Below are 72,089 nucleotides of genomic sequence, written 5' to 3'. Positions count from 1 at the left end.
GGGTTGACTCATGGGAAAGATTGAGGGCAGGAGGAGAAGGGGACAGCAGAGAATGAGATGGTTGGATGGCATCACTGATGCAATGGGCATCAGTTTGGGTGGACTCCGGGAGTTGGTGATGGACAGGGAGGCCGGGTGTGCAGCAGTTCATGGGGTTGCAAAGAGTCAGACATGACTGAGTGACTGAACTGAACTGAACTGATTCCTCTCTCCTCTGCTTGAGCCTGACTCTTGAGATGGAATTATCTCCTTAATACCACCTTGCTATGGGGCCTGTTTCTGTCACCTCATTTCTTTCCCTTCACTTCCACTTATATCTAAATTTAGAGCTCAGTACTCTACAAGACACTCTCTGATTCAGTGCTCCTCAAGCTATAAGGTTCATCCCAGTAAAGAATTCTCTGATCTCATGCCTTCCACCAGCAGGAGTTATAAACTAATGCAAAGTTAAAGTGCTATTGCTGCTCTGTCAGCAGTGAAGACGACACACAAAATCTGTATGAATGTGTTCTGAATTAATGTTGTACCCAATGAGATGTCCTAATCAGATTCTCACACAGGGTGGGATTGGGGAAGGGTAAAGAGAGAGGAGAGAAATGAATCAATTTTTTATTCTCAGACACAGATTCTGTAATACACTTTAAGGGCAGTCTGTGTCTTTGTAGTCTTAAATCACCAGAATAGGAACTTTAGCTATACAAACACAAAGCCAGTTTCTAATACTTTATTAGTAGTTCATAGTGAAAATATAAAGTTCTTTGCTTATTGAGAATATAAATTATTATGCTTAATCAAACAATATCTCTAGAGTTATGGTTTTATTTGGAAGTTTTTATTAGAATGAAGTTGCAGAGGAGAGAGATATTTTTATGAGGTGTAGACACAGAACTCTGAATGATTTCTTTTAATTATGAAGATAAACTTTTTTTAAAGCACACAAGAAGTTTCTTGTAAGAAATGAGAACCAGGAGAAAAAAAAAAAAAAAAAAAGACTTTAAAGGAATTACTTTGTTATAACAAAACATAACTTTGTTTTATGCCTGGGAGCCCATAACAAAAGATGTCCCAGTGTTGAAGGAAGGAACCTTAGCCACTGTTGAATTTATGAGCACCCAACGATGTTTAGCACAGCCGTAAGATTTCTCAAAAGAGAAAACATCTCTACTAACAATGGAGAAAGTCTCTTCAAACAGCTCCAAGAATACTGACTGTGGACCAAGGAGAGCTCAAACAGAGGTGAAACAATGTTTGCTGACACTCAGTACCTATTTTCGGAGAATGCAATGGCACCCCGCCCCAGTACTCTTGCCTGGAAAATCCCAGGGACGGAGGAGCCTGGTGGGCTGCAGTCCATGGGGCCACTAAGAGTCAGACACGACTGAGCGACTTCACTTTCACTTTTCACTTTCATGCATTGGAGAAGGAAATGGCAACCCACTCCAGTGTTCTTGCTTGGAGAATCCCAGGGACGGGGGAGCCTGGTGGGCTGCAGTCTAAGGGGTCGCACAGAGTCGGACACAACTGAAGCAACTTAGCAGGAGCAGCTGTACCTATTCTAATGTGCAAAAAAAGTGAACGTGTTAGTCACTCAATCATGTCTGACCCTTTGCGACCCCATGGCCTACAGCCTGCCAGGATTCTCTGTTCATGGGATCCTCCAGGCAAGAACACTGGAGTGGGTTGCCATTGCCTTCTCTAGTGGATCTTCCCAACCCAGGGATGGAACCCGGGTCTGCTGCACTGAAGGCAGATTCTTTACTGCCTGAACCACTTGCAAATACGTTGAGCCACTGCTTTGGTATAACTTAGAAATAAGAGTGTATTATAACAGATTCACTTTGCTGCACAGCAGAAAGTAACACAACATTGTAAACCAACTATACTACAATAAGGGCTGCCCACCCTAGGACTCTTGCCTGGAGGAGCCCATGGACAGAGAGGAGCCTGGCGGGCTACAGCCCATGGGGTCGCAAAGAGTCAGACAAGACTGAAATGACTGAGTGCACACACAAGCATTCTCCAATAAAATTAAAAATAGTAGATAGCCATATGTGAAAAAATAATAACTGGGGCATGATTTTCCACTGTGTAGGAGAGAGTTCTGAAGCATATAATTGTACCCAAAGGTGACAATGCAAGAAAGATCTCCCTTCTCATGCAGTATGGTTATAATTGTATGTAAACATTTTCTGTAGAGAACTTACATCTTAGTATTCTTAAATATATATTTCGTCATTTTCACTTGGAAAGGTCTTATTCCTCTTGAATTGAAAATTGGTAATAAAAATAAGGATAACAGTAATGCATGTTGAATGTTTATTCTGGGGATACAATGATAAGGGCTTTGTATAAATTATCTTGTTTAGCTATCACATTAAGATAAGAAGTCTTATTATTCCTATGTTATATATGAAGACACTTAGGCTTTGGAGAATCTAACAGCTGATTTAGAATATGAAACAAGTCTGACTGACTCCAGAACCCCTGATCATCTGTACCAAGGTATCCCAATCCCGGAACAAATGGTATTTTGGACTCACTCATTTGTTTGTGGGAGGGATTTTCCTGTGTATTATAAGATGCTTACCAACAGTCCTGGTCTCTGCTTACTAGATACTTGTGACTCTGTCAACACCTTACCCTATACCAGATGTGAATATAAAAATTTTCTTCAACTATACTTCAGTGCAAAATAATTTTTACTAAAATGTCTCCAGCCACTGCCAAATCACCTTGATTAGGAACTGATGATTGACGTTATAATATTCCTGATAATTCAGCACCTGAAAAGGGAAGGTAGACACTACTGAAAAGATGTTTTAGCTGGCCTTGGACGTTTTAGAGAGCGGGAGCCTCAATGATAGGTCTGGCCTTGTGGTTGTGTTGTTCAGTCGCTGAGTTATGTTTGACTCTCTGCAACACTATGGACTGCAGCACGCCAGGCTTCCCTGTTCTTCACCATCTTCCAGAGCTGGCTCAAATTCATTTCCATTGAGTCAGTGATGCCATTCAACCATCTCGTAATCTGCTGCCCCCTTCTCCTCCTGCCTTCAAAGCTTTCCTAGCATCAGAGTTTTTTTCAGTAAGTCTGTTCTTTGAATCAGGAGTCCAAAATACTGGCGCTTCAGCTTCACTAAAGAATTTGCTTGCAATGGGGGAGACCTGGGCTTGATCCCTGGGTTGGGAAGATACCCTGCAGTTGGGAAAGGCTACCCATTCCAGTATTCTGGCCTGGAGAATTCCATGGACTGTGCACCCATAGGGTCGCAAAGAGTCGGACACAACTGAGCGACTTTCACTTTCACTTTCAGCTTCCCTATCAGTCATCCCAATGAATATTCAGTGTTGATTTCCTTTAGGATTGACTGGTTTGATCTCTCTGCTGTCCAAGGGACTTTCAAGAGTCTTCTCCAGCACCACAGTTCAAAACCATCAATTCTTCAGTGCTCAACCTTTTTTATGTTCCAGCTCTCATATCTGTACATGACTACTGGAAAAGCCATAGCTTTAACTACATGGACCTTTGTTGGCAAAGTGATACCTCTTTTTTTTTAATATGCTGTCTAGGTTTGTCATAGCTTTTCCTCCAAGGAACAAGAGTCTTTTAATTCAGTTGCTGCAGTTACCATCCACAGTGATTTTGGAGCCCAGGAAAATAAAGTCTGCCACTGTTTCCACTTTTTCCCCATTTCTTAGCCATGAAGTGATAGAACTGGATGCCATGATCTTAGTTTTTTGAATGTTGAGTTTTAAGCCAGTTTTCCACTTTCCTTTATCACCCCCATCAAGAAGCTCTTTAGTTCCTCTTCACTTTCTGCCATTAGAGTGGTATCACCTGTATATCTGAGGTTGTTGATATTTCTCCCAGCAATCTTGATTCCATCTAGCCTGTCGTTTCATATAGTGCACTCTGCTTAGAAGTTGAACAAGCAAGATGACAATATACAGGCTTGAATACAAAATGCACTCCTTTCCCAATTTTGAACAAGTCCGTTGTTCCATGTCCAGTTCTAACTGTTGCTTCTAGTCCTGCGTTACAGGTTTCTCAGGTAAGGTGATCTGGTATTCCCAACTCTTTAAGAATTTTCCAGTTTTTTTGTGATCCACACAATCAAAGACTTTATTGGGAACACCCAAGTGACTTTTTGCCCATATTTTTTTAAATTCCATATCACTTAGGAGTTTGTGATTCAGGGGGGAAAAAAATGATCTTAGAATTTGGTGCCCAATCTGTTTGACATGTTTGTCTGCCTGTGTGTGTGCTTATTTTAATTGCAGTAAAAGTTACATAATATAAAACATACTATTGAACCATATTTAACTGTACAGTTCAGTGGCACTACATTCACATTGTTGTGCAACTCTCACCATCATCTACCTCCTGAATTTTTCACCTTCCTAAACTGAAGTTTTGTCCCTGAAATTTTGAAATTAAACACTCACCCCCCCCCCCAAAGTCTGTCCTTTCCCCAAGTATACTGGTTACTAAACCTGCCTTAGCTGAGTGTCTTGATCCTAGAGCTGTTTGAGCAGCTAATCAGAGTAACTGAGCCAGAATTAAAAGTTGAAATACAGAGCAGAGAGAGTAAAAGAGAGGTTAAAATATCACGGTGACCTACTGAGAATTTGCATTATACTTTGCCTTTGTGACCACAGTCTCCTTAGAAAGAAATGGAAAATATTTTTTCACCTTCCCTAGGAAGGCAGCCAAGCCTTTGCTTTTCGAAAGGCACATAAATTTTACCACCAGGGGGCAGTTATTAGCCTTCTGGGTTTGAGCTGGACAGTCCTGGAAACAGCTCATCAGTCAGCGTTTTTGTTTCCAAAAGTGAGATCCAGGATCCTGAGAGTAGAAAAAAATCTTTTGATTGATCAAGGCCAGTGTGAATCTTCATAGTGGGGATGACGGAAGTGATAGCCAGAAAGGAGTTTCTGCCCCATTCTGACTACCTAGAGATTAAGTCTTTCCTGATCCCTCAGTTGGTAAAGAATCTGCCTGCAATGCAGGAGACCCCGGCTCAATTCCTGGGTCAGGAAGATTCCCTGGAGGAAGGATATGCTACCCACTCCAGTATTCTTGCCGGGAGAATCCCTATTAACAGAGGAGCCTGGCGGGCTACAGTCCATGGGGTCACAAAGAGTCAGACAACTGAGTGACCAAGCACAGCACAGCCCAGAGATTTAAAAGGCCACCGTTTTCAGACGATCAGAATGTGGAGATAGAGACCTGGTTTTGAGCCGTTGCAGCGGCGATCTACTAGAGAAATGTTGGTGAGGCCTAAATAGCTTTATCAGATGGACTACTAACTTCATGTACTAAACTCACTTTCAGAATAAAAGTGAAAAAAATAACTCGCTGAAGGTAAATTTCAATCATATTTTCAACAATAAGAGAAATAGAATACAATTGAGTTATGACATATATGTATTTAATTTACATGGATTCAACACTCAGCCCTCAGCAAAATCATTATAAAAATTAAAGAAAAAAATATCCATTTTTGAATGTTTTACTAGGTAATGTGAATTACCATATACACTACATATTATTTATAAATACAAATCACTGTCCAAGTAGTAAACACACAAATGAATGCCTATTAGATGTTTACTTATACATAAAGCTTGTCACATAATGATGCTACTATAGCTATTAGCTATTGTTATTCTTAATTATGATAATAAATTTATGAAGGATTTAAGAGACTTTTAACAGTAGATCCATATGCTATGAAATTAAATCCTATCCTCTGCAGTAGAAAAACACACTTGTAACAGAGTTTCTGCTACAGGGAATTCACAGACTTTTTGGTAATGTTGTTGTTCAGTCACTAAGTCATGTCTGACTTTTTGTGACCACATGGGCTGCATCATGCCAGGCTTCCCTGTCCTTCATCATCTGCCAGAGCCTGCTCAAACTAATGTCCATTGAATCAGTGATACCATCCAAACACCTCATCCTGGGTAGCCCCCTTCTCCTCCTGCCATCAGTCTTTCCCAGCATCAGAGTCTTTTCCAATAAGTCAGCTCTTTGCATCAGGTGTCCAAAGTATTTGAGCTTCAGCTTCAGCATCAGTCCTTCCAGTGAATACTCAGGGTTAATTTTCTTTAGGATTGACTGGTTTGATCTTGCTGTCCAAGAAACTCTCAAGAGTCTTCTCCAGCACCACAGTTCAAAAGCAACAATTTTTGCTGTTCAACCTTCTTTATTGTTCAACTGTCAGATCTGTATATGAGCACTGAAAAAACCATAGCTTTGATTATATGAACCTTTGTGGGCAATGTGATGTCTCTGATTTTTGGAAGTGCAAATATATTAACCAATATTACAGTAAGGTGAATGAAGTTAATTAAAGAAATGAGAGTAAAAAAAAAGAAAAGAAAGAAGTAGGCAAGGAAAAATGGGATGGGGGAAGGAGAGAGAGGAGCAAGAAGAAAGGAAGAGGAGGGGGCAAAGAGGAAAGGAGGGAGAGGGAGAGAGGGAAAAAAGAAGAAATTCCTGTGAGTCAGGAGAAGGCAGAACAGCTATCACCAGGGAGGATAAGAAAAGCTTTCAGAAAGTATGTTATCTTTGAATTGTTGGGAAGTTATAGTTCAAACAGAGAAGAGAAGGCTTCCCAAGCCATAGGGAAGGGCTGGAAAGAACATGACATTTTTATAAAGCTTTCATTTATTCTTGGCGGCTGCAACTTGTGTGGTGGGTATACAGATTGGGTGATGAGTCTGATCAGCCATGTTAAAGAGTTAGGTTCTATCTGATAGATGATATGAAACTTAAAAAATATTCTTAAGCTGAAAAATGACATAGTCAAAAACTTTTAGAAAGATGATTCTGGTAGCAGGCATGAAAATAGAAAGGAGTAGAGAAGGACAAATAAACAGTAGGCAAACCATCTAATAGGGAAGTGCAATAAACCATATGGCTTGCTGCACACAAATTCTGGTGTTATAAGTGCAGAGCGACTCAAATCAAAGCAGCCTAGGAGCTGGATTGATGGTGAAGGAAAGGAAGAAAGCAGACTCTGAAATGTGAATCTTGGGTGACTTAATGGTCTGCCCTATATGAAAGAAGAAATACAGGAAAACAGACTTTGAGAAGAGCTTGGGTTGAACTTTGGGAACTTAACATCTTCTACACTTCTCTGAGGGCATCCTAATTACTAACACACGCTTGTTCAACCCCCTAGAACATGAACTCTGTGTCAAGGCCCTGGTTTAATCATATTACAGGCCCACTTGGGTCAATAAATTTTCTAGATCAACTTTTAAATTATGCATGGTTTTATTTAATTCCTTTTATCTCCAAAACTAAATCATCTCTATAAAACATTATAGTATTTTATGGTATTTTAAAAAAACTGATCAAGTTTTAGAAGCATGCCTAATTTGCTATTTTCAGCAAAGACAAAACCCTATAAATCCTATACAGAACTAAGTGCCTTCATTAGGCCTGCATTCAGCTACAGACAGCAGAAAAATGATGTCACATTGAACTAACAGCACCTCACATATCAATGATGTAGAGGATGCAGGAGATGTAGGCAAGCCAGAGTTAGTGCAACTGCCTCAAGATGTCATTAAAACTCAGGTTCTTCCAACTTTCTGCTCCACCAACTGTAATGTGTGCCTTTCCTAGCCCTCTAGGAAAAGTGATTTTCTATCTCCAGGTACCAGAGCCGTACAGGATGAAGCAGAAAAGGAGAAGGTTAAACAGCTGAAGAAAGATGTAGGCTAAATATAGTCCTTTTTAAATTACAGTTCCACGTTCCCTGTCCCTTGACTTCTATTTATATGTTGTTGGCCAGAACTTGGTGACATGTCTATTCTTATTGCAAGGGAGTATGGGGAGATAACTAAAACTAAGCATATTGTTTCCCAGAATAAAATAGGACTTGTGTCAGTTTATAAGTTGGTATGCTTCCAACCTTGATGTACACCTTGAATATTGGCATTGAGTGAACAACTAGAAATATTTTTACTTCTCTCTTTTTCTCCATAGATAGTTAAATAGATATAGGTATATTATGGCAGATATCTATCTATCTATGCAGAGATATATATTGATAGATACACACACAGACATAGGTATACTTGTACATGCATATGCATATATTTTATTTTAAATAATTTAAATGTATTTTTACAAAAATATAAGAATAAAAATGTATTCAGTGAACTGCCTTGAAGTAGCTGGAGAAAAACAAAACAAAACAAAACAAAACAACAGATCCATACTAGATGCCATTCTCTAAAATAGACTATAGTGAAGGGTTTCAACATTCTCTAAAACAGACCATAGATGGTCTTAAAACTTAATCTTTTTAACAATTTAATCATGGTAACCCAAAGTAAAAGAGAATATTTATTATATGGTAATGGAGTAAGTTTTGAAAGAATAGAAGAAATCATTCAAGAAAAATTCATAGATGTGAAGTAGGCAATTTTATATTTCCATGTGATTAAAATAAATATTATTAAAATAAAAGGAAAATGTTTAAATCTGGAATGCTTATATTTAACATGCTGAAGGCATAGATGCTAATATCTTCACTATATGAAAAGCTTACTGAAATTTATAAGGAAAACAGATTTCAACAGATGAATAGATAATTCATATGAGTAAAAAATTTGCTCAAGGAGGAAAGGATAAAAACTTGAGAAGATTTTTCCTCCACTGGCTTTCAAATAAATGAAAATTAAGACAATGTGAAATGTCAACCATACCTAGTAGAGAAACAAGGACATTTAAAAGGGAGTGATAGCATCTCAGATTTCTCTTTAGAGCATATGCATTGCTAACATAAATCAACACACAGTATTTGGATGTATGGTGAAGAGAAGTTGTTAGAAATGTACGTGCCTGTGTTACTCAGAACATTTCTAGGAAAAACAGCCTTCAGCAATTCTCGCTGTGTGATTTGTCGTGATTCATGAGCACTGAGTAAAACCACTCCTAATTCTTTGCCCACAGTATTCAGTGCAAGAATCAAAGGTAAGTAATATATACTCTGAAAGATGCTAACAGACTCTAACACCTTAACTGGGAAAAACTGGGACCAAGCTCTTCCCAGGGCAGTGCTCCGTATGAGAAAGCGTGTGACGTGTGCTCAGTCACTCAGCTGTGTCCGATGATTTGTGACCTCACAAACTGTAGCCCGCCAGCCTTCCCCATTCATGAGATTTTCCAGGCAAGAATACTGGAGTGGGTTGCCATTTCCTCTTCTAAGGGATCTTCCTGGCCCAGAGATCGAACCTGTGTCTCTTGCATTGGCATACAGATTCTTTATCACTGAACCACCTAGGAAGCCCCATTAGAAAGTGACATCTGACTGAATCAGATCCCTTTTACTGAGAAGTATGAATGTTAGTGTGATGTTTAATTTTATGTGTCAACTTGGCTAGGCCATGGTACCAATTATCAGGTCAAACATCAGTCTAAATGTCCCTGTGAACACACTTTTTAGATGAGATCAATATTTCAATCCTTAGACTTTGTATAAGCAGGTTACTCTCCTTAATGTGGGTGAGCCTCATCCAGTCAGTTGAAAGCCTTAAAAGTAGAGGGACCTAGTAACCCTGAGAAAGAAGGAATTTTTCATCCAGACTTTTCAGACTTGACCTGCAACATCAACCTTTCCAGGGTCTCCAGTTTGCCAGCCTGTTCTGTAGATTTTGGACTTGCCAATCCCCCAAATTATGTAAGCTGCCAATTCTTCAAAAGAAATCTCTCTGTGTATATGTATATATACTGTTGTTGCTGTTCAGGTGCCAAGTCATGTCCGACTGTTTGCAGCCCCATGGACTGCAGCATGCCAGGCTTCCCTGTCCCTCACTATTTCCCAGAGTGTGCACAAGTTCATCTTCAGTGAATCAGTGATGCCATCCAACCACCTCATCCTTTGTCACCCTCTTCTCCTTCAATCATTCCCAACATCAGAGTCTTTTCCAGGGAGTCAGATCTTCGCATCAGGTGGTCAAAGTATTGGAATTTCAGCTTCAACATCAATGAATATTTGGGGTTGATCTCCTTTAGGATGGACTGGTTAGATCTCCTTGCAGTCCAAGGGACTCTCAAGAGTCTTCTCCAGCACCACAGTTCAAAAGCATCAATTCTTTGGCACTCTGCCTTCTTTATGGTCCAACTCTCACAACTGTACATGACTACTGGAAATACAAGTATATATTGGTTCTATCTATTCTACCTACTACTGATTATTTCACTGGAGAACCTTGACAAATGCAGCTAGGTACAGCTTGAGAGCAGGTCAACTAAACCTATACCTTTCCTATCTGTATTTCAATAATAAAATAATCTTGGAAGCATAGTGTTGCTGGAGTAATTATAGATGAGATAGAGATCATTTGTTCTTTCAGTTCTACTCTTTTCTTACTGCTAAGATAGAAATCCTTGTAGTGATTCATCTGTTATGTCAAATAGATCCATACCTGCATATCGTGGCTAGATAACAGCAGGGTTCATTAACCATGTATCCCATACCAGAAAATCCAGTTTGAAAGAAATAATTAAGCATCTCATCACTTCACATTTCATTGCTATCTGTTGAAAAGCTATACAGAACACTTGGAAACCCACTGGTACCACACCAAATTTAACCAGTAACTTCCTAGTTTCAGAGACGAATGAGATTTCAGATTTAGGTCTAAGTTGCTTAAACTTCTGACTTCAAAGTACAGAGTCTCCATCAACCATACATAGATACCATATTGCTGAGACAATTTACTACTTCATAAATTTGTATGGATACTATCTATTTTTGTATGTGCTTTGCACAGGTGTCAACCACACTGTGACTTTTTCCTATAGGCCTTTTACAGATATTGTTAGATTCCAGAAATGAGTGACTTCTAATTAATGGTCTGTTTTCTCTGTGGTTACTACTTTCTCTTAGCTCACTCATAAACCCTCTCATACCTCTTCTCTGACCTCTCTATTGTGAGTATTTCCCAAGTGTGTCTCATTGGACTATTGCTGTTTAATCATTTCACCATGCTTGGCCTATTCATATGTGGGTTCCAACATGCCAGAGGCCCCATATGATCACTGAAAAGTGTATTCACTGAAGATGATTTAGCAGACCAAGTTGGCATGGGAAAAGTGAAAAAAGTCACTCAGTCATGTGCAACTCTTGGCGACCCTATGGACTATACGGTCCATGGATCTCCAGGCCAGAATACTGGAGTGGGTAGCCTTTCCCATCTCCAGAGGATCTTCCCAACCCAGGGATTGAAGCCAGGTCTCCCGCATTGCAGGTGAAGTCTTTACCAGCTGAGCCACAGTGGAAGCCCTGGCATGGGAAGAACACATATTAATCATATGGTTGTTTTCTGAGGATATGTTAAAATAAAACTTTTCAGTGCTAAGTAAGTCACTTGCCAGTAACTTTGCTTTCAAAAGCAGTAAATATATTTTAGGATAGCCTTGAATCATATTCCATTATACAGAAATTTTCTCTATTCTGAAAGCATTGCTTGAAGCTGAATGATCCAGTACGCAATTCTAATGATAAAGTTATTTTTGAAACTGCTATATGTCCTGTAATTTGAAAATAAAAATCAGTAGCATTTAGTTTAAAAAATATATAATGTCATTTGCTACATACATCTCTAAAAGCACCTGTCATTTTTTCATTGCCTCTTTGTAACAGCCTAGAGTTGGATATTAAAAAAATGGACTTGTTAAGGTTGTTTCTGATTTCATGTTTTGTATTTGTTCAGGGAATCCATACTTAAAGATTCAATGAGGGCTATTTTCCTGAGAAACTTCTGTACATGAAAACTTTTACTTGTGCATTGACTATAAAAGATCTTGCATCAGATGGGACACTATTAAAAAGTAAATTAAAGTGAATTCTCATTTCTCCATAGAGTCATGAGGAGGCCAACACCTAGAGTTTCATTATGTCTAACAGACTCATTTTAGCTATGAGTTTTCAACTTCCTCCTCCACTAAACCTCTGGCCAGGGCTGCCTAATTAACCAATTTGACTTTTCCCCCTTTCCTTTCCCGAGCCCTCTCTCTGGGGCTAATGAGTAGCCACATGCCTAATAGGTAGGCAGCAGGAGGGAGGAAATGGGTAATCAGCCTCATGAAGAGCAGATCTTGTCTCTCCAACTCTCTTTCATAGTCTGGTTAAATGGAATAAAGGACTTCAAGTCGCAAAAGTTTAGCAATTAATTCAGCATTTGCAGAAAGTTGCTGCATTTTCAGAGTTTCCAGCTTTGGAAAACTTCTCAGTCGTGCTGTTCCTTTTTCATTTATCGTGTTTTTCTCTTTGAGCCTGGAAAATGCTTATTTATCAACCCAGTCCCATTGCAGGCATTAGCTGAGTGTCTCCGAGACACCCCAGCATAGAGTTCACCCCGCATGTCCCAGCCTGTCGGTGTTTAATGTGCAGGTTTGCGTTTCACAGAAGTGTAGTGACTGCCCACCTCATGGAAGGCATTACAGCACTCACCACATTGTGCTTTAATTTCTTTTTAGTAAAAGTCTAGTAAAGCGCTATCCAAAAAGAGACAAGCAAAGCATCCTGCCATTGCAGATGGATGAATCTTCTAAAAGTGAACACACTTGTGTAAGCAGCACTTGTATCAACAAAGGAGACATTGTTAGCAACCCAGAAATTCCTCTTGTCACTAACCAACTCCCTTTCTCAAAGGCAACACAGACATGACTTTTTCCATTAACTATGTTTGCCTGTTTTTGAGCCTTGTATAAAGTATGTATTCTTCATATCTATTTTTTTGTTTGCTCAAAATGCTATTTGTAAACTTCATGAGTGTGGCTTGATTTTTTTTTTCATTACTGAATAGTATACCATTTATTATGCAATGATTTTATTTGTGTTTCTAGTAGTTGGGCATTTAGATTGTTTTAATTTTTGACTGTGGCAAATAACGCTGTTATGAACATCACTGTACAAATCGTTAAGTACGTATATGTCTACATGTCTGCGTGGTGTACACTTAGGAGTAGAATTTCTGAGGTATCATGCATGCTGTAGTAGAAACTGCATTATGCTTTTGCAGAATGTTAATTTATACTTACCCAACAGTATATGAAAGCTCTATTTCTCCACATTACATGCTCAGCAATACTCGATTTTCTCTTTTTAATTTTAGCCATCCCTCTGTGTGTGCATGAGGTGGTATATGTGTGTAGTTTTCACTTTTCACTTCTGTGCACACTTACTGTGTATATTAGCCATTTGGTAAAGCCTTTGTTTGTATACAAATAAATGTTGACACTAGTGGCATGCTTTTACTCTGTTAAGAACATCTTAGGCTACTTCCTTTCTTCGGCATATGGATAATTCAGGGGGTTATATTTTTAATGTTAAACAATATTTATCTTTCTAGTATATGCACATTTTTTCTATGATGTGTTATCCATTTAAAGCATTGCAATATTTAATCTGTTAACATTTGTTTTAACATTTTTGCACCTCAATTCATATGAGAGAATGGCCTACTACACTTCGGCAATATGATGGTCCAGCTTTCATGGTACTATCTTGATCACTTACATATGTTTCTATGTTTCTCTATCTTTCTATTTTTTTGTTATATCCCTTGAAACTGTGTTAATTGCAGTTGAATATAAGACTTTGCAGAGGCCTTGCATTGATGCTCTTTTCTCTAGACGACTCCTTTTAGTTTCTGATGGGCAGGTAGATAGACTTCCCAGGTGGCTCAGTGGTAAAGAATCCACCCTGGCGATGCAGGAGGTGCAGGAGACAAGGGTTCATTCCCTGGGTCGGGAAGGTCCTCTGGAGGAGGAAATGACAACCCACTCCAGTATTCTTGCCTGGAGAATCCCATGGACAGAGGGGCCTGGCGGGCTACAGTCCATGGGGTCACAAAGAATCGGACACGACTGAGCGACTAAGCAGGAGGCAGGTAGATGGGGACTAGACAACATTAGTATTCAGACTTCTATCTGACTTTAGGTGGGTTGCTGTCTTTCTAAGGTCTGATATGTTTATGTCCTGTCTCAATTCCAGATAGTGATTCTTCTGGGCACCAGCTGAAAGCCTGAGTTGTTCACCAGGAACTATCCACATTGAAGTTCAACTTTTGGCTGTTCAGTATTGAGAACTTTGAGCATCTTGCATAGCTTTTCAGCCCCTTTGGAACATATGTTTTGCTAGTTTTTTCCATTTCTTGGCCTGAACCACTTCATGATGAGTGGTCAGCTGTTGGGTTCATTTTCTGTGCTGTGTTTTCCGCCAGGATCTTGGGTTCCCAATCACTGGGCACTTTTGCAGCCCTGAATACCATTTGGATCCTCCAAGTCTAAAGACTATCAAATGCTCTACTCAATATTCAGCTAGAGCTAGTACTTCTCAGCTTTTCTTTCCACCCCTTTTATGAATTGACAAATGTCTTGAGGGAAACATGATATAGAATATATGACTCACACTAATGAAAGTGTCTTCTTCCAGGAATATTAGTCGACTAAGTCCTGGCTGCCTCAGTAGCTCTGAGATGCCTTTAAACAGATTTTTTTTTCTTAATCCAGCTGATTAAGCTGTTTTTAATGGGAAGATTGTTCTGCTGCAAGCTAGTCCATCACAACCCAAATCAGACTTAACAGTTAGGATTTGAAAGAAGAGCATCATTTCTGTGTTACTTATTAGCTATGTTCTTTCCTCCAAAACTTAACTGCTACTTTTTAAGGCTTCATAAAGCTTTAGGCAATCAGAAAGCTCTTTCAAGCCTATATTTTAATGATCTGGAAGTCCTACCAGGTCCTAGAAATTCTAGTGTGTACCAAATATCTCTCCATGTGCGAGTAGATTCAGAATGGCATTCAGCTTTTCTTAAAGATACCTCCATAAACTCTAGTCAAGAGTCTTGTTCAAACAGAAGTAAATCCATAGTGCACATACACTTGTGCACACAGACACACTCCTTAAGTACAGACATGTTCTGTAGCTTGACAACCCTTCCGAACAACCAAGAACAGAGTATGCATGTGTTTGGATATCACATAGGAGTTGCAAAGCAATAAACTAAATGATAGGTCCCAGAGCCCACTTGCCCCACCCTCCAGGAATCTCCCAGCTCTCCTTCCCACCAGGGGCTCCCCTGAGCATTCTTCTTCTATTCAAAGTTGCTGTTGTTCATTTGTTAAGTCATGTCCGACTCTGAAATCCCATAGACTATAGCACACCAGGCTCCCCTGTCCTTCACTATCTCCTGGAGTTTGCTCTAATTTATGTCCAATGAGTCGGAGATGCCATCCAACTGTCTCATCCCCTGCCATCCCCTTTTCCTTTTGCCTTCAGTCTTTCCCAGCATCAGGTCTTTTCCAACGAGTCAGCTCTTTGCATTAGGTGGCCAAACTATTAGAGCTTAAGCTTCAGCATCAGTCCTTCCAACGAATATTCAGAGTTGATTTCCTTTAGGATTGACTGGTTTGATCTCCTTACAGTCCAGGGGGTTCTCAAGAGTTTTATCCAGCACCACAATTTGAAAGCACCAATTCTTTAGTGCTCAGCCTTCTTTAGATCCAACTCTCACACTCAAATTCAAAATTAGACACAAACAAAACAGTTTTCCACAGAGGAGGCAAGTGCTGGAGAACACAACCTCATGCATTAAAAAGATAACTCTCTACATTATTATGCCGAGCCATTTCACTCCTCTGTTTCTGGAATCCCAATTTCACAACAGAATCCTTACTTTAATCTAACTTAAATTCCCATTAAAGTTTTATTGCCACCTCCCAACTTCCAAAACAAAGAGCTCTACTCTCAAAGGTAAATTCAAGTCTCCACATTCAGGAAAACATTTTTAATATTTAAAGCACAACCCCTGTCCTGGTAAATTTAAAAGGCAATTTTCTGACTCCTGGACTTTAAAATGTCAGTATAACTCAGATCTATTCTGAACCAGGGCATCCCATTGCATCATAGGTTTAGATGATGGAGAATAAAGGAAATAAAATAATCTCACCCCAGACACTAAAAAGATGCTCATGTGTTCCCTACGGGTCACCTTGTACCATCAGCACTCAATCCAGACAGAGCCTCGAACTCAATAGGATTTTCTCAAATGAGAAAAATAAGGCAAGAGCTCAGACTTATTTTGCAAATATATGCTGTTTCCACAGCACCCAGTTATAAACTTTGGCCTCTGTCCTGGCAAAATGAATTCGCTCAGACAAACACACATACAAAGAACCTCAAGGCTGATTGGTTTTTCAGTAACCTTGTTCATTTGTTCCCCCTGAGCAAAGTTGGTTGATTCAATGCACCAGAATCACAGTCCAGGTCAGAAACAGCTGTTTGACATTAATTAGGTGTCAGGATGCAAAAGGCCATTCGGCAGGCTGGAGGCCCCGAAATTGACTCTATTTAGTCACGCTCTCAAATCAAGGAAAAATCCCTGCAGCTATGTTGTTTTGATACGAATTGACAAGGATAAATAATTAAGAGGACATAATTAAGTACTTGGTTTAAAACAGGGGAAAAAAAAAAAAAGAGATTCCTGTAGGGGCTTCCAGTGTTGACAAGTAGGAAATTCAAAGAGCCCTGGCTCATGTGCTAAACCCCACACACTCCTGTTTCTTCAGTGTGGAACGTTTTAGCAAGGAGCAAAACTGAGTGTTTATTTTTTATTTTTTTTAATGTGTAATGTATACTGGCGTAAAGCTGATTTACAAAGTTCAGCTAGTTTCAGGCTTACAGCAAAGAGATTGAGCTATGCATATACATATATCTTCTTTTTCAGATTTTTTTTCCATTATAGGTTATGACAAGATATTGAGTAGAGCTCTCTGTGCTATGCAGTAGTTCCTTGCTGGTTATATATTTTATATAATATACAATGGTGCGTATATGTTAACCCTAAACTACTAATTTATTCCTCTCCCCCTCTCAGCCACCTTTGCCCTTCGGTAACCATAAGTTTGTTTTCTGTGTCTGTGAGTCTGTTTCTTCTTTGTGAATAAGTGCATGTATATCATTTTTTAGATTCTACATATACGTGATATCATATGATATTTGTCTTTCTCTGACTTTATTCTTTAATTTTTAAAAGTGTGTACGTATTATGAGAAACCAAGTAAAATAGTCCTAGGTTGTAAGTGAGAATCATTTTTAGAATCTATCTGCCCTACTTTCTTATACTTCTTACACAACTCCAGAGGGTAATTTATTTTAAAGATTGTTTTAAATATAATGGGCTCTGGAAACCAGCTGATAGTGGCATAATTTGGTTAACTCAGTTTTCAGCAACTACTAATTAAAAGTGGGTCAGCGCTCTTGCCTTCTGTACTTGGCTTTAGTATAAAGAATCTGCCTGCTGATGCTGGAGACACAAGTTCCATCCCTGGGTCTGGGAAAGCCCCCGGAGGAGGAAATGGCAACCCACTCCAGTATTCTTGCCTGGAAAATCCCATGGACAGAGGAGCCTGGTGGGCTACAGTCCATGGGGTGGCAGAGAATCGAACACAACTGAACGCACACACACAATATGCTTTTGTCCAGCGAATGAAGCAAGGCCAGGTGACATCTGCACTCAGGTGACCAGAAGCCGTCCGCTCCTTCAGCTTGGTTTAGTCTGCATGTGCCAGTCCCTGCCCTGTGCTTATGGACAGAACTTCCTGCAGACAGACGTTTCCTTTAACCACGGGAGGTGAGAGTTGTGATTCTCTGTTCACTAAGCCCAACATCTTCTAAAATACAAATATGACAAAATAGGTCAAACTAGACATAGGTTGGTGGCGGTGGTTCAGTCACTAAGTTGTGTCCAACTCTTGAGACCTCATGAACTGTAGCCCACCAGACTCCTCTCTCCATGGGATTTTCCAGGCAAGAATGTGGGAGTGGGTTGACATTTCCTTCTCCAGACATAGGTTAAAGATAACAAAATGTGCTGGCTTTCAAAATCAAATTCTGTGGGGGTTCTCAACCCCTTTGCTGGACCCCCAGGTTGAGAAATCTGTTGTGGGCCCTAGAACTTTCACAACAGTGCGAGAACTTCTTTGGTACGATTGTTCTCCAGTTTGTGGGCTGTCTGCTCGGTTAGACAGCATATTAAGAAGCAAAGACATTACTGACAAAGATCTGTAGAGCCAAAGCTATGGTTTTTCCAGTAGTCATGTATGGATGTGAGTTGGATCATAAAGCTGTGTGTGTGTGCGTGCCAAGTCACTCAGTCATGTCTGACTCTTTGTGACCCCGTGGACTGTAGCCCACCAGACTCCTCTGTCCAAGGAATGCTCCAGGCAAGAATACTGGAGTGGGTTGGCCATGCCCTTTTCCAAAGAAAACTGAGCACCAAAGAATTGATGCGTTTGAACTGTGGTGCTGGAGAAGACTCTTGAGAATTCCTTGGACTGCAAGGAGATCAAACTAGTCAGTTCTAAAGGAAATCAGCCCTGAATACTCATTGGAAGGACTGATGCTGAAGCTGAAGTTCCAATGCTTTGACCACCTGATGCAAAGAACTGACTTACTGGAAAAGATCTTGATGCTGGGAAAGACTGAAGGCAGGAGGAGAAGGGGATGACAGAGGATGAGATGGTTGGATGGCATCAGCGACTCAATGGACATGACTTTGAGCAAGCTCCAGGAGTTCGTGATGGACAGGGAAGCCTGATGAGCTGCAGTCCGTGGGGTCACAAAGAGTTGGACGCGACTGAGTGATTGAACTGAACTGAAAGATAACAATCATCCAAATAATCAGAGGTAACTGAAAGCTATTCCTTTGCAACAGTTTTGATAATTCATGAATGCAAAGTGGCCGGTATGCTAAGAAGAGAACAGGCTTTTTAAGATAAACAACTGTGACCAGAAATACTGGAACCCATGACTTGGAGGGATGGCCATGTTGAAGATGCTGAGGGCAGTGTTCAGATTAAACAGTAAGTTGACTTTTTTCTTCATTAAATGCAATTCAATACGCATTTCATGGTAAACATCTGAAACTCTTGGGCAACCCCAATTAAGTCCCCATTTGGCATCGTGATTCACAGTCCGCAAATTTTCCCTACCAATAAGCATGATGGTCAGATACTTCCTTGAATTTATCATGTAGTTGGCCTCGCCAACTGAAAGACAAATCTCAGCCATTTTAACTTTGTGCAGTTTAGATCAGCGATGGCAATTACTATTTAGAGCACAAAGGGACTGCTGCCCAGATAATTCTTTTGAAAAGAATTCTAAGGCCAAATCAGAAATCAGTAACTAAAATCATTTTGGCAACAGATTCTATGGGTGGAGGAAGAAAAAGTGCCACCATGAACAACACATATTTTCCATCCCAAATGTGTAGAGTTATTTACTAACAAATACCTGGAATCAGCCAAAGAAGTACCTATTTTTAAATAGGCCAGCAAATAGCAATCTTTTGAGCAAGCGTAAGTTCAGTAAGTAAGTAAGTAAATGTTGTTTATTTATTTGCTGCTGTTGTTTAGTCACTTGGTCATGTCTGATTCTTTGGTGACCCCGTGGACTATAGCCTGCCAGGCTCCTCTGTCCATGGGATTTCCCAGGCAAGAATACTGTAGTGGGTTGCCATTTACTTCTCCAGGGGATCTTCCTGACTCAGGGATTGAGTCCACATCTCCTGCATTGGCAGGCAGGTTCTCTACCACTGAGCCACCAGGAAAGCCCTTATTTATCAATGTATTTTTAACTTTTCCTAAAAGAACAAAAGGCAATAAATGCTCAGGCTATAATTCTATTGGATGCAATAGTCTACTTGTGGAGGACAAGTTTAGCAAACTAAAAATAGTAATTAAGTATTATAATTTGCTATGTCTACTTGTTTTTGTTTAAAATTATTTACATAAGGTAATATGTATATGGGCTTCCCTAGTAGCTCAGTCAGTAAAGAATCTGTCTGCAATACAGGACATCTGGGTTCAATTCCTGGGTCAGGAAGATCCCCTGGAGAAGGAAATGGCAACCCATTCCAGCATTCTTGCCTGGAGAATCCTGTGGACAGAGGAGCCTGATGGGCTACAGTCCCTGTGGTCGCAAGAGTTGGACAAGACTTAGCAACTAAAACACCACCAATATGTGTATATTTTTCCCTATTTGGAAGGATCTAGCAGAGTCAAGGCGATGAATGTGTTAAAAACTGAATTTGCACAGTTGTGCCAATCAGTGACCCTAGAATCACTTAAATTAAAATATCAATTTGTCTTCTCTGCAGGTAGCAGTTAAGAGAATAAAGCAGATGAATAAATTCTTAGTAGGATACCTATTAAGCATTTAAACACTGAAGGTGTCTCCCATTGACATGATAGTATTCTATAACAAATTTGATGATTCTACTTAATTAAACCAAACACATATGTTAATTTTTATAACAATCTCCTAAGTTTTCTTTCCTTCAAAGTCATCTTTTATGTTATGGTTTGAAAAATAAATTACTATTTTGAACAAAAAATAGGGTGAGAAATAAAATACATTTAATGATTTGCTACATAATACATAGTAAGTATGAAAATACCTCTTCTTAATGTGGCTTAAAAGTAAGTGCTTCCACTTAGAAAAAGCTTTGTAATAATTAAGCAGAGCAAGGATCACTACTTAATTACATGAAAAAAAATGAAAGGAATTATAGTGAATAGGAAGAGACTATGAATATTTAACCACCATTATATTTTCTTTGAAGCAATTTTCTGAACACATGTTTAGTATGTGATCTTGAAATTCAGAACTAAGACATCTTCCTTCTGTCTACATGCATTTATTATTATTATTTTATTAGGTGCAACAAGATAGATGATTCCTTGGCACAGAATTTTTATATATTAAATAAAAATATGTATGCATATGCATGTAGACTAAAATTTTTTTAAATAAACTAGTTATAACTAACGAAGTTAGTTTCAGTATTTATCTTTGTAGTTAAGTGAGCTTTGATAAATTGAGCTTAATTGGGAGCACAGAAAATAAGCATTAGTTCTCTCAAAGAGTGTGCAATCATTTATGAAAATATCTTCATAGCAGCATCTCCTTTATCCCTCATTTGAGAGAATACTTATGCACCAACAGTTAGCTGCTAGGCATTTGCATGTGAGGCTATTCAATCCCCTACAATCTACATAAAGTAATACATAAACTATTTTATTATTTTATATACTATTTTATATACATAGTTTATGTATATATTTTATATACATAGTTCATTTTATTTATATTTTTATTTATTTATATTTTATAAACTATTTTATATACATCATTTATGTATATATTTTATATACATAGTTCATTTAATAATTTTTGTAGTCAACTGCATTTATTAATATAGTAGGTATTGTACAAAATTATATACTGAATACAACTATTGCAATTTAGATTGAACAAAGTGATGCTGGACTGCAAATGAGGGCTATTTGTCCCTGAGTTTGTATTTTAAGTACCATAGATTTGAGTTTCATTTCATTGAGAAAACATACAAAAAGTTGACCCTGAGTTAGGAGTCAAAAATCTATTGAAATCACCTCTTTCCTGCGGTTTTAACTTAGGCTTCTTAACCTTGGTCCCAGTTTTCTTTCCTTTCAAGTGATAATTATACTATTTACCTCTCAATATAGATGTGATAATTAGTTGAAAAGTGTTTTTTGGAAAATGTTTGCCATACAATCGGAGCTTCATAATTTAGTTCTTAAATTCTTGGCAGAGATAGCATCAGGATACAAAATAAAAAGCAGCTACTTTAAGACCAATGGGTCTCATGATCAGAAAATCTTGTTTGTATACGTCACATGACTATCTTTTTATTTGGCCAAGTAGAAATTTTTAAAATTAAAAGTATATGTGTATGCATCAGTCGTGTCTGACTCTTTGGGATCCCATAGACTGTAGCCTGCCGGGATCTTCTGTCCACAGGATTTTTCAGGCAAGAATACTGGAGTGTGTTGCCAATTTCCTCCCCTAAGGTATCTTCCCAACCTAGGGAACCTGCATCTCCTGTGTCTCTTGTATTGTAGGTGGATTCTTTACCTGCCGAGCCATCAGGGAAGCCCAAAACTATGGTCAGCCTCAAAACAAATACAGTCATTTTCATTCATTTTAAAAACTTGTAGGTCTTCTTTTCTCATAGTTTATTACTGATCAAGTCAAAGATACTATTCATACTCATTGGAGTCAGTTTGGAGCTCTTTGAGGTGGGTCTAGATCACTTAGCTGAGGGGTGCACCTTGGCGGAGATTCTCATTGTTCTCAGAAGCAATTTCATAAAAGTCAGTGTGCTCTTGTCAACTGAAAAAAATGCGCAGCCTAAATATTGAGAGTTATGTTTTAATCAATGGGCAAATATCTGAGGACTTAGGCCCAGGATATAGCATCTCAGATAATTCAGAAAGACTGTACCAATGAGGAAGAGCAAGGAAGCCAGGATATATAGGAATATTTGACTCAAAACTAGGGAGTCCGAACTTTAAAAGATTACTGTTAATAAACGAAAACCAGATGTCTCAAATTCAAGAAGTGAAGTGAAGTGATAATCACTCCGTCCTGCCTGATTCTTTGTGAGCCCACGGGCTGTAGCCCTCCAGGCTCCTCTGTTCATGGAATTCTCCAGGAAAGAATACTGGCAAGTGTTGCCATTTCCTTCTCCAGGAGATCTTCCCAACCCAGGGATCGAGCCTGTGTCTCCTGCATGACAGGTAGATTCTTAACTGACTGAGCCACCAGAAATTGGTGCTTTTCTATGTACAGGCAGATACAAGAGTCTGGGCTCGTGGAAATCATTCCTTTGGTGTCTTCTCAGCTCTCCGGGGCAAGCATCCTGCGCTTTCTCATCCTGGAGCCTCCTCTGGTACACTGTCTGGGTGCATGCAGCAGTTGACTCCTGGATGGCGGGCATTCTTTGTTTCTATCCTGAGCTCCCTCTGGGCTCACCATCAGGGCAGATATAATGTGGTAGCTTTATGGCAGTGACATCCTTTGCTTACTGATATGGCAGATGACATTCTTAGTTCACACTCTCAGGCAGCTACCTGGAGAAGAATTTTGTCTTAAGTTTCAGGAGAATTTTGTACTTTATTTACATATCTCAAATGTTCTAAGGTGCTTTGTCATCTTGTTGGTCAAAATTGACTCTCTGTTCGGTTTCTTAAGAGATACAGTGGCGTGATTCTGCATAATTCAGACATGCCCTTAGGTATACATGCACTAGAAACTGTGAATCTTTTCTGAAGTTGATGCTTTGGGTCCACAAGATAACTGTGCTACTTCTCAAAAGCCATGAGTCCAAGCTTCTGTAAGTTGAGCTTTGAGAAATGAGTGAAGCTTCTATTTGCCATCTGCTCTAACTAGTTGAGTTCTGAAAACAGGAACTACAGACATAAATCAGTGGTAAGCATTCTGTTTTTCCTTCCAGGTTTAAATTCACTGTCTTCTTGTATTGGCTAGATTCTTGTATTGGCTAAAAACGCAAAACAGCTTGAATTTACAAGGAGTCCTGCAAACATTGGTCTCAGGGCACAGCAACTTCTAAAGATTGCTATTTGAAAAATTTATTAAATCTTCCTGCAATTTCCATGCCCTGTTCCAGTGACTTCTTAGAAAACACACACATATATACAAAGCACAATATTCTAGTTTAAACTGTCCCCTTTTCTCCCCTAAATCAGTGCTTCTCAACTTCTCTAGTGATGACATACAAAACATGTCTTTGAAATATTGAAGATATATTCATAGGCAAACCCTCAATTGTATTCATGAGATATCTTGAAATCCCGTCTGTTAATCTGCTTTAATTAATGGAAGTTTTTTACTTTCTGTCATGTTGTCCTTTGTTGCAATATATTAATTGGCATTTGAAATCATTAGTTAAGTAACTTATTTTGGTTGATCAAAAAAAAACCCTGACAATTCAGGGTGATATTTCTTGTCATTACCCAGTACACATGTATCCTTTCTCCTTCCCACCTTAATCTCAAGTATATCACTGTGTACTCCTAGCCATATGTGCAAGATTGTTTTGAAAGGTAAAGCCATGATACACATGTATCCTTTCTCCTTCCCACCTTAATCTCAAGTATATCACTGTGTACTCCTAGCCATATGTGCAAGATTGTTTTGAAAGGTAAAGTCATGAACTTTTGATGTTTGATGGCATAAACATAAAGATTTTTCATATTGATTTCTTCCTCCATTTTATCAGTGACCCTGATTTGCAAAAGTCAGGTCATAATCTCTCTTGACAAATGTGATGGAATGTAGACAGATGGATCTTCTTTATGACTTGAATAAACTTTTGAAACATTCTCTTTTTTAAATGCCCCTGTCATTGCAAGGGCCAAATTGATAGCAAATGACACAGTCATTTCTGTGTTTAAGACAAATGTCTCAGATTCTTTCCCACCAGTGGTTAGTGCCAACTGAGCGACTTCACTTTCACTTTTCACTTTCATGCATTGGAGAAGGAAATGGCAACCCACTCCAGGGTTCTTGCCTGGAGAATCCCAGGTACGGGGGAGCCTGGTGGGCTGCTGTCTATGGGGTCGCTCAGAGTTGGACACGACTGAAGTGACTTAGCAGCAGCAGCAGCAGTAGTTAGTGCTCACTAGTTTATAAATACTAGTTAGTATTTTAGTGTTTCATAATTTAAATCTCTTTTGAGGTTAGCATTTTGGGATTAAGGCAGGTAAACATAATTTGATGGGCTGACTACACTTTGGATGAACTATGTGGGTAGGAAAAAATATTCTAAAGTTAAAAGATACAAGCTTTGCCAATTATCAACTGTGCGATTTTAAGTGAATTACACATTTTCATTTTCAATTCTCCCTTCATTAACATTAGACAAAAAACCTACTATATCTACCTTACAGATGTTATGAGGATGAAATGGGATATTTATGTTCCTATTTAAGCCTAAAATAGATCTTTATGAAATGGCATCTATATATCTATCTGTTAAATTGGAAAGCTATAGTCAGAATATTAGTCATGTATTAAACCAGAGTGACTGAATTACTTGTAAGTTACTGCTTCCTCTAGAAGAGCAATGTAGGCCATAAAAAGCATGATTTTCTAGATTCAAATCCATGTGCACCTCTTACAAGCTGTGTAGACACAAGTCAATTGCTTAAATTCACTAGTCTCCTCATATGCAAATGTGGATAATAATAAAAAATACCAACTGGAGGTATGTTGATTGGCTATGATAACGTACCCAATGGCCCATAGTGACCAGCACACAAAAAATATGTAGCCTGCCAGGCTTCTCTGTCCATGGATTTCTCCAGGCCAGAATACTGGAGTGGATTGCCATTCCTTTCTCCAGGGGATCTTCCCAACCCAGGGAGTGAAGCTGGGTCTTCTGCATTGCAGGCAGATTCTTTGCAATCTGAACCACCAGGTAAGCCCTAATAAACACTGGCTGTTGACAATAAACAGTCACAATAATATAATAGTAAAATGACATCTGTTTTTAGGTAACAAATCATATTTTTTTTTAGGTAGCAAGTCATACTTTTTTCAAAAACAAAAATAATAAAATGCCCTTCTTCGTACAGATAATTAAATGTTACTTTCATAATCAAAGAAGAATGGGGATTCCAGGGAGAAACTTGAGCCACCAGATTTAACAAGCTATAGAAACGTGTATTTCAATTACAATGATGAAACTATGAAATAGTACATTTGCAGTCTAAATATATAGTATTTTAGAGGGAAATGCATTTATTTTCTAGGAAGCAAATAGAAATAACTCAACAAACAAAGATTGTACTTGCGGCAAAGAGATGGACAAGGTTCAAGCCCATGATGGCATAGAGCCTGAACCCTATTGCCTACCCCACTCAGATGATGGTTTACAGTACTCCTGCTGCAATAAACCTGTATATAGTTTACCCATTTATATAGAATATAGTTCCATAAAGGATGCCTAGAGGAACACAGAATTCTTCTGCAGTTCCTTCTTTCTAGTGAAAGCGGAAGTCACGCAGTTGTGTCCAACTCTTGGTGACTCCAAGGACTATACAGTCCATGGAATTCTCCAGGCCAGAATACTGGAGTGGGTAGCCTTTCCCTTCTCCAGGGGATGTTCCCAACTCAAAGATCAAACCCAGGTCTCCCTCATTGCAGGTAGATTCTTTACCAGCTGAGCCACAAGGGAAGCCTAAGAATACTGGAGTGGGTAGCCTAGCCCTTCTCCAGCAGATCTTCCGAATCCAGGAATCAAACTGGGGTCTCCTGCATTACAGGTCGATTCTTTCCCAACTGAACTATCAGGAAAGCCCCTCCTTCTTTCTAAGGATTTGGCAAAAATCCATAGCCTGTGTAATGAAGCAAACATTCCCTTCAGCTGAATCTTACATTGTTCTTGCTTCACTTAATCACTTAGGGGTTTCTACCACTATCCTTTGGATCCTTACTGTTAAAATCTTGTCATGGCTTATTTGTTTGCTGGTCTTTATTAATTGGGAGGTGACGATGGAAAGTCATTCTACCTTCTAATATCTCTGAACAACTTTCCCCTTGACCACAGTGCAACATGATGTTCTTAACTGGATCTACTGTTTAAGATTCCCTGCAGAAATCAATATACATCTGCTTCCCATTAGGGAGAAAGGGACCGTGATGGTTGAAGTCCCTTTGCTGGGAAAAGTCTTCTTCCTGCTTAGAAGTGAGAACCACATCATCTTGCACAGAGGGATAGCAATTTAAACATCACACAATTGATTTATCTTCTTGTGAAAAGTGAGTTAAATGTTTGTGTCACGTCACACCATGCATAATAGTGCTTGGTTTACACGAGGATAACATTAATTAAGATTGTGCACAAGATAATAGCTTTGGAAAAAGCCACATAGTCATGAGACATCCTAAGCTGAGAGGTGTGCCCTTCAGCAAACAGTATGTTCCCTTCCTCATTCCTCAGCCTTTCCCCACCAGCAGTCATTCCCTCCAATTAAATGTATTTACATACCATAAAATCCATAAAGCCAAATTTTGTGACATATTAACCTCCTTCTCAAGGCCTATTGACTTTTACAGGAAATCTTTACATAGGTCCAAGGGTGGAATTTTGCTTTTGCTCTATTACTGTTTCATGTTCCCAGAGGTAAATCCTCTCCCACATTATAAGCCATTATCAAGCTATAGATACAATGAAATGTGGGTAGCGTCAGTATGATCTTGATTTTTCCATGTGAGACTCTGCTTCGATTCCCTTCCAAGAAGAAACTAAGAGCCTGAAATTATCACTTGCTCTAGGAAGCCTGTGACTTGAGACATGCAAATACCAATTTTTTTTTAAGTACAATGCCTGAGGGAAGAACATGCTGACATTAACTTGAGGTGAGTTTCTGTATGAATATTTGCTAAGAATCTTCCATTTCTGTCTCGCTTGGAGAGAGCAGCTTTGCTCAGTTCTTGATTTCAGTGCATATCTTTCTTTATTTTTCTTATAATGGACCTATAGCTATTACTTGGCATATATCTCACATGCCATCTTAATCTTGTCCAGTCATTTATTATGGACCAATTTTCTCTTGAATATTTCCACTTCTTGATGGACTGGTGAAAGTCATTCTTCTTTCCTCCACCTCTGGCAGGAACTCATTGTTTCTGCCCTGATTGCACGTAGCTCTTCCCCTAGTATCTTAACTGACTCTGCATGTAAACTAGCATGCTCTTCTCAACCATGCCCCTTCCTGATACTCTATTCTCAGTAAAACCACGAGTTGATTCTGTAATGATCCTTAAAAGCAAACTAAAAGCTAGCAAAGATGTTTAAATGTCCACCAGGAATCAGGAATCATTGGCACACTGACCTGATTTTATATAACTAAGATATGAATCTCATTGATGGATTCTATTGAATTTTTCCACAAATAGGGTATGAGCACTATCATGTTTAATGTGGACCCACTGAAAGCTAAAAGGTTAAAGAGTTCTGTGAACAGAAAGGAATTCATCAACATTTCAAAACTGAATGGAAAACAAGCTCAAAGTCCTATTCAATAACACTCAGGTTAAAAATAAAGGGATGTTGCAGGAAGTAGGGAGGAGAGTGAACTGGGAAATTGGGACTGACACATATGCACTGCTATGTACAAGACAGATAATAAGAACCGACTATGTAGCACATAGGACTCCACTTAGTGCTCTGTGGTGACCTAAATGGGGAGGAAATCTAAAAAAGAGTGGAGATATGTGTGTGTGTGTGTATTTGTGTGTGCGTGTGTGTGTGTGTAACTGATTCACTTTGTGTATAGGAGAACTGAGCACAGCTCTGTAAAGCAACTATACTTCAATAAAAATTAATTACAGACAGAAAAGTTAAAAACTAAGGGGTCCCTCTCCTTTTATCTCACCCATCTCAACTCCTGCGTGAATCAAGATTCCCAACTGGCCTTCACAAATCCCCTCTAGTTAAAATCTAGAGAGTAGTATTGTCAAATAGAAAGACACTTCATAGAATTGTTTGAATGAGTGAACAGACAGACTTTGACCTAGGACTTTAGGAATGATCCCCAAAACCACAAAGCAAATCTGAGCCACCAAGGGAGGGGCCGCTCTTGCCAGGATGTAAAACTTCAGAAAGCATCAGGAAGCTTCCTTCCATGTTAGCTAGTCACCACCACAGCCTCTGACTCCAGAAGCAAAGTCCCTACGTCAGTATCAATGCCAACAGGGTGAATATGCTGCAACCATTCATCCTCTTCTTATATAACTCAGAGCCCAGACAAGTTTCACACAAGTATGTGTAATTTTTGGAGTCTAAGTAATGTGCAGAATTACCTGAAAAGGAGTATGCAAAATGTAATTTTTTGTTCTCCAACCTCTTCAGCATACAGAGGCAAGCAGAGCAAGGCTGGAAGGTGTTAGGTCAACTCCATACCTGCTTTCCTCCAGTCTATATCTGCCTCCCTCTTCTTTTCCCTGTGCCTCTGTCTCACTTCCTCCCTCTTACCTAAATTTCTGTGATCCCCATTTTGAGAATCTCTCATTTTCTTCTCCTTTCTCTCAATATTTATATCTTTTTAATATTTTATTCCACCAACAGATTTTTAAAATTTTTCTTTCTCCCAAATCTGACCATAATCTAAAACTCTAAGACAAATACATTTTAGAGGTTTTAAAACACTTATTGAAAGTAATTTTATTATTTCATTCTTCATCCTTAGATAATGAGTTAGTTGGATGTATTTTAGTCTCTAAAAAGAAAAAAATTCCATGTAGGTTGCTTTTTTAAATATAATGAATAATGACTGAAAACCAAGCGTGGTGGAGCGGCAAGAGTATGGACTCTGGAGGAAAAAAGACTCAAGTTGGTGTCCCAAATCTGTCATGTGTTGTTTTTAATCTCTGTGGACTTCAGTTCCTTAACCTGGAAAGTAAAGAGAAGAACATTTATCTTGCAGGTACGGCACAAAGATTAGTACTATATTCCTTTTAAAATACCTTGCAAATCGTATGCTTCATTAGTGATAAACACTATATTTTACAACCCTATACCCCCTTACTCTTATTTGTTGGTTGACTAGACCCTTCATATACAAAACACATTTGCTACTCAGTCTCATATATGTATGGTCCTTTCTTTGTTTATTTCAGTACCAGAGAGAAGACCATAGCACCTCAGTTTTCATTTCATATATTTAGATACATTAATGGGCTTTCCCAGTGGCTCAGACAGTAAAGAATCTGCCTGCAATGCAGGAGACTCGGCTTCAATCTTTGGGTCAGGAAGATCCACTGGAGAAGGGAATGGATACCCAAAGATACATTAATGGCCAAGATAGCAGTAGACTTTCTTAAGGAAACACTTGGAATCCAAAAAGACATCACCATTTTTCAGTGGGCAGCAGCATTTTTCTGTAGAGTTAAGACTAATAAATTTCACATCAACAGTAATAGATACAAATCAAGTTGTTATCCAAGGTGCAATTTTACAAGGAGACATAAATTTGCATATTAATTGTCATGCAATTTAATTATCTCCTTGAATCTTTTTTTAAGAATGATGATAGAATGCCAGTATTTTAATGAATTTATGACTCAGTACCTAAAAACTTATTAGGTTTGTGTTTGGGGAATGAAAATGTAAGCCCATATTACTTTTCCAACATTACTAAGAAAGTCAAGGATGAGCATATGAAACTCAGTCTGTTGAATCCCAATGCACCCTTTTATGTATGTATTCATATTGCTCATTTATAGTCATCATGACTGTATGGGAACTGTGAAATAAATTGGTCCTGTGAAAATAATGTTATTTGGAACATAACATATCCTAAGGCCATTATGTATATAGCAACCTTATCATATTATACAATATTATATTTAAAAACAGAAAACATTTCTTTATATTATATCTTGTTCAAATTTCATTCAAACCCAAAGAAAGATAATGCCAAAGAATGTTCAAACTACCACACAACACAATAGACCTCATCTCACACACTAACAAAGTGATGCTCAAAATTCTCCAAGCCAGGCTTCAATAGTGTGTGAACCGAGATCTTCCAGATGTTCAAGCTGAATTCTAAAAAGGCAGATGAACCAGAGATCAAATTGCCGACATCCGTTGGATCACAGAAAAAGCAAGAGCATTTCAGAAAAACATCTACTTCTGCTTCATTGTAGCAGGAGTTGGTGATGACCAGGGAAGCCTGGCGTGCTGCAGTCCATGGGGTCACAAAGAGTCATCACTGAGTGACTGAATAGACCGACTGCTTCATTGACTACAATAAACAAAGTCTGGAAAATTCTTCAAGGGATGGGAATACCGGAACACCTCACCTGCCTCCTGAGAAACTGTGTGCAGGCCAAGAAGCAACAGTCAGAATTGTGCATGGGACAATGGGCTGGTTCCAGATTGGAAAATGAGTATATTATCCCCTTACTTATTGAACTTCTATGCAGAGTACATCATGTGAAATGCCAGGCTGGATGGAGCACAAGCTGGAATCAAGATTGCCAGGAGAAATATCAATAACCTCAGATACGCAGATGACACCACCCTTATGGGAGAAAGTGAAGAGGAAAGAGGCAAAAGAACAGAGTGAAAAAGCTGGCTTAAAACTCAAAATTCAAAAAACTAAGATCATGGCATCTGGTCCCATCACGTCAAGGCAAATAGATGGGGGAAAAAATGGAAACACTGACAGACTTTATTTTTTATTTTCTTGGACTCCAAAATCACTGCAGATGGTGACTGCAGCCATGAAATTAAGAGATATTTGCTACTTGGAATAAAAACTATGACCAACCTTGACAGCATATTAAAAACCAGAAAAAAGACAAAGGTCCATCTAGTCAAGGATATGGTTTTTCCAGTAGTCATGTATGGATGTGAGAGTTGGACTATAAAGAAAGCTGAGTGTTGAAGAATTGATGCTTTTGAACTGTGGTGTTGAAGAAGACTCTTGAGAGTCCCTTGGACTGCAAGGAGATCCAACCAGTCCATCCTAAAAGAGATCAGTTCTGGGTGCTCATTGGAAGGACTGATGCTGAAGCTGAAGGTCCAATACTTTGGTTACCTGATGCAAAGAGCCGACTCATTAGAAAAGACCCTGATGCTGGGAAAGATTGAGGGCAGGAAGAGAAGGGGACAACAGAGGATGAGATGGCTGGATGGCATCACCGACTCGATGGACTTGGGTTTGAGCAAGCCCAGGGAGATCCTGAAGGACAGGGAAGCCTGGCGTGCTGCAGTCCATGGGGTCCATAGAGTTGGACACAACTGAGCAACTGAAAAACAACAACAAATTTTCACACATTGATGGCAACTTTTAAAAATAGTTTTTAAATTTTTTCCAACACTGCGTCTTTTGTAAATGAAACTACATGACACTAGAAGAGTTTGTTTGTCTTTTTTCTGTTATTTTTCTTTCTTTTCCTTTCTTTCTTTCTTGCCTGCTTCCTTTCTTTCTCTAGCTGAGCTTTGCTTTCTGTTTTTGAATGGGTGATTAGTACCTAACATTATTTTATCACAGGGTGAAAGTAAGCATATAGTATATATGTTATTATACGACCAATATCTTCCCAGGCTCAGTATTTCTCAAGTTTAAGCAAAAGCCTTTATTTCTCAAGTTGGTGCATATTGGGAAGCAATGCTACATACTCTTAACTGAAATGCTTAAGAAGCCTGTGTTTATCTAGCTCAAGAGCCAACATCTCCTATTTACTTACAGTATGACTTGTGTGATGAACACATTTGTTTAACAAAAAGCAGAGACCTCGGCAACCTTTTGGAGTCATACATGCAATTAGCTGGATTTTACCCAAACCTGTCCATCAACAGTTTTGAGTGGAAAGGGGATCTAGATAAACATACTGCTCTCATACATAATAATTGGGAGAACACTTTTTTAAAAAAAACACTGAATGATGAACCTGATTAGATTACATTTTTCATCCTACAGGTGCTGATTTTTTTCCTATTGAACACCGGCCAGTCTGGATCTTTTGGAGTATGTCTCTGTCATGGGCTGTTGTGCAATGTTCAGAGGAGCATAATGAAGGTGAACCTGAGGAATGAGTATGTCTCAAGCTATCATGCTAATCAACATGTGATGTTTCCCAGGCACTGGGAGAACAAGAGAAACAAGAAGGCATGCAATACATCAACACAGGTGAGTACAGGTTTTGTTTGACCAACAAGGCTATCCTAACAGAATCCTTGTTAGGGAAATAGTGAATCTATAGAAGCAACTTTGCTATATTTTCCTATTTGTTTCAGGATTTGTGGAGCAAAGGAAATAGCAGGGTTTTCCTCCACAGGCTAACCAGTGCCATTTGGGAAACGGAAAAGTTTGGTCCCTCGTGTTCCTTAAGCGAATTTGGGCATGTACCAGCCAGTCTTCTTTTCTACTATTTTAACAGCACTTCAAGCTCCAACAGTTTCTTTAACATGGGAACAAATATTATGAGCAGTTTAAAAATTATTGAGGCTACTATTTAAGACAAAGACTCATTCTGAAAGCAGGTTTATATTTTTCTTGGGAGGCTTTCAAACGCTCTAGGTCGTTAACCAAAAAAAAAGAAAAGAAAATACAAGTGTATTATTTAAGGAAAAATCTAGATGTGAATATTAAACAGTTCTAGCTAATTTCTCCTCAACTGTTTATGTCATATACAGAACTAAATTACCATAGTTTGGGACCTACCAGTGCAACTCTTTAGCGTGAAACATTATGTCAGCGATCATAATGTTTATTTGTACAGTGTCTTTATCTAAGGAGATCTAAGCCCTCCACTGGGCCATTCATTCTTTAAAGCCTTCCACAGAGGCAACCAGCAGCTTCTGCACTCCTGGGGTTGACAAAGAAACTGACACATGAGTGGGATTAGTTTTCTTTCTTAAAAATTTTATTTATTTATTTTGAGCTGTGCTGGGTCTGTGTTGCTGTGAGTACTTTCCTCTGGTTGCAGAGAGTAGGGGCTACTCTCCAGTTGCAATGTGCAGGCTCCTCTTGTTTCAGAGCATGGGCTCTAGAACACGTGGGCTTTAGTACCTGCAGCTACCGGACTTCAGAGCATAGGTTCAGTACTTGTGACAGGCTTAGTTGCTCCACAACATGTGGGATCTTCCTGGGTCAGGCATCAAACCCAGGTCTCCTTCATTGGCAGGTGGATTCTTCACCACTGAGACACCAGGGAAGCCCCGGGGTTAGCTTACTTGATGACAATTGATACCCAGAGGTCACAGGGTCTTGACGTGTGGTTAGAAATGGATGAAACTTGTACCAAATTTGTTCCACGTTTTGTTCAGCAGTCACACTGTTGTTTAGTCACTCGGTCGTGTCTGACTCTTTGTGTACCCATGAACTGTAGCCAGCGAGTCTCTGTCCATGGAATTTTCCAGGCAAGGAGACCGGAGCAGGTTGCCATTTCCTACTCCAGGGGATCTTCCCAACCCAGAGATGGAACGAACCTGCATCTTCTCCAAGTCTCCTGCATTGCAGGCGTGTTCTTTGCTGCTGAGTCCCTGGGGAAGCCCCTAATCACACCATGTTAAAAGTCAAGGAATTTGATGAAAAAGCCTAGTTTTCTGTCTTCTTGTTAATAATGTAAAGTTCTAATAACACAAAGGTGCTCTCCTCCTCATGGCAAACATCAGCTGGATTTTGGTAGCTTTTGTTGTATTAGGGGAGTCTGCTCTGTCCTTACCTGTCCCGATTTGCTTCATTTTTTGAGTTCACACCCTTGTCCCTGCAGGCATTTGTGTTTGGGATAGCATGTCATAAATCCTATGATTTTACAGTCCACAGAAAGGGTGAATCTTAATGGTGGTTCTTAACTTGCTGCACAAGTTCTCTCCTAATTAGCCCATAAGCTCCTTGAGGCAGAGACTGTGCCTTCTCCCTAGTTAATCTTCATTGCTTAGAACAGCATCCATCCTGTACTTTTTGGGCAATCAACATTTGATAATTAATAAAGAGATTCACAAATGAAGGACTTAAAGTGACATTTGAGTCAAACTGTTAATTACTGTGACTGTCTATGGCAGGACATATTCTCCTTAGATGGAAAAGACACTTGAGAGCTTTTCCAGAATTGAACTGTGTTGATTGACTTTCTATTGTCCATAGTCACCAGTGCCTGACACAAAGGAATCATTGTAATTGGGATTTCAAGTGTACAGTCAAGGGTGGTTAAGTATGGCTGTTGCAGGGAAGAGCCAATTCTGACTCCATGTTGGAATTCTTTCTTTGACTTGCTTTTAATTGCTTTTTGTTTATGTAATCATAAATAATGGTCTACCTCAGAGAACCCTACCTCCTCTGCCTGACTGCTAAACTAAAAGTGCCTTTGTTCAGGACCCTGTCCACCTATGGATGGTAGAAAGGAAGAAATTAACACATCCCCTGCCAGAGGCTTGCCATACTAGGAGATATTTGCAAGATTAATGGTCTTTTTACTTGGTTTCCTCACCTCCTCTCCTCTTACCCACCCCATCCCTCAACTCTCTTCTATAAAAGAACTTGGCATCTAGACCTACCCTGATAAGATGGTTATTTTGAGACTTCCAGTTCAGTAAAGCTATATTCCTTGCCTCAACACTTAATCTTTTAGTTTCATTGTCCTGTTCTGTGACAAGCAGAGCTAGCTTGGACTTGGTAACACAGCCACAGAATATAACCAATATGTAGATGAGTGAAGTGTTTTAGGTTGTAAAGTGAGACAATGGTCTGTAATAACAGAGCTGGGAGGGTGTATGAATCTAGATGGACTGCTGCCTTATTCTTCAATTCACTGTAAAAATAAATCTATTCACTATTAATCTGTTCACTGTGAGTCTATTCACTATACGGGTGTTCCCATCACACCCTCAGAGTCAGCTGTGAACTGCTCTGTAAAGAGAAAGTCTCTCCTTTGTAAACTTGTGCCCCCAGGGATTTCTTTTTTTCTTTATTTCATTTATTCCTACTAGTTGGAGGCTAATCACGTCACAACATTGCAGCGGGTCTTGTTATACATTGACATGAATCAGCCATGGAGTTACATGTATTCCCCATCCCGATCCCCCCTCCCACCTCCCTCTCCACCCGACTCCTCTGGGTCCCTTCAATGTCAGAATCTGTGCCAAAGGGGATTTTTCATCTCCAAATTAAAGACTAGCCTAATTCAATTGCAATAGCATTTGGACTGTTTCTAGGTGTGCTAGAAGATCAATAGTTGCTATTTAAATGGAATCTGAATCACAAGAGAACCATAAGAACTCTATTTACATTTACATAAATGTGACGTGAAGAATTGTACTTTATTTTTTGTATTACATCAACATAGTCTCTTATACAGGCTTCCCTGGTGGCTCAGGTGGTAAAGAATCTGCCAGCAATGCAGAAGACCCAGGTTCAATCCCTGGGGAGGGAAGATCCACTGGAGAAGGAAATGGTTACCCACTCTAGTATTCTTGCCTGAAGAATTCCATGGACAGAGGAGCTTGGCTAGCTACAGTCCGTGGGGTCGCAAAGAGTCGGACATGACTGAGCAACTAACACCCAGACATTCTCATGCAGAGAATTCAAGCAACCCAGAGCCTACAGAACTTGAAAGCCATTCCTTTATGACCTCACCCATACACTTATACACACGTCTGTGTTACTGTCTCCAGGAGAGCCACTGTCCACACTTTGAGATACTAAAAGCACACTTAAATAAGCTTTTTCTAATTCTAAAAATAGTTGTTCAAAACAGTACAAAATTTGAGACAAATGTTGATTGAAAGGTAAGGGAAACACACACACACGCATGAACAGCAATCCATACACATGCTAATTAGTTTTAAATTATATCACTGCTTCAAGTTTTATAGTTGTTAGTTTGTTCATTGGAAACCACGTAAGTCCCCAATAATAGCTCACTCATGGGCTTACTATTCACTCATTTACGGTGGAAATTCTTTCCCTTCCATTTTTGAGTTCAGAGTTATCACAGGCAAATGGATAAAGGCAGGCTGATGCAGTTGAGATGACTACTGACATAGATTAATGTTCCTTCTAAATGAAACCCCTTCCTGCAACATCATCATTGTTGTTTTTGTTCAGTTGCTAAGTCGTATCCAACATCATTGATTTATAAGAATTCCAGTTTGAATATGGGCAAAGAAAAGTAAATTTCCCAGAGAAATTAGCACAACTCCTGAATAGTAGGGAAGAAAATACATTTTATTTTTCCATTGAGAAAATGCATGAGAGATACATATAAGTTCTTTTCAAAGTTAAATATATATGTGTGTGTGTAAATATATTCACTTTCATTAATTTCCTAGCGTTCTTTGTTATCATTTTTCTTTATTGTTAGTATATTTAGAGAAAAATAATTATAATTGATAATTCCCCGGTATATTAAAATTATACATTTAACAAAAATGGTAACCTAGATTCTCAGTTTACCAATATTTGCCAAGATAATTGAAAGAGTATTTGATTAATAATTACAGGCAGTCCCCAAAATGGGGATCTGTGTGCTGAGAAGAGAGAAGAAATGTAGAACAAATAAGAAAATGGAAGTCTGTTTGCTGGGAATACTTAAACTTGATGAAAGCTGAAGCAAAATACATGAGCCCACTGGGATATTATTTTTACCTCTTAAAGGTTGTAACTAACTGTGCAGTGAAAGCTGATAGAACCAAAGCCTGAGTGATATTTTATTTTTATTTATTTTATGTTTTATTTTTTGATATGTATTTCTTTATTTTTGACTGCACTGGGTCTTCATTGCCACCTTTGGGGTCTTTAGTTATGGCATTTGGGACCTAGTTCCCTGAACAGAGATTGAATTCAGGACCCTTGCATTGGGAGCACAGAATCTTAACCACTGGACCACCAGGAAAGGCCCCTGAATGGCATTTTAGATTCTTCTCTGCTTAGGTATTGACCTGAAAATATCTGACAAAGTGATGTAACTTACATGTAGGATATTACCAAAATTCTGTGTGCTTAGAATATCTTCTGAAATGATACTGTTCATTTATTTATTCTTTTATCTCAAAAGATAAAAGAGCTCTTTCCTGAGTTCTTACTAAGAACCAGATAATATCTAGTGGTTGGATATAGGATCAGCGTACACGACAAAGTAACTTTGCCCATGGCATTTATATTCTGTTGGAGGGGGAGAGCAATAAGAAAAATAAACAAATACACACATGACCAATAAGTAGTCTTCTTGGCGACAGTGTCCTAGTTACCCAGAGTCACCAAGGAGACATCCAAAACTGGGGCATAGAGATTTCAGTACTATCTGTGAAATATCAAATAAATAAAGGGCACTTTGTATGTGCCAGGCTTATGTAATATTTTGCTACGAGAGTGAGTAAAACAGAGATGGCTCCTGACTTCATGCATTTTTTTGCTCCCCTCAGATAAAGAATGAGTTGTGCAGAGAATCACTCAGACCTACTCGGAGTCTAATATTCATTCCATCCTTCTTCTGTGTACAAAGACCGCATCCCTGTTCCAAGCTCTTGACCTGGAGGGAAGCCTGGCAGGGCAGGACCAACCAGTTGAGCAACAAAGGAAAGAAATGGAATGTTCAGGCATGTGAGAGAAGGCAGGGATAGATGAAACCATGCCTGAGAGCCTTCCAGGGCCCAGGTCCACAGTCACATTCAAGTCCAGGGAGCAGAATCTAAAGAAGATCCCAGAAGAACGAGAGTCTGAGAGAAAGGAAAAGAAGAACAAGAAATAGGAGGGTGAATAAGCCAGGAGGTTGTGCAACTGCCTGGGGCATTTGATTTGCTTCTGCTGAATGTGCCTAGTCTCCTAGAAGTGCTTTCCATGGGTTGTTTCACTTCCTTTGAAGTCCCCAAATGCCTGGGAACTGCTTTTCAAAGAGTGTAGACAGGCTCTCCTGCTTATCTGCTTGTGCATTTAAAGGTGCACCTTTTCAGAGAATGGTTTGAATCACCGGTGGAGAGAATCACACCATGAACAAAGTGAGACCTACCGATGAGGTCAGCACCAACTCCTGACCCGACTCCATTCAGCACCCGGTCATCCAGTGTCTTTCAGGATCTGAGTGCTGGCTGGATATTGGGAACATAAAGCAGGGCAGGGCTCCTGCTGTTGGGGAGACCAGAGATGCCATGTTTCAATAACTACCAAAAGGTCCTCGAAGCAATATTTGGTAGTGTTCTTGTAACTCCCTGAAATGGACATATACCCAAAGGACTAGGGGCTGGGCTTTTGTTTATCATTCTGGAACAAATTTGGCCATTTTTAAAGCTGTATAATCATAAACACATGCTATTATTATTATTTTTAAAGACTTGGTTTATTATGAAAATGTAATTGACCCATCAGGGTTTTTTTCCCATCACCTCCTCAGTGCTCTACAAATATAAAATCATAAAAAGCAGAGTCTATGATTTATTTCTTGATCCCTGGAATCTATCATGGTGCCTGCACATAATATACTTGCTGTGTGACTGGAAATCTCCAGAAGATATTTCATGGTCATCATTTTGAAAATATTGTAAAATTAAAAACTCTATATCAATATTTGAGATAGAAATTGTACAGCTTTTAATTTTCCTCATATTTTCATTAAAAAAGACATTAGGAAGTCCGACAAGTTATAATATATTGCAATATTTTCTCTTTTTGAAAAATAACTGAAAACCAAGAAAGCCATACACTGCTTGTTCCAATAACATTCTTACCCATTGTGGTCTGAAGTTGGTTTTAAGTAAAGCACTTAATGTCTAACCCTATTAAAATTTGCAAACACTGGTGGCCTAAGGCAGACAGAATCTTAATTTGAATTTTAAGTGGAAAGTTAATTGTTTTGTAAATTAATCAGTAACATGGCTTAGCTCTATTTGCCCGGTTAATTACTTTTCCCTATCCTGTTAATTCCAACTTTACAAGAGAAACTCATTTCTCCAACTCCCCTATTCACTGTTTGCTCATAAGGACGTGTGGTTTCCAAGTGTGTGGTCTTTTCAGTTATACATTTTCATCTTACAGATTCTCATATTGAACAGTGACTTTTGCCATAGGGAATGGAGAGGTCTTATTTCTCTTTGTCCTGCTCAAAATGCTATTGAAAACCTACTATGTGCAGAGCATTTTTTCAGAGAACAATAAGAGATAAAACTATAAAATGATGCAAGCCATGAGTCAGATTTGGAGCTAGGTCTATAAGGAATAGTGAGTGAATCAAGAGTATGACCTCAGATGTCTGACAGACTGGAATTCCTCCACTGGCCTTATTACCAGTTAATTGTAGGACTTTGGGTGGCTCATTTATTTAAACTCCATAGTTGGAGCTTTCTTAGTAAAACTGATTCTATAATGTTGTCCTGCTCAGTCGATAAGTCAGGTGTCTGACTCTTCATGACCCTATGGACTATAGCTTGCCAGGCTTCTTTGTCCATGGGATTCCCCAGGCAAGAATACTGGAGTGGGTTGCACTTCCTTCTCCAGGGGATCTTCCTGACCCAGGAATTGAATCCTCATCTCCTGCATTGCAGGCCAATTCTTTACCTCTGAGCCATCAGGGAAGACCAATATGATAAGAGTATTGTTCTAATAATGTAGTTGAAAGGATCAAATCATATAATTAATTAATACATTATGTTGTGTAATACTCTTACTTGTTAATATAATTTAATATCTATTGAATAGTTCTTAAGATTAGCATAACAGTATGGAATCATATTGAAGATATTATCTTACATGTTTTTTTCTTTTTCCTTCCTGTTTGTCATTAACTTGAGTTAAACTCAATGTGAATAGATGGACATCCAAAATTAAATTTTGAGAAATGCTCTTTTTTGGCCCTATTCATGATTGAATGTTACAATTTCTGGTCCCAATTAATATCTCCACCTGACCAGAAAATTGTTTCATCTGTTAAGGGAGATAATGATTTTGTTTCTGATTTTTGTCATGGACCCTTTGCTTTTATCATTCAAAGGTGCACATCATTCTTTACATTTTAGTAGAAACATTATGACATGAAATGAAAAGATTAAGAAAATAGTCTCAAGCAGTTCCACAAATAACCATGTGGAACACTGTTTTATGCAATTTACAAATGTTTTTCATTTTGGCTTTATGTCAAAGATAAAACAGTTGCTCTTGAGCCACTGAAAAGAACAATTTCAGTGGACAAATATAAGTAACTCTTGTATCATTCCTCTGCTGATCACTAATAAGTTCTGTAAAATGCAAAGGGAAGTTTTCTTGGATTACAATAAGCTGAGAGCACTGATACATGAAGTGGTTCACTTCATTACACCAAAATTGTTTAATTCCCCTTTAGCCAAATACGTGTCCAGCATTGATTTGATCATTAAGTACCATGACCTAGTCTGGACCAAGAAGCTACCAAGATGGAGATGACAATGAGAAACAGGTAAGAAAGGGATGCCAAATAATGATTTCTGAGTGGGGGACTCTCTGAAATTTTAAATAGGATATAATTGTGGTGTGAGAAACTGCACTGGAGAAACTGCACTGAATAGAGTATCAAAATATACTTCAAATATCAAGAATCAGATATTTGACCTCCCCCCCCCCCAAAAAAAAAAACCCCACAAAGTTTGGCCATGCAAATAGTTTTCAATAATGTGCTACAGGGGAAAAAATGTGTTGGACAAAGTTTGTTTTTTCATTAACTTTGATCACATGTGTTCATATAAGAGAGTCCCTTCCTCTAGTTTCCTTTAAGAGTTTGTAGGCAAGACAAGACACAACGTGGAATTTGGGTCTGAATCTAGGTTCTATATCTGCAGATTTGGCAAACCAAAGCCGTATGGCCTTAGAAAAGCCACAGTCTTTCCTGAATTCATTCAGTTATAAAATGGAGTTAATAAGCCTTACTTCATAGGGATGTTTTAAATGTGAGATGTAATGCATGTAAGTAACCTGTGATATTGGGACCATTTAGTACTCTGTAGCTATTATTATTACTGATAAACTTCAGCTTCTTAAAAAAATAAATCACAAATCTTTAGAAGTAGGATGGTTGGGACTTCCCTGATGGTCCAGTGGTTAGGAATCCGTACTTCCAAAGCAGTGAAGTGAAAGTGAAAATGTTAGTTGCTCAGTCATGTCTGTGTCTTTGCATTGATCCCATGGACTAGAAGCCACCTGGCTCCTCTGTCCATGGGGTTTTCCAAGCAAGATCACTGGAGTGGGTTGCCATTCCCTTCTCCAGGGGATCTTGGATTGACCCCAGGTCTCCCACATGGTGGGCAGATTCTTTACCCTCTGAGCCAGGCAGAGTTTTGATCTCTGGTTGAGAAACTAAGATTCCACATGCCCCATGTCTTGGCCAAACAAACAAACAAGAAATAAAACAAAAATAAAAGGTTACTAAAAAAAAAGACAGAGAGAGAGAGAGAGGAAGTAGGATGGGTCCTGTTAATTTGTCCATAATTTGTCAATAATTTGGAGGAAAGCTTCCCACAGTGTATAGCTTAATTATCTTAAAAAAAATTTCAGTGGATTTCTTGCCCTTTAGTGGGGTTATCACACGCACTACACTCAATAAAACACATGGACCTATCTCCCCCAAAATGTCAGAATTCACAGAAACTCAGATTTTAATTTTTAAAAAATGCAATGAAAAGTAGGAGAAATTCAGGAGTGGGACCTTTGGGCAGTAATTAGGTTTAGTTGTGGTCATGAGAGTAGGGCCTTCATGGGATTAATGTCCTTATAAAAAGGGAAAGAGGATAGCGCTCTCCCACTCTCTACCCTGTGAGGGCACAGCAAGAAAACTGTTGTTGTTAAGTCGCTAAGTCATTGTGACTCTTTGTGATTCCCTGGACCGTAGCCCACCATAATCCTCTGTCCAAAAGATTCTCCAGGCTAGAATACCAGAGTGGGTAGCCATTTCCTCCTCCAAGGGATCTTCCCAACCCAGGATTTGAACCCGTGTCTCTTCCATTGGCAAGCGGATTCCTCACTATTGAGTCGCCAGGGAAGCACAGCAAGAAGATGGCAGTCGGCAAACCACAGAAGGGTTCTCACCAGAACTCCACCACCTGGCGCTCTCATTTCAGGCGTCCCAAGACTCCAGAATTGTGAAAAGTTAATTTCTGTGTTTGAGCCACCTGGTCTATTGTATTCTGTTAAAGCAGTCTGAACCAAAACATGACAATTATTATGCAGAAAAGAGTTTATTTTTTTAATGTATTTTTAATGCATTTGTTTACTTTTATTTTTTAATTGGAGTATAAAATGTCACTAGTAGTAAAGGACCCATCTGCCAATGCAGGCGACACGGGAGATGCGGGCCATAGGGCCGCAAAGAATCAAACACAGCTGAAGCACCTTAGCACACGAAATGCCTTACAGTGTCCCATCAGCTCTATGCATTCATCTATCACCTCCCTCCTTGGTCTCCCTCCCACAGGACCCCCACCCCACCAAGTCATCACAGAGCCCGGGCTGAGCCCTCTCTGCTAGGCAGCAGCTTTCCACTAGCTATCCATCTTACACATGGTAGTGTAAAATAACGAAATCAGAACACTGCCTAACACCATACCCAAAAATAATCTCAAAATTGATAAGAGACCTAAATGTAAACCCGGGAATTATAAAACATTTAGAGGGAAACATAAGAAAAACACTCTGTGACAAACCACAGCGAGATCTTTTTTGGCCCACCTCCTAAAGCAATGAAAGTAAAAATGAAAATAAATAAATGGGACCTACTTAAACTTCAAACTATGTGCAATAACCTGGACAAGAAAGCAACCCAGGTGTCCACTGACAGATTAATGGATAAAGAAGATGTGACACATACATACAGAAGTCATTTCTAAGCAGAACAAATAGAGAGGTGGCAAATACAAGAGAGCTGCTAATGGAACTTTGAGAACAGAGAATATTATTAATGACAAATAGGATGATAGTTCGAGAACATGTGGCAGCGTCCAAGATTAATTTGGGAACAACAAACAAAGAGGCCTATTGATGTGTACACTTTTTTCCTCAGGACAAGATGGCCAGCCAAGTGCAGTTAATTAACAGTGAAAAATAATTAAAAATAAACACAGATTGAAAACTCACAACAGAAGAAAAAAAAAATAAATACAAAAACAAATCCAGAAAACAATAGAAATTGGCAACAGCTTGATAGGCAGAAACAAAGATTACTATAAGCAGTGTTGAAAATTAATAGGAACCCCAGACTAAAGAGTTGTTGGTTAGGGATTAATTGCTAGAACAATAAGGATAATAATAGCAAGGGCAATGTGACAGTGACATTTTGTGTTATTATTTATAAAGCGGCAGCATTTGCATGTGTTATGTAGTTGTCAGGAATAAATTTAATTTGGTAAATTTAATTGTCAAACTTAAATCAAGTTTCTGATAATGTAGACAAAAGGGAGATCTACAGAGAGCAAGGGAACAGAGGGTCAACATGAACATGCTAGTCTTTGTAGGTTTTAAGTAATATTTTAGTTCTTCCATAGAAATGGAAATAGAAATGATAGAATAACCTGAGTAGGTGGCTCTGTTGCTCTGAATTAAAGAACAGTAAAAAAAAAAAAAAAAAAAAAAAAAAAGCCTTAGTCTGCTAATTCTTTCACCATTACTGCTCTCTGAACTGCAAGTTAATCTTCTCAATAATTTGATATTATAGAAAATATAAGCAATGAACTTGACTCTAAAAAAATTGTCTTATTTATTATGTCTGGCTGTGTTGGGTCTTCACTGTTGCTCAAGCTTTTCTCCAGTTGCCGCAAGCAGGAGCTGCTTTCTTATCGCGGCGTCTCACTGCTGGGGCCTCTCTTGTTGTGGTGAACCAGCTCTAGGGGTGTAGGCTTCAGTAGTTGTGGTGAGTGGGCTCAGTATTTGCATCTTGGGGCTCTAGGGCACAGACTCAACAATTACGGTGCAAGAGTTCAGTTGTTCTGCAGCAAGTGGGATCTCCCCAGACCAGGGATCGAACCCAGCTCTCCTGCAATGGCAGCCAGATTCTTCACCACTGAGCCACCAGGGAAGACCTGAACTTAATTTTAAGCTCTGAATTTTGGGACTTCTGTCCCCAGCAAACTTGTCCCTAGACATGCTTCCGTATCTTTCTCATTTCCTCTGACTTTTGGGGCAGAGTTATTTCAGAATATCATATGGTAAATTTAAGAAACCTTTCTGAATGCCATGGGCTAGTTCCTGACAGGACAGGTAAGTCTGTAATTATTCTATTGCTAACCCAAGGCTGATTTTGCTTTCTGATCCTAATCTTTTGGCTAAGAAAATCTCGGGAGTGAAGTAGTAATATTTTTGGAATGAGGAAAATATTTTTGTGTGAAATAAGGTCCTGGTAAAGCTCAATGCTTCAGGGAAGAGAGATTTGATAGTGAACAAAGCCAGCAGGTACATCAATCCATAGCTGGGAGGCAGTTCCTATAAAGGCCAAGGCTCTCAAATACACTGGATCTCTATTTCTGTCTCAAGGTTTCCTGTTTTATGTGGATATTCTGCAATATTCCAACAGAGCTGCTAAAAATATATATCACACATAGAGTTAGAAAAGAAATTTTGATTTGCCTCCCTACGAATATAAATATATATAGACACATATACATATGTATCTATGCTGTTGTTCAGTAGCTAAGTCATGTCCGACTCTTTGTGACCCCATGGAATGCAGCACATCAGGCTTCCCTGTCCTCCACTATCTCCTGGAGTTTGCTCAAGTTCAAATATATACATGTATATCCATTTTTATTTTAGTTTGTCATTATCTCAACCAGTTATGTCATATTTCTTTCATTTTCCAATTGTATAGTCCTTCCCTTTGCCCAGGTTGGCTAACCAAGATGATAATAATAACAATAAAAATAATAATCTACTGTTTTGATTTCAACTCTCTTTTTATGGATTGCAGATTATTTTTCCAAGTTTAACTTAATTCCCCCTTGACTACAAATGTTTAACTGATACAAGTCTGAAAGAGAAAATGCTGTACTTTTTGTCAGAAAGGAGATGCTCTAAGTTCATTTTTAAAGGAGCCCAACAATGAGGAAAATTACTGTAAATATGAAATTTTAATTTTTTATTAATTTCAACAGGTTCATTCTAATAAAATAATAACAGCTTGGCCTACTAGACATTCCTTTTTTTTTTCCTTTTCTTTTATAAGACAGTTTACTTTAGTAACTTCTCCTCCTCCTTAAAAGTACTGTTTTTTTAAATCTCTATATCTCTATGAACCACTCAGATTTTTTGGACCATTAAATTTTCAAAGTTTAACAAGTGAGCAGGAAACACACCCTTCCATACCCTGAGTTAAGCTAGTACAAGGAAGCAGAGAAGTAAAATTGTAAATAAAGGATCTTTTTTAAGTGCACAAATGAAAGGAAACTAAAGTTTGAAACTTGGAAAGACAGGACAGTGTATTCAAGGTATCCTCTGGGAGAAAACTGCTGGGGGAGTTTCCTCAAATCAACATGAATGTTTGTTTTAGTTCCATTGCTGTCATTATTATTATTTTGAGAAGAAAAAGTCCAAAAATGTATTACATTTACTGGCTTCTACCTCTTACTGTAAGGAAACAGTCGAATACAACTTAGCACAAGGCACATCCCACTCCTCTTGCAGACATGGTATTAAAGACGTGTAATTGACAAATTTAGTTGATTTGCTGAATATAGTCACTTTGTCCTACATATTTTTATTTAGAGTTACCAGCCATTTGTATACATCTAAAACTTGCACCTGGCTTAAAGCTCAACATTCAGAAAACTAAGATCATGGCATCTGGTCCCATCATTTCATGGCAAATAGATGGGGAGACAGTGGAAACAGTGTCAAACTTTATTTTTTGGGGCTCTAAAATCACTGCAGATGGTGACTGCAGCCATGAAATTAAAAGACGCTTACTCCTTGGAAGGAAAGTTATGACCAACTTAGACAGCATATTAAAAAGCAGAGACATTACTTTGCCAACAAAGGTCTGTCTGGTCAAGGCTATGGTTTTTCCAGTGGTCATGTATGGATGTGAAAGTTGGACTGTGAAGAAAGCTGGGCACCAAAAAATTGATGCTTTTGAACTGTGGTGTTGGAGAAGACTCTTGAGAGTCCCTTGGACTGCAAGGAGATCCAACCAGTCCATCCTGAAGGAGATCAGTCCTGGGTGTTCATTGGAAGGACCGATGCTGAAGCTGAAACTCCAATACTTTGGCCACCTCATGAGAAGAGTTGACTCATTGGAAAAGACCCTGATGCTTGGAGGGATCGGGGGTAGGAGGAGAATGGGATGACAGAGGATGAGATGGCTGGATGGCATCATCGACTCGATGGGCATGAGTGTGAGTAAACTCCGGGAGTTTGTGATGGACAGGGAGGCATGGCATGCTGCGATTCATGGGGTCACAGAGTCGGATATGACTGAGCGACTGAACTGAACTGAAAACTTGCACCAGTTGCAGAATTCTAGTTGCTTAGGTCTAGGAAGACAGAAAAGATAAAGCTGCAGAATGAGATAGCAACCTGTAAGTCAAGCCATCATTTAATTACTATTGTGAGTACTTGCTACATAGGAATCCAGAAAAAGAAACCAGAAGAAAATCACATGGGTTTTTTTTCTCTCTTTTTTTTTTTTCCTTATAAATTAAGATTATCAGGTATATACCAATGAGTGGTTTCCCTAGCTCAAAAGAAAACAATACGTGTTTGGTGCCATGGAGGAGGACAAGACTATTTATTTAATTACTTTAGCCTTATTTGTCCCTTGGCATGATCTGTTCCCTGATTTCATCCCAGTCAAGCTTGCTTTGAAGTCGCTGAGAAATTAAATCAACCACTTGGATCATATGTGTCCCAAAGAATGTGGTTTCTCAGGTATGAGCAATCTATCAATCCCCCGGTCTCCTTTCACTTTGGCATTCTGACAATCCTAGCAAATTCTCAGGCAAAGATTGCACCTTGTGTTTTGGTCACAGCAGCCCTTACTCAAAGTTTTAGAATTGCCAGTTCAAGGTACAGCTTTCACATCTCAAGGGACTGGTACATTTCTTGACGATTGTGCAAACATTCTTAATTATGCCTCCAGGTAAACATACTGCTGTCTTCTTGGACTACTGAGAAGTACAAAGAATGTTTATGTGCAGGTCCAGTCCTTCCAAGTATTTCTTGTGGGCTTAGACACACCTGAGTTACCACCCCCCTCTTATTGGCTGAGAAAGTTGCCCCACCTGATTTGTAAGTTTACCTGCCACAGTCAGTAGCTGGGGGCAACTCGGCCAGCCAACACTGGATTTAATCTAGTTAGAAGTAGCCGAGCAGCTCTTATTTGAAAAAACCCCTGAGTTCTGAGTTCATTACTGCAGGAAACCTGCTCTCCCTCGGGGCGCCGAGAACCTGGCTTCAGAGCAGCCTCACCAGCTCAGGCGTCTGCTCGGATAAAACCCCACCTGGAGGAGAATGGCTACCTACGCCCTGCAAATCGCCGGGCTGGTGCTCGGTGGGGTGGGCATGGTGGGCACAGTGGCTGTCACGGTCATGCCTCAGTGGAGAGTGTCTGCCTTCATTGGAAGCAACATTGTGGTCTTTGAAAACCTCTGGGAAGGACTGTGGATGAGTTGCATGAGGCATGCTAACATCAGAATGCAGTGCAAAATCTACGACTCGCTGCTGGCTCTCTCTCCGGACCTGCAGGCAGCCAGAGGACTGATGTGCGCCGCCTCCGTGCTCGCCTTCCTGGCTTTCATGACGGCCGTCCTTGGCATGCAGTGTACCAGGTGCGCGGGGGACGACGAGACGGTGAAAGGTCACCTTCTGCTGACCGCCGGGGTGCTTTTCATCATCACAGGCCTCGTGGTGCTCATCCCCGTGAGCTGGGTTGCCAACTCCATCATCAGAGACTTCTACAACCCAATAGTGGATATTGCCCAAAAACGGGAGCTGGGAGAAGCCCTCTACATAGGCTGGACCACGGCCCTGGTGCTGATCGTCGGAGGGATGCTGTTCTGTTGTGTTTCTTGTTGCCATGAAAAAAGCAGTAGCTACAGATACTCCATCCCGTCCCACCGAACAACCCAGAAGAGCTACCACACCGTGAAGAAGTCGCCGAGCGTGTACTCCAGAAGTCAGTACGTGTAGTTAGGTCTCTTTTTGAACTACCTAGAAAGCCACCCAGATGACATAGATGCCCACTCTTTCCAAAACCGAGACCCAAAGGGAACATTGATTGGCTGTTCTTAATTGCCCAGCATTACTCACAGGATCTAATTACATCAGCTCTTTATGATTCTATCATCGATTTCAGGTGAATGACAAATTGTATACATTGCTTTGATTATTCTGGAAAGAACAGTAATTTGTTTTCTAAAATGGTTCGTGTGTTTTCTCCTTTTATTAGTTACTTCAAAATGACATTGTTAGAGACAATTCTTTTATAACTGTGATTTCTCTATGACAGAGTGTTATGTATATAGATGAGAGTGACGTTTCTGTGTCACGTAAGTAGAGACAGGCTTATATAGTTCTATTTTAAATGAAACACTGATTCATTACACTGAATAAATAGAATTCAACTATTGCTTTTCAGGGGAACCAGGGGTAAGATTGAAGAAGGTTAATATTAATTGTTTAAAAACAGCTTAGTGATGAATGCACTTGATTTATAATGAAGGTTAAATGAAAGCTTTAATCAGCAGGATAAAGGGAGCTAAATGGCTTTTTGATATCTCGTTTTTCAGCCTAGGAGTTAGAAATCCGAATTCCTTTCTCGTCATTCTCCAGAGGCCTTCCTTTTCTTGTATATTAAATGATCGTCTTTTAAAAGGCAGATATTTTGTCAAGGGGCTTTGCATTCAAACTGCTTTTCCAGAGCTATACTAAGAAGAAAGATAAAGCTATAGTCTAAGAAATATTAAAGACTTCAAGAAACTGAAGATTTTTTTTCCTCAAGTTTTTGTGGTTGGAGAAGGATGCATTTTGACAAGAAATCATATATATATACACATATATATATATGAATATTTTAATAACTATTTGTATAGAGACTTTGGACTTTCCTTAATATAAATAACAGAAGAGAAAAATTTTATATCTTTATTTGATTTCCAAAAAAATAAAACCAAGTTGTCCTTTGTGAACTGCATCTTCTTATATGTGGATATTTAAGTCAAAATTGTCATTTCAGTTTTCAAAGGTGAAATTTTCATTTGTTCCAATTTTGTTCAGTTTTATTAAGGTACAAATATACTATATCTTTGTGTTTCCCTCCAGATTTGATTGAACTGTTAATCTGATTTGAAAGCTTGTATATATATTTTTCTAGCTTAATCGACTATGTGCATCTGCTTTATATCCTTTGTATTAATAAATTGTGCTTTTTATATTAATTTGATATTTCATTTTTCTTCATTTTTAAAATATTTTATTAACTTGTAAAGAGTTTTTAAAAACCTGATATTTTCAGCTTTGCAATTAAGAAAATCTTTCAAAATCACATTTTAAAGATAACGATAGGTTCAGCATTAATTTTTGAGAATACAGAGTATCATATATCATTTAACATGATATGCTTACCATGATTGGATTCACACACTAGTATTTGATGCTGATAATATATTTGTAATTTTTTAAGATAATACTGTAGGTTCCAAAAATCTATATCCTGCATATATTATTTTGTATGCAAACTATTTATGTACAAACTTTCCATAAGGAAATATGTCCCTGCCTCTGAGAAATAGTGTTAATTAATAACAGTGGGTAATGTTTTAGGGACATGTGTTATAAACTAAGACCTCTATTGTTTTATATGAATTATATCACTAAATCTCTTTTAAGACTGACATGATTAGCTCAGTTCACAGACGAGGACCCCTCAGAACAGTTCATTGGTTAATTAGCAAGTGCCAGGAAATGAAAATAAGGACTGTCTGATTTCACAGTCCAAACACTCTCTATTCAGTGCAGGCAGATTTTCTTCAGTGATGTCTAGTTTGTGAACTGATTTTTGTATGTGAAAATAACTTGGTTAACTACTGTTAGTTGGGAAAACTTTTAGTGTTTTTTCTGAGATTGGTGATTTTCCAATAACTAAATGTTGATCTATCCTAGGCAATTCTGCTCTCTTGGGTCAAAACATTCATGAGAACAGAAATAAAGAAAAACTAAGTGAGCATCTTGGAGAAAAAGAAAAAAGAAAAAATATATCCAATTTTCTAAACATCAGCCTTTAATCAAACATTATTTTCAGTTATAAAGTTCTCCCAAATAGCCCAACTCAGTTTGTTATTTGCATCTTTTTCCCCTTAAAGAGAATTATAACACTACTGGCTTTCCTTGAGTAAACAAACCTTTTGATACTCACTTGTTGAGTATCTCTGAAAGCTTTTTCCAACTTTCCACTTTACTAACGCCTCCTCTCTTTCCTACCTACTAGACTTCTGTAACCACCTGCAGGATCTCCTTCCTCCAGCTACACTCCGTGCTCCCAGTTCAGTTCTTTCTTAAATGCAAGGGAGAGATGTGATGATTGGGAGATTGGGATTGGCGTATACCCACTACTACATATAGAATAGATAACCTAATGAGAAGCTGCTGTATCGCTCAGGGCAGTCTGCTCAGGGCCCTGCGGTGACCTTGATGGGAGGGGAATCCAGAAGAGAGAGGATATGTGTTCGTGTACCGCTGATTCACGTCACTGTATGGGCGGAAACCACACTGTAAAGCAACCATACTCCAATTAAAAAAAAAAAGCAAATCAGACTCCATCACAGCCTGCCCCATATTATCTGTAAGACTGCTTAGTTGCCCATGAGGTAAATCCAAATACCTTAGCAGATAAAGAGAGATAAGAAGGAAAATCTATTTTATAATCTTAACAGCAAACTTTATGATACTGTAACATCAGTGTATAACCAGTATGCTAACAGTTATAAAACAGACATCCAGAAACTAGAATAATTCCAATGCCAAATGTCTTTTCAGTATCCTGAAAGAGATGCACTGGGGTTAGCAAGTGCTTCGGCTGGAGGCAAATTATGTGCAGAAGGAGGTTTCATAATGTAGTTTTATGGAGAAACCATACAACGTACAAAACAAATCACAGGGAAGTAAGGGATATAGTTTTGTGCTCTCACTTTACAGCTGGACTTTTTTCTCTTTCATATTGTACCACCTGCTGCCCCCACCATGAACCATGTCTGTTGACTCTGTTTCCAAAATGACCCCCTCCCACACTGCAACAACTACAATTAAGGTACATTATCTTAAGTGTCACGTGTGTGTTTAGTCACTCAGTTGTGTCCAGCTCTTTGTGACCCCATGGACTGCAGCCCACCAGGCTCCTCTATCCATGGGGATTCTCCAGGCAAGAATACTGGAGTGGGTAGCCATGGGGATCTTCCCGACCCAGGGATCAAACCCAGGTCTCCTGCACTGCAGGCAGATTCTTTACCCTCTGAGTCACCAGGGAAGCCCACCTTAAGTGTTAGGTGTTTGGTAATGACCAAGACACAGTTTTTGTTCTCAAAGAGTTTGCAGTCTAACAGGAAAGGACAAGAGTAAGAAATGTAGTCTGCATTGCAGGCCCACCAGGTGACGCTAGCGGCAAAGCATCTGCCTGCTGATGCAGAGATGCCAGTTCCCTCCCCGTGCCGGGAAGTTCCGCTGGGGAAGGGAGTAACAACCCGCTTCAGTATTCTTGCCTGGAGAATTCCATGGACAGAGGAGCCTGGCAGTCTGCAGTCCATGGGGCTGCAGAGTCAGGCATGACTGAGCACACACATACCAGGTGCTTGATCTGTTCTATCTTTACCCATCAAACCTCTAAGAATGCTATGAATTACATATGGATTACAGATGAAATCAGGAGAACACTGAGCCTCAAAGATATATATATATATATAATCCCCTAATTCAAGTACCTGTACTCTTCCTACTTTAAAGACATCTCTCCCAGAGTAAGCTTCCTGCACAATAAATGTCATCTCATTGCCCCAGCTCCGAGCCATCCAGTGACTCACTGGTCACAGAACCCTCTCACCCTCATCATCAGCCTTTGCTACCCCTAAGCTTGTCTCTTCTCTCTCCCAACTTCTAAGTAACTTAACTACTTCTCAGTTCCTGACATCCATTACCTTTCCCCTTGGGAAATATGCAATGTTTTAGACTCCCATTGTATTTCCAACATCACGTCTTAAATTCACCAGGCCTCCTTCCTTGTCCTGAGAAGGCCTCCCAGAGCTGCTGGAACAGAATCCCAGCAAGCCCCTGCCCCCAATTCTGATCCCACGGAGCAAGTGGAGCCAAGCAGCAGCTGGACTGACCCAACCAAGAGGCAGAGCAAAGAGAACTGCTTTCTGTGAAGCTTCAGGCTCTGACAGATTCCAGGAGGAAAGAGAGGCGCTGTGTTCAATTGTGAGAGTCAGGAGAGGCAATGGATTCCTGGTGCAGACGCCCGAGTTTGGGCCTGAAGACCTGTACTGGGCATGAGAACAGTAGGGAGGGAAATGGGACCTTAACTGCTTCAGAAATAGTCCTGGAGGGCGGTTGGCATTTGTACACTTACGGGCTTCCCAGGTGGCGCTAGGGGTCAAGATCCCAGCTGCCAGTGCAGGAGACAGAAGAGACCCAGGTTCGATCTCTGGGTTGGGAAGATCTCCTGGAGAAGGAAATGGCAACCCACTCCAGTAGCCTTGCCCGGAGAATCCCATGGACAGAGGAGCCTGGTGGGCTGCAGTCCATGGGGTCGCAGAGTCAAACACGACTGGGTGACTTAGCATGCACACGTGCATGCACGCAGTCTCAAAGGCAGCAATGTCAGGGCAGCAAAACTGTGCAAGACTTATGTAGAGGGTGGGTCCTCATTGTCCCAGGGCCTTGGAGAGCACTCTCATTGAGAATGAGGATAAAGAGAGACAGACAGACAGACAGACAAAGGGAGGAAGCAAGAGCTAGGATACACAGAGGCATGTCCTTGGGCCCCAGGAGAGAGACAGCACTTTAAGGTCATTAGACCCCCAGTCAACAGTGAGAATCCCTGTCACCCTAGGGTGAGCTATTGCTAATTACAACCTAAGTTTCACGAGAAAAGAGATCCTGGAGTCACTTAAGAGAACACAAAACGGGACTCAGCAATCAGAAAAAAGAAAGTGCAAACTGAGTCCCCACAACTGGCAGGGGGACCTTTGAGGAAGAGATCTCCTGGGAAAATGAGAGGATGCCTTACATAAACAAACAGATGTCTGTAAGAGCCTAGGCAGACTGCATCATGGGATTACACAGCTTCTCGTTCCTAAAATAACATATAACTTTTGTATTAAAAATGTCTAAAGGGAATGGCGGAGGCTTGAGGGAGGTCACTGCCATGGGGAAAAACTGGAGGTTTGGAAGATCAAGCTCCAAACAGATCAAACATGGAAAAAAAATGTAACTCAGAAGGGAAAGTATAAAGGCCTTGGAGAACAAATTAAAGGACCTGAAAGGCAAATTTAGAGTTAGGGAGAAAAAACAGGTGAAAGCAAGGGACATCACTTTAAAAAGAAGTTGATGTTAAAAAAAAAAAGACTCAAACGTACAGCTAAAAAGTACTCACTGAGGTCCTAAGAAAATGGAAAAAATTTTAAATGTAGCCAAATTCTTAAATTCCAAGGGCAAAATGAAAGTATGTAGCTTTCACCAGCCATAAGACATTACATCGCAGCCAAAACAAGAAGAGCATACCACTTCTGACAAGTATTTCAACCACAAGCCTCGAAGCTAGGTGATGATGGATTAACAAGTAAAGATAATGAAAGACCATAAAAGACCGTAACCCAGTATGTCTATTTCAAACCAAAACTACACTGGCGTTAATGACAAAGAAAGGCATTTTATGGCTAGCCCAGGATCCAGCAGCTGTGTGTCTCATTAAGCTAATCTGGAGGAAAGACTCAAATGATGAATCTTTAAAGAGACTTCCAGGAGGGGTAATTGGAAAGAAGAAGGACTTTGGTCGGCCATGACTCTTGCAATAATAGACAGAAGGAATTTATTGGGCAAGAATGGGAGAGGAGGTTTGAAGTGGGTCAGGCTGCCATCTTCTGGAACTTTTCTCAACATCAGTGTCCGGGAACCACTGCAGATATCTCAAGGTCGATCCACAAGTTCGAAACTGCTGCCTTTCTAGTTCTGCAGGTATATTCGATATCTTCAGCATGGGAAGCTAAACCAAACCAAACCAAATCAAACAAAAAGAAAACATTTAAAAATCTAGCCTCCAGCTTCTTGCTTCTTTTCATCTTCTGTCTCAGGATCCATACTGTCCAGATTCCATGTCACAACTTTGTCATACAGAAATTCTTTCCTCGACTTGATCATCTTCATTGCCCTTCTTCTCATCTTTTATCACTGGGTGTGGTTGAATCTTTGATGCTGCTTATCCTGGCCACCACCCCGGTTGCATGCCTTCACTTTCCCTGTGCCAGCCCCAACTCAGCATCAGCTCCACCCAGCTGTGAGACAGGTGTACACTGACTGGCCCTTCCTCTCCATTCCGGGAGGGAAACAGTCTGAAGAGGTTCACGGACTTCCCTTGCATCACTCAAGTCACCCTCAATTGTAAATCCTCTCTCTGCTCCCTATTGTAAAGCCACAATCTGCTCCTTTTTCTGACTCCCATCCAAATTCAAATGCCGATCAATTTATATGAAAATACTGAAAACAGAAAGAAACTTTTATAAAAAGACCAAAAAAAATCCAGAGTTGAGCATCTTCCTGATTCAGGAAAGAATGTATACATCTTTCCTGCTAATGGGTTAAAAAACTGACTTTTCTTTTATTTTTTTAAAATATAAACTGTATTAATACAGGCAAAAAACACAGCAAAATAAACAAACAAAAAGTAGTTCCTCCATTTACCCCATTCTGTCTTGTTTTTTCTCCTAATATCCCACCCTCCTTCTTGGTTACTAGCTTTTAAAATCATTAACTATTTTCCTCAGAGTTGCTTCTTCCGTGGGTTACCCCTGCATTTTGCAATGGCTGTGTGAGAGAGACTGTGGGAAGGAATGAAACCCAACATGGAATATTTTTTCTTGGTTTCTTGTCTGCAACCTAGTAAAGAATGTAGTTGTGCAAGCATTGTAAATGAATAATCTTCTCTCTGTTTTTTCTGAATTGGGTGTGTTCACACATTTTTTTTAAATTAGAGATATAGGCAGATATTGAATATTTCTTCATAGCTGTGCAGAGATCTTCTCTGAAGAAGGGACTGTTATTTATTAGATGCTAAGCTGTAGAAACACTTCAGAAATAAAACTGCCCTCTAGCTTTATAGCTGAAAAATCCTGTGAGCGAAAGGAAGAAGCCTATGCTCACAGACCAACTATGATCTAACAGTGAATACAGTGCTTTTCCTTTTACCAAAGAAGAATGAAGACAGAAAAAGATTCTGCATTCAGCCCAGAATCTGTTTCTTTGTCATTTTTCAGTTGGTAAGTCCTGTCGAACTCTTTGCAACCCCATGGACTGCAGTACACCAAGCTTCCTTGTCCTCCACTATCTCCTGGAGTTTGCTCACACTCATGTCCATTAAGTCAGTGATGCCATCCAACCATCTCATTCTCTGTCATCCCGTTCTCCTCCTGCCCTCAATCATTCCCAACATGAGGGTCTTTTCCAGTGAGTCAGCTCTCCATATCAGGTGGCCAAAGTATCGGTTCTGTCTTATTGTGTAACAAAGTATTCAAAACCTTACTGACTTAATAGCCATTTTATATATCATGACTTCATGGATCAAGAAATGAGGTGGCACTCAAGTGTCCTGGGGCACTGACTTCAGCTGATAGCTGGGGCCTAGAGTCAATAACAGCTCAGCTCCTTGCCTGGCACTTGGCAATGATATCTAAAAGTCTTGATTCAGATGGGCTCCTCTGCCTATACATGTGGTCTTAAGGTTCTTACCTACACCTTTCCAACAAGGTAATCAGACATCTATCCTAGTGGCTGAGGGCTCTAAGAAACCAAGGGAAAAAACACCTATATTTTTAGGAGGTCTGGCGTCCTTTCCACCATTTGCAACTGCTTAAAGATATTCCAGGGTCATAGAAGGAAAAATAAACTACACTTCTCCTGGGAAGAGCAAGAAATAATCTAGCACCATCTTTAATCCACTCTAAGTACAAAATGGAGTTTAAAGAACCTAAAGAGAAATGTTCCTTTCAAATGGATTTACTTCTTGAAACAAAGGCATAGTTTAAAAGAGGTGTGTTTTATTTAAATTTAAGTGAAATTAAAAAAGAGAATTTGAATTTTCTGTCAAATAAAAGCAGGAGCAAGGAAAAATACAAATTAGATATAAGAACTTTAATTTTCCTCACTGAAAATAAAGGAAGAGATTTCCCTTCTCTCCTTTATCTTAGGGCATTTATTTTAGGAAAAAAACTTGTGTCCTCTCCTCTGTTGGAATGTATATAAATTCTTTTAAAAGTTGGATAGTTCCCTGCCAGCTCTACGAGCCAAGAATATCTTTCTCTAGTAGCTGTGCCCACTTCTCCTTGAAATGTAAACATCACTATCTTCCAGTTTCTGTGAGTAATAAGAACCTAACTTCACTGGATATCTTGCTCCAAGTTACAAAACAACCTCCTGCCATGAAGATATGGGAATCTTGTTTCTCCTCTGGATAACACAAATTAGCTACCTAGATGGTCACCCTCATCACCAGGTTAATTTAGGATGAACTATCTGTGACAGAGGCACTGTGAGTCCTTTACTTGAAGAATCCTTAAATATTTACCCTTAAAATAGGTATGCGTTGGGTGGTACCTTTGCAACTCTATAGAATAAAGGTCAGATTTCTTCCTGTCTTTGCAATCTTTTAGCAGATTGCCTCTAATACATGTCACATTCTGGTTTAATGCTTTTTCATTAATGAAACTCTTTTCTTTTTCCTCTGTGACTCTTGTGGACAGGTTTTCTGGGCTGGAAGATTTTTGATTTTTGCTTCTAATTATATTTCCCCAATACAGGCCAAGATATAATCTAGAAATTTATGCTTGATAATAATCAGCTGCTGCTGCTGCTAAGTCGCTTCAGTCGTGTCTGACTCTGCGACCCCATAGATGGCAGCCCACCAGGCTCCTCCATCCCTGGGACCCTCCAGGCAAGAACACTGGAGTGGGTTGTCATTTCCTTCTCAAGATAATAATGAGAGATGTATTCAAATGTTTTGTAAATTTGCTTTCATCTGAGAACTACTTATAATGGTGAAAATTTGGAAACGTTCTAAGTGTCCCACAGAGAAAGGTTAAATAAATGATAGTGTATTTGTTCTTTCAGCTTCATGTTTTCCTGCTACTAAGGAATCCTTAATGACCTAAATATTGTTATGAAAATAGAGTAAAAACAGGCAAAGAATTCCATAGCCACTGTAACCCTGATTTCTCTCTTCTTTCACACATACACACAAACACATGAACCAACACCCATGTGAAAGGAAATGGCTGGAGAGAAAGAAAATGTTTCAAATGTTTCAACCTGTGTCTGATTATCATTTTCTTTAAAACATTTTTCTGGGCTTCCAGTTTTTAATGAGCAAATATTTTCATAGTGAAAAAAATCAGTAAATGCAAATGAGTATATTTTGAGGATGGAAATATATTAAAAAACATAAGATGGTTGACTTGGCAGAAAAATCAAAACAGGAATGTGGAAGAAACATCCGAGACAAGATCATTAAATTCTGATGAAAATAAAATGTGGGAAGAAATGGGGAAATCAATAATCATAAGTGAAGAGTGTGACTTAGCTTGAAAAAAGCTTCATATTTTAACTAAAGGATTTTGTAAATAACTAAGTGAAGAAAAAAAGCTTAAATTGATTAAACAAACATAAGTTGTATGTTTGATTTCTACCCTTAAATAACAATACATGTAGTTTTTTTTTTAATTCATTTTGCCCACTGACTTTGATTATTTTCATTAGCCTTTTAAGCTATATTATTCCACAGAGAGAATTCACTTTTTTACTTTAACATGGTAACAAGCAAATAAAAACTTTTAATTTCCCAAGTAGCTAATTTTTTAGTTCCATTTGTTAAATAATCCATTCTCTGTAGCTTACTGATACATTATTTATCAAGCAGTAAATGCATACATATCTCACTGTCTGGTTCTGGGCAATTTATTCTGCTTCATTGATCCTGGATCTTTTAAAAGTAGATTATCACTAACTGATGTAAATGCCAGTGGTTTCATCAAGTTTGTGGATACTTGTCTTCCAAATAATACTTCATATTCTACTGACTTCTTAATGAAAATACTTCCAGAGTGCTTGCCCCAATTCACTGCACAAATGCAAAGAAGAAAATATAATAACAATGAGGAGATTCAAATCAAAACTAACTTTCTTCCTTTCTCTCTCCTTTTTTTCACAGTTTTCTTTCTTTCTCTCTTTCCTTTTATTTTAGAAACTCACAGGGATATTCAAGGTCTATCTTGGTCTCATCTATTCTTGTCAATTTCAAATCAACTGTGGCATAAAAGCGGTTTTGACTTAGAACACAAATAGCATTATTCAGATGGAGAGAGTTTTGATAAATCAAGATTAAATCAAAAGGCCTTCTACCAAAAATCTATCAGATCCAATACAGAAGGCCAGAACCTCATTCAGGAAGCCAGGATTCCAATGGTTTCTCCAGCTAGCTGCATAGCTTTGAGCAATGTGTGTAACTAATTCCTGAATCTGTTTCCTCACTGCTAAAATGAAAATTTATGAGATGGACTATATATTAGAACTTAATTTCTAAAAAGTCTGAATTTGCCGAGAAGGTATCAGGTTCAGAAATAAGGATCTCACTTTGTTTTTGCCAACTCTCTTAAACAGAAGGTCATTAATGCTCTCTTGGAAACAGAATCTGTCTATGCCCTTTGCTCTCATGGATGACTTTTCACTGTGATACTCCAGAGACCTCACCCAAGATCAAATGTAGACTTGATTCACCAAGACTTACACACATATCTACTGCTGAGGCAGGCTACATAGTTCAGGATACATGTACCTCTGACAACAGACAATGATCCCTTCTGTTTCTCTTCCACAGAGACCTGGAGAGGAGAACACCGACATAGGATCCAAGTCCACAAATGACAGAAGAAACTGCTAGCTTTTGCTCATAAAGGTTAAACACATAAGTGGTAGATGCAGAAAGCAATGAGTGTTTATTGAAAACATATTATACAAACAATAGTTTGTTATGGTAAATCTTTAGAAAACCTGATGAACTGAGAAACTGCCTTGAAGCATCAGTTTGTGCTTGCTACCTCTTTAGGACATCCAAAACCCTGGGGTTACTGTGAACTTTCTCTGAATCACAGTGGATGGAATGGAGCTGATCTGTCACCACAGTTTACATGACCTTGGGCCTCAAGTATATGACATATTACATTCATTAATAATAAGGGATGGTGAGGGGGAACCATTTGAAAATAAACCTTGGATTAGCCCAGACCAAAATTCTGTGTTGAAGTCCCTTGAAATTACAGCCCAAATATTTTTATTTTTATTGTTTTATAATCAAAATCAATTTGTTAATTGGTTGTGTTTCTGATTATATACATATATATATGAAGTTGTGTCTGACTCTTCACAACTCCATGTACTATAGCCTAACAGACTCCTCTGTTCATGGGATTTTCCAGGCGAGAGTACTGGAGTGGGTTGCCATTTCCTTCTCCAGAGGATCTTCCCAACCCAGGGATTGAACCCAGGTCTCCTGCATTGTAGGCAGATGCTTTACTGTCTGAGCCCCCAGGGAAGCCCTATATATAGACATATGTTTATATATATAGTGTGTGTATTATTAAATTATACATGTGTGAAATTACATATATATACCACATATATGTGTGTGTGTAATATAAAATTGTATATGCTGCTTTTCATTTAAAATTTACACCGTGTACAAAACATGGGAGTCATCCAAAATCCTACCTCAAAGAGGTAAGAAATATTCTCATTTTGGTATTTAATTTTAAATTGTCAATCTCTTCAAATATAGCCAGTATTCCAACAGGGAAATAAGAACGCATTAAAAAGCACCCGGTAGCTAATCTTTTAATGAGGTGGCGCACTGTGCTTGGAGTTTGCAAAATCACCCACAGTCGTCACTTAGACCTTGAAAGGAAGCTCTTTCCCCTCAGGAAAATGATATTCAGGAAGGTTAGGGACTTCCTGGGTGGTCTAGAGGTTGAGACTTCCCCTTTTGATGCATGAGGGTGGAGGAGGAGGGGCGGGGGGGTGGTGAGTTGGATCCCTGGTAAGGAAGAAGCTAAGATTCCACATGCCTCATGGCCAAAAAGGAAACAAGCAAACAGAAAAATAAAAACATAAAGCAGAAGCAATGTTGTAGCAAAATTAATAAAGACTTTAAAAATAGGCCACATCAAAACATAGATAAATGACGTGTTCCGGATCACACGGATAGTAAGTGGAAGTGCTACATACAAATACAAAATCCCCAGAATGGAGTCCAGGCCCTTTCTCCGGGCTGGGCTGCTCACCAGTGATCGACATCCTGGAATCATTTCCATTCCTTTGTCAGACGGAGCTGGTTTGTATTCTAGACACATGGATAATTTTGGTACCTCAAAGTAATACCCTTTTAAATATCCACTTAATAATTATATAGTGGAAAGAGGAAAAACTGATTTTTGGTTAATGTAATGTATGTGTAGGAACAAATTAATGTGCTGATTCACTTCAGGAACTAAAGCAATGCCAACACTCTTTAAAATTTTAGCAAAACATGTTCACCTCCCAGTGTTTTCTTCTTTCTGCTTGTCATGCTTTTGCTGTTTCTCAAGCTACACTGCTTCGCAGGAGGCAAATCAAAGGGCTTTAACTATAGATGTGAACATTATTGTTTGTTCCCAGTAAACAGAATTGCTTGATGCATTCATGTAGTTCAGAATTTCAGCAGAATTGGACCTCATATGCAAGTGAGAATATATGGAGCAGAGATGGGTTTCTGTTGGCAAAACAGTTTTGCAAATTTCTAATATAAAATGGTATCTGCTTCTGCAGAAGTAGGCTCGATATTTCATATAATGGTTGGGTTGAAAAATAATAAATGGTGGCTTTGCAACTTATTTAGCTTGTCTGGTTATTAGGATGAGAGAAACAGAATCTCAACAGGAGTTCTGCATTCATACTGGAAGAAAAATAATACTTATTACTGTTTAGAAAGAGAGCAAAAGTATAGCATGAGAGCACAGCATTATGAGAAGCAGTCACAGTTTCAGTTCAGTTCAGTTCAGTCGCTCAGTCCTGTCCGACTCTTTGTGAACCCATGAATCGCAGTATGCCAGGCCTCCCTGTCCATCACAAACTCCCAGAGTTTACTCATACTCATGCCCATTGAGTCGGTGATGCCATCCAGCCATCTCATCCTCTGTTGTCCCCTTCTCCTCCTGCCCCCAATCCCTCCAAGCATCAGGGTCTCTTCTAATGAGTCAACTCTTCGCATGAGGTGGCCAAAGTATTGGAGTTTCAGCTTCAGCATCAGTCCTTCCAATGACTGATCTCCTTCAGGATGGACTGGTTGGATCTCCTTGCAGTCCAAGGGACTCTCAAGAGTCTTCTCCAACACCACAGTTCAAAAGCATCAATTTTTTGGCACTCAGCTTTCTTCACAGTCCAACTGTCACATCCATACATGACCACTGGAAAAACCATAGCCTTGACCAGATGGACCTTTGTTGGCAAAGTAATGTCTCTGCTTTTTAATATGCTGTCTAAGTTGGTCATAACTTTTCTTCCAAGGAGTAAGCGTCTTTTAATTTCATGGCTGCAGTCACCATCTGCAGTGATTTTGGAGCCCCCAAAATTAAAGTCTGACACTGTTTCCACTGTCTCCCCATCTATTTCCCATGAGTTGATGGGACCAGATGCCATGATCTTAGTTTTCTGAATGTTGAGCTTTAAGCCAACTTTTTCACTCTCCTCTTTCACTTTCATCCAGAGGCTCTTTAGCTCCTCTTCACTCTTTGCCATAAGGGTGGTGTCATCTGTATAGTTTAGGGAAAATCCTAAACAGTGTTGAAGCTTCCCTGGTGGCTCAGACGGTAAAGTGTCTGCCTACAATGCGGGAGACCTGGGTTCGATCCCAGAGTCAGGAACATCCCCTGCAGAAGGAAATGCAACCCACTCCAGTACTCTTGACTGGAGAATCCCATAGACGGAGGAGCCTGGTAGAGCTACAATCCATGGGGTCACAAAATGTCAGACATGACTGAGTGACTTTATTTTTCTCTCCAAGCATCTGTAATCTAGTTAAAAATGAGTGATCCTTCTAATACTCTATATTTTCCTAAGTCCTGGTTTTGCTGCACCCCTTTGTCTTCTTTTCCCCAATCTTAATATCAATCTCTTGAAACTCCTTTTTTCTAGGAATTACCCTGAATGGATTGCTTTCATGCATGAAAGCTTTCATTCATTCAACAAATAATAAATGAACACCTGCTATATATCTCTAGCATTCTAAATCTCAGCTTTTAAGGAGCCCAGAATAATTTTAAAAGGCTTCCTAAAATTAAAATATCTTTTATTTCATTAATTTTTAAGGCATTTTATTTCTGGAGTCTATGGTGCTCAAAAGAGCATTGTTTTGAAGCATATGAGAAAAAACTAAATATGGCAACGGATGATGAAGAGTGTGTAGACTGAAACTGCGGGGTTCTTAGCTCTTAAATAATTGTTGTTGTTCAGTTGGGTTTCTCTGGTGGCTCAGATGGTAAAGAATCCACCTGCAATGCAGGAGACCTGGGTTTGACCTGAGTGGGGAAGATCCCCCAGAGAAGGGAATGGCTACCCACTCCAGTATTCTTGCCTGGAGAATTCCATGGACAGAGGATCCTGGCGAGCTATAGTCCATGGAGTCACACAGAGTCTGACAGGAGAGTTGTTCACTTGCTAAGTCATGTCTGACTCTTTGGGACCCCATAGAATATAGCATGCCAGGCTTCCCTATCCTTCACTATCTCCCAGAGTTTGGTCAAACTCACATCCATTGTGTCAATGATGCCATCCAACCATCTAATTCTCTGTCACCCTCTTCTCCTCTGCCCGCAGTCTTTCCCAGCAACAGGGTCTTTTCCAATGAGTCAACTCTTCACATTCACTGTCCAAAGTATTAGAGCTTCAGCTTCAGCATCAGTCCTTCCAATCAATATGCAGGGTTGATTTTATTTAGGATTGACTGGTTTGATCTCCTTACTGTCCAAGGGACTTTCAAAAGTCTTTTCCAGCACCACAATCTGAAAGCATCAATTCTAAATAACTGATGCAGTTCTTAATTTTCCTTCACACCTGACATGTCCTTTAGTGTTGGAACTTTAGTTCCAATTACCAGGACCACGGGATCATTCTTAGAAAGTGAGTAATCTACATTTATGTTGTTGTTGGGGAATGATTGCTTTATTTATGAACAAAGGCAAGAGTCTGGACAAACAAACATAAAACGTGTTAGGAATAAGACCATCTTGTCTACTGGCTAAGCGATCTAGGTCACTGAGTTATACAGACCTTTGTAAAGGTGCAAATTTCAGTTTTGTAACACACCAGCTGTGAAAACCTGGGAGAGTTGTTCAGCCTCTTAAAAAGTCAGTTTTATCATTTGCAAAATTACAATAATAACAGAGCTCATAAAACAGTTGGGGAGATTCAATACAATGATGTCTGTGGAGCACTTAACTAGGGCCAGAAGAATGCAGGTGTTTCCAATAATTTTGAGTTATATATAGCCCTTTTCCAAAGAAAGGAAAGTGGATGCATCTACACTGCTTAAAGACTACACATAGCTGTTCAAGTATTTTGGATGAAGACAGGGTAAGATTTGGGGGAAAACATTTGGAATTTTGAGCTCAGGTAGGAATTAGTAGAACAATGGTGCCCCAAGATCATAATGGTCAAAAAACAACTGATTAAACTCTGCATTCACCATTGTGTCAAAGATTCGACCTCAAAATCTCTCTCCTACTCAGACCCGGAAGATTTTATTTTTTTTTTTCAATTAATTTAATTTTTAATTAAAGGATAATTGCTTTACAGAATTTTGCTGTTTCCTGTCGAACTGCAACATGAATCAGCCACAGGTATACAGATAGCCCCTCCCTTCTGAACCTCCCTCCCTTCTCCCTCCCCATCCCACCCCTCTAGGTTGATACAGAGCCCCTGTTTGAGTTTCCTGAGACATACAGCAAATTCCCGTTGGCTCTCTAGTTTACATACGGTAATGTAAGTTTCCACATTACTCCTTCCATACATCTCACCCTCCCCCCATGTCCATAAATATGTTCTTTATGTCTGTTTCTCCATTGCTGCCCTGCAGATAAATTCTTCAGTGCCCTTTTTCTAGATTCCGTATATATGCGTTAGTATATTTATCGATCACTTTCTGACTTACTTCACTATGCATAATAGGCTCTAGTTTCATCCGCCTCATTAGAACTGACTCAGATGTGTTCCTTTTTATGGCTGAGTAGTATTCCATGGTGTAGATGTACCACAACTTCTTTATCCATTCATCTGTCGATGGGCATCTAGGTTGGTTCCATGTTCCAGCTGTTGTAAGCAGTGCCGCAATGAACAATGGGATCCATGTGTCTTTTTCAATTTTGGTTTCCTCAGGGTATATGCCTAGGAGCGGAACTGCTGAGTCATACCATGGTTTTATTCCTGATTTTTTAAGGAATCTCCATACCATCTTCCATAGATTTTATTTATATATACACTTCATGGAAACTTTTCGACCCCTTGGACTGCAGCCCGCCAGGCTCCTCTGTCCATGGATTTCTCCAGGCAAGAAGAGTGGAGTGGGTTACCACTCCCTTCTCCAGGGGATCTTGCCAACCCAGGGAGCAGACCCAGGTTTCCTGCATTGCAGGCAGATTATTTATCATCTGAGCAGAAGCTTAGAAACACCTTTTTGAGAAATAAACTGAAGGAAGAGCAGTAATGCCACCCAAACATCAGGGGGCGCTCGGCTTCCGTTGTAAATTGGAGAGATGAACGGAGTACGTCAAAATGCTTGCGCGTGGTCGTGTCCGGCTGTCTGTGACCCTTTGGACTGCGGGCCTCCCGGCTCCTCTGTCCATGGGATTTTTCAGGCAAGAATGTTAGAGTGGGTTTCATTTCCTTCTCCCGGGGATCTTTGTTACTTAGGGATCAAACCTATGTCTCCTGCATTGCCTCTGAATTCTTTACCTGCTGAGCCAACAGGGAAGCCCTCAAAATGTGCTGGTGGTCAAGACAGACCTTTGAAACAATTCATTTTTGTGGTTTATATTTAGAGTTTGTCACAATTCTATTTCCTATGTCTTTGTCTTTCAAAAGTGAGCCACCGAAGCGGAAAAACAGTGTAGGTCTATTTCTAGCTATTAACGGTAACAGTTGTATAATATGACTCATACCACATAGATTAAAACAAGAAACAAAACCCCAAAATCCTTTTTCCATACTCTAGTTTTAAAGGTCACTTCCAAGTCATTTACAAGCAAGAGATAATGTATCTATATAAACAAAATAGAGGAGAAAGTATTTGCTGAATCTTGGCTTCTGAAATTACTTTAAATAATTCAGTCTCTTTCTCCCTGAAGTGACTTATCCTTCATTTAACCTTTCATAGAAAGACAGGTAAGATCATGTCTGCCCTATTTTTATTTATTCATTCAGCAAATATTTATTGTGCATGTACTAGGTGTAGGACACTGGGAATTAGGAAATGCATAAACATCAACCCTGGTCCCTCACATGATAAATCATCGGACATTGTCTCTGCCCCAAAGTTACATTTTAAAAAGTTACATTTTCATGGAGAGAAGCAGACAGTGGACATCTACAGAGGCAAATATATGAGAAACTGAATATACAGATGATAATGGCCAAAATATGTAAAAGTGGAACTCTGACCCACAACCTACAGCAACCTGCTTAGGAAAGCAACTCTTTAATCTACAATAAGTTGAGAAAGCCAGCCTATTATAAGTCAGACTTGTAGAAGTCAAACTGCTATCTCTAGTACCTGTCCTGGAAACTGAACAATAATTTCTTTAACAAATGGCCCCAAATGATCAGGACATGATTGATAACTGACAGCTTCTTTGATGTTTATCCCTGCTTCCAACTTAAAATTGACCAGAGAAAACCATATATGCAACCTGTAACCAATCACATCAGATGTCCCACTTCCAGCTAGCCTGCTTCCCCTTGCCAACAACCTGCCCTCCAGGCATACCTGAAGACTTCCCTTTTCAGCTATAAACTTTTCCTCTCCTCTGCCCACCTTTGACTCTGCAGAAAAGTGCAAATGGCAGTGACTGACTTTCTTGCTATAGCAAGCTCTGATAATCAGATTTTGTTGTTCTTTGGTTGGTGATTTATTTCCACATATGAAATAATGTATGTGCTTAGTTATTCAGTCATGTCCGACTTTGTGTGAACCCATGGACTGTAACCCTCCAGGGACCTCTGTCCAAGGGATTTCCCAGGTAAGAATACGGGAGTGGGTTGCCATGCCCTCCTCCAGGGGATCTTCCCAACCCAGGGATTGAACCCGGGTCTCTTTACCATCTGAGCCACCAGGGAAGCCCATTTCCACATAGACAGTGTGACACACTAGGAGAAAACCCATTCATAAAAATAAATCAGAATTGGAACTCCCCTGGTGGTCCAGTGCCTTTAACTCCATGGTCCCGTGCAGGGGGCTTGGGTTCTATCCCTGGTCCGTCAGGGAACTAGATCCTGTTATGCGCGATGTCCAAATCCCCGAGCGGGAAGAGAGAAGGCTTCCAAGACAATGCAACTCGCAAAAAGGGAAGTTTATTACTGACTCGAGCCAGGGCTTCTGCCACAACCAACGCAGTGGTGCAGGGTCAGAGAGCCCCTAGCCCAAGCTGTTACACAAATTTATAGGGTGAGCACACACCGTTGGTAGTTGGTTTAAGCGGATTGGTTACAAGTTTGCAAAGCAATTTCATTGGTCAAAACTTTCGCATGCAGGACCTTCCCAGGAGTTTCTGCCCCGTTCCTAATTTCCTAATTGGCAAACAGCGGTCAGTGTTAAGCAAATACTGGTTGGTTGTATCCAGGTGGCCTGATAATCTTACCACCCAGAAGTAGGAAGGCCTACTCCTAATCTAAGTTGCCTGCCATGGCGCTACTTCTGCTCACCTCACAGATCCCACTTGCTGCGATGAGGAGTTCGTCTGCCACAACTAAAAATCCTGCATACTGCAACAAGGCCTGGCACAGTCAAATTAAAAAAAAAAAAATTGTAGCATCCCTAAATGGGAAAAACTACCCATTAAAAAAAGAGCAGAATCAAGGAACAGCTGTGGGGAAAAGGGTTTATTTTATGTAGAGCAGTCAGTCAGGACTTGTTGAGCAAAGGCCTAAACAAAGTGCAGGTCTGAGCCATGTGGGTATCCAAAAAGAGGTATAGCCATGCAGAGGGGAGAGTGAGGGTAACGTGGAAGGGGAAGCGGTCATGTAGTTTGACTAATTCACATTTCCACCATCCCTTGGCAATAGACAAAGGGGAGTGTGGCCTGGTATGAGTTCAGAGAGGTCGTGACTTCTTAGAGTAAGAAGAGATGTCTTTGGAGCACTAGGCAGAGGAATGACAGGGTCTGACTTTGTTTTCAAAGGCTCACCCTGGCTGTTGTACGTACAGGGTACAAGGGTAGAAACTGGGAGAGCAGACTGCTGAGATGTAGATGGAAGATGACATCCAGGAAATCGTGACCGCGGTGGGGAAAAACCCTTTGTTTCTGGATATGTTTGAAGGCAAAACTGATACATGTATTGATAAATGGAATGTGAAAGCTGATATCAAAGAACATGAGGATAAAAAGCAAAGCTTTTGGATTGCTGAACCCAGAAGGACAGTTGCCCTTGAGAAGAGGACCAGCACGTTTTGGATGGCTGTTTGTAGCAACTGGCCATGTGGCTGCAGCTGTGCTAAGCTTGAGATGCTTGTAAAGTTTTCAGGGGAAATTGAGGAGAGCACCAGACTGAGAATAAAAACCATGCATGCTGACAGCATGCTGATAGGAATTAGATCCAGTCTTTGGTCACTCTGGGACACTGCAGTGTTTAGAGACTGGGGGAGTAAGGAAAACCTCACAAAGGAGAATGGCTAAAATTGAGCAGACAAAAAGGAAAAGAAGCAACAGAGAGCATGGCAGCTCTAAGAATGCACTGCAAGAAGAAGGAAGTTGTCAGCTGGGACAAATCTGATCAGTTTAAGCAGCATTAGAACCAAGAATCGATGATGGAATTTAACAATGTAGGCATCATCAATGGCTTTTAGAATACATTTTTTTTTTTTTTGGAGTTGTGAAGAATAGAATAAAGTATTTGAAAAGAGAATGGGATGAAATACGTTAAAGGTAGCAAGAAGAGGAGACTCTCCCATCAATTTTTAGTTGATGAAACAAGTGAGAAATGGCATTAGGAAGGGATTGTAGGGCCAGGGAGAAAGTTGTGCGTGTGTGAGTGTGTGTGAGTGTGTGTGAGTGTGTGTGTTTAATTTGCTTATATTGCAATGTGTGCATTAGTCACTCAGTCACTCAGTCGTGTTCGACTCTGCGATTCCATGGACTGTAGACTTCCAGGCTCTTCTGCCTATGGGATTTCCCAGGCAAGAATACTGGAGTGGTTTGTCATTTCCTCCTTCATGGAGTCTTTCCAACCCAGGGTTGAACCTGGCTCTCCTGCATTACAAGCAGATCTTTACCATCTGAACCACCAGGGAAGGAGTTATATTCAAACCTACATTGCAACAGGTTTGAATATTTATGGTAGACAGAATAATGGCCCATATACCTTTCAAATATGTCACTTTACATGGGAAAAATGATTTTGCAGATCTGATTAAGGATAATTGTGATGCAGGGGAGATGATCTCCTAGTATACAGGTGGAGCCAATATAATTATTATTGTGAAATCTTGGCTTCTCTGGTGTCTCAGATGGTAAAGAATCTGCCTGCAGTGCTGGAGACTCTGATTTGATCCCTGAGTAGGGAAGATGTCCTGAAGGAGAGAATGGCTACGCACTCCAGTATTTTTGCCCAGAGACTCCCATGAAAAGAAGCTTGGTGAGCTACAGTCCATGGGGCCACAAAGAGTCAGACAAACTGAGTGACTAAGCACGCATGATGTAATTATTATCCAGACAGACCCAATGCAATTAATGGAGTCCATTTAAGGGTAAGAGGGAGGCACAGGGGCTAGAGAAAGAAAAATGATGAAAGTGGAAAAGAGAGACACAGACAGAGAGACAGAGAGATGAGATGCCAGAAAGCTATGTGTATTTATATACTTATGCACTTGAAGATAGAAAAAGAGTCATGAGCCAAGGATGCTGATAGCCTCTAGAAGGTAGAATACAAAAAAGAAAATAAATTCTTCCCTAGAGCCTCCAGAAGATATACAGCTCTGCAAATCTATTTTGGAATTCTGGCCCTCAGCACTGTGAGATAACAAATTAGTAGTCTTTTAAGACACTAAATGTGTTGTAATTTGCAGCAGCAGCAACAGGAAACTAACAGTGCTATTGCGAATGATGCAGCCGAGAGAGGGATGTGGTAATGCGGGAAGGAGGTGGCCGACATCTAGAGGGACAGCTTTCAATCTGTATCTTTGAGGTATCAAATAGGATCTGATATGCAGGGGATGGACATAGGGTTTCATTAATAGTATAAAAGTCAGTTGCAATCAGTTGAAAGATTCAGTGGCAGAAGAATTTCCCCATTTTTTTTTTTCACTGCAGTGAAAATCAATGCCATCAACTAAAATTAGAGAAGTGGGTAAAGATGTTGAAGAAAAGTAGACAACAATCCTTTTGGAATGTGGGCAAATAACAGACTAGAGAAGAGTAATGTGATTGCAGGGAAGAAATCAGAAGCTACTTGAGGTTTGTGGCAGTAAATTGTTTTAATTTTTTTTCTTCAGTCATATTTAGCCTCCTGGATTTACTACAGTGTCCAAGGGGAGTGGGATTTAATCAAATCTGAGGTTTTGCCAGAGGTAAAACAGAAAACTGGGGTTAGAAAGTGAGGGTGAGCACTTCCCTGGTGGTTCAGTGGTTAAGACTTTACCTTCCAATGCCGAGGGTACAGGTTTGATCCCTGGTCAGGGAGGTAAGATCCCAAATGCCTCCCACCTAAAACCTGAAACATAAAACAGACACAATATTGTAATAAATTCAAACAGGTGGCATAAGTGGTAAAGAACACATCAGCCAGTGCAAGAGACACAAGAGACAATGGTTCAATCCCTGGTTTGGAAAGATCCCCTGGCATGGCAAGCCACTCCTGTATTCCTGCCTGGAGCATCCCATGCACAGAGCAGCCAGGTGGGCTATGGTCCATGGTTTCGCAAAGAGTCAGACACAACTGAAATGACTTAGCACACAGGCACCACATTTAAAAGAAAAAAAAAAAAAATGAACATGAGAGTGTATACAAGGTGTTTTAGGGAGGACGTGGGGATATGATGAAAGCTGGGCTTCCCTAGTGGTTCAATTGGTAAAGAATCTGCCTGCAAGGCAGGAGACCCAGGTTCAATCCCTCGATTGGGAAGATCCCCCAGAGAAGGAAATGGCAACCGAATTCAGTATTCTTGCCTGGAGAATTCCATGGACATAGGAGCTGGGCAGGCTATATTCCATGGGATCACAAAGAGTCAGACATGACTATGTGGCTTTCACTTTTTCATATATGTATATATATCTCCTGTGTTTCCAATGGTCTTGTTTTTCATTCCATCTCAGCCACTCACTTTCATGGTACTCAAATGTATGTATATTATATATGTATATACATATGTAAATGTATAGTAAAAATGAATGATATGTAATCTGGAGTTGACCTCTTTCTCAGCAAAGCGAGATGGTAACCTCAGCTGTTTTATGATATATTATGGAAATTTTCATCATTATCACACATTAAGTCTTTGTCTTTTTAGCACAAAGACAATTGAATTAATTATTTTGCTAAGAAATCTTTGAGCAGAATGTTGCCTGCCTGTTGTGAAAGGAATAAGAAACAGATGAATTTCTCTCCACTCCCCTTTCCTATTACATATGGGAAATGCTTATAGAATTCTAATTTAAAAGACTGGACAAATGGATGGACCTAGGCTACAAGTTATGTGCAACAGTAATTTTGTTTAGAGACATACAACTTTCCCTGCAGGTCAGATCTAAGAGATCAGTGGTCACTTAATCAACCAGTGAGTAAGATGTAACTGTTATGAATATACTTCTGTGATGGACACTAAGAGTTACATGCCTGGAATCTATTTTTCCTTGTTTGCTAAGAGAGGGAATTTTTTTTTTTTTTTGGAGTAGAATTCTGCTTTGTTAAAAATATGCCTCTCTCAACACTTCCTTGACCTAGTTTTGCCATGGGACCTATCTCTGGCTAGTGAGACCAAGTGGGAGCCACCCAGGTCAGGCTTCAGAAAAAGTTCTGTTTTCTTCTGATGGAGGCAGACAGACTCAGGAGCTTGAGTCTTTGGTCCTTTGCACATTTTGCCGCTTTGCCTGGAGGTCACACCGCTGTTCTGAGACTTTGAGAATAAGAGCCCGTGTTGGGTCGCTGTGAGGGGAAAGCTAGACAGAGTCTTCATTCTCCAAGAATTATCAGACTAGCTGTGCCAGTCCTGAGC

The 72,089-nt window shown here is 39.6% G+C and overlaps 1 protein-coding gene across 1 annotated transcript; it reads left to right on the top strand.

The window, feature by feature from the left end:
* The first annotated feature begins 47,680 nt into the window (after positions 1 to 47,680).
* Positions 47,681 to 49,749, top strand: CLDN8 (claudin 8). Its single transcript, XM_065913643.1, has one exon. It carries the CDS (start codon positions 47,843 to 47,845, stop codon positions 48,518 to 48,520), a length of 678 nt encoding a protein of 225 aa, XP_065769715.1. The 5' UTR covers positions 47,681 to 47,842; the 3' UTR covers positions 48,521 to 49,749.
* The last annotated feature ends 22,340 nt before the right edge of the window (positions 49,750 to 72,089 follow it).

This window comes from Muntiacus reevesi, chromosome 21 (genome assembly GCF_963930625.1).
Source record: "Muntiacus reevesi chromosome 21, mMunRee1.1, whole genome shotgun sequence".
Taxonomy (NCBI): Eukaryota; Metazoa; Chordata; class Mammalia; order Artiodactyla; family Cervidae; genus Muntiacus; species Muntiacus reevesi.
Note: the sequence above shows the minus strand (reverse complement) of the source record. Positions and strands in the feature narration are given on the sequence as shown.

Bases quoted from the DNA above. Each gene is read 5' to 3' on its own strand.
- CLDN8 (XM_065913643.1), top strand. From the start codon at position 47,843: ATGGCTACCTACGCCCTGCAAATCGCCGGGCTGGTGCTCGGTGGGGTG.